Raw genomic sequence first — 72,089 nt, forward strand, 5'->3', positions numbered from 1 at the left:
TAATTAGTAAAAAGGATTAAATTGTAAACATTGATAATGTTAGTTGCTATTAAAAAATTGGGTTAAATAGCTTTAGAAATTTAATTTGGTGGCCTTAAATGGTAATTAGACCATCACTATCTTTGATGGACTGTAATGGGTATTAAGTTAGCTTAAATTAATGTTTTATTAAAGGAAAAAGAGGTAAATTAATAAATAAAACTTAAGAAAAATGGTAAAATAATGCTATCGTCTTCTTTAGTGCGATATTTCACCGAAAATTGAAAGAGGAACCACCATTTTTTTATCAAGCTTGAGGTTCAGTTATATTCGTAGCTTGCATATCAAGATTGAAATCAAAAGGACAGTAATCATAGAAAAAGAAAAATTACGAAGTAGTCCCTGTTGTGAAACCAAAAGTGGATCGTAGGTAAGTTCATTGTATAAAAGAATTATATTATATAAAATTTAGTATTGATGTTGTTTTGTGTTAGTTAATTTATTTTGAAGATGAAATTGAAATGGTTATCGATGAGTATGTTTAAGTATTACACTGGTTGAGAAAACGGATAAATTTACAAATGATGAAATCTTAAGGTGAACATACTGAAGTTATCGGTTATGTATAGTTATTATGGAAATGCATATAAAGTGAAAGTGATAAATTCAGTAATTGCCCGGTTGAACGTAGTAATCACTAGGATACGATTAGCACGCCAATAGGGTTAGTATGCGCACTTGTATGGGTTTACACTTTGATGCCTCTATATACACTTCGGTGTTTCTAATCACACTATGATGCCTCCACTTGCACATTCGTGCCTCTATTCACACTTCAGTGCCTCTGTTATGCATCTTTGATGCTTCTGGTGTGGTGTAGTTACCCGTGTATCTGAGCTAAGTTACTAGTTTTTGGGGCCATGTGACAATTGAATTATAATCTATCTATGTGTTAATATGTATTACATAGTCATAAAATTTTTAAGTGAGAAATAATGTTATGAAATGCTTTGTTACATGTGTGAATTGTTAATTGGAATAAATGAGGTTTATGGAATGTACAAGTCTTTTGAGATGGAAGTCATTTGATATGTATGAATATATGAAAGTTACTAATATGAATTGGTGAACTTGGATTTGGTGATCAGGATACTAAGTTGTCTCTTAAAGTGTTTATTTTGGATTAAGGTAAGTTAATTTGATGTTAATGCTATGGACTTACTAAGCTTCTTTAGTTTACTTGTTCCTTTTATGTTATTTGTACTTTTCAAATTGCGGACAGACTAAACGGATTGATTTGAGGGCTCACACTATCCAGCTGACGTGGTAGCTTTGTATTTCTTTTTGGGTTGTGGCATGTATATAGGCTCTTTATTGTTCATATGTCAAATGTTGTGTTGTGATGCTATATCTAGTTGAATGGTTAATCTTGAATATGAATATAAGTTAGCTTTTGGTTAGATGAATCTTTAAGGTTAAGATTTGGTAATGGTGTTTTGTGTTGGTAAGGTTTTATGCATGTTTTTATTATGGCCACAATGTTTAATGAATGGAAAAAGAATAAATGGTTTATGCTATGTGAAATTTGGATTAGATCATTTGAATGAGTGAACTTGGTTTGAGGTGCCTTTGAATGGCATATTGGTTAGTTTTAGGATGGATAAAGCTTTTAGCATGAATTGAATTTTCTAAGATGAGATTTTTTAACCATTATTGAGATAAGTATTAATACTTTGGCATTTGGTATCGATACTTGACCAAATGAATAGTATTCAAATATAACAGAATGCTAAAACAATAACGATTTTTAGTTAAGTATAAATACTTTTTAATGAAATATCAATACCATCAACTAATTACCGATACCACGGTTTTACAAAGAAAACATAATTGAATTTTGGTATTAGTTTTTCTGAAAGGTATCGATTGGGTATCGGTACCAATTGCGGAATTTTCTTTATAAATTTTAAATCTTAATGATTTTGAGACTTAATCCTATTATATGTTGAGGTTCACAAATAGGTCTTCTTGGAGTTCTAGAATTAAATTATATATATTATTTTACACGTGATTGATGTTTTAAATACTAGAATTTTGTGTATAATAAAGCGATTATCAATTGTCTAGCTTTGTCGTAACATTGTTTACTCGAGTAAGGGGTGTTACATTAGTAAGGACAAATTTGATTCGAGAAACTGAAGATAAAGTTTGGGTTATCAAAGATTGTTTTGAAACATCATTGGATCGTCAAAAATCGAATGCAGATTTGAAAAGAAAATATATAAAATTTAATGTTGGCGATCAAATGTTTTTAAAAGTTTCTCCGTGGAAAAAAGTGTCGCGATTCGACAGAAAAGGGAAACTTAGTCTGAGGTTTATCGGGTCGTAAGAAATTGTTGAAAAAATCTATCTTGTAACCTATAGGTTGGCTCTAACTCCTGAAATCGAAAAGATCCACAACGTTTTTCATGTTTCAATGCTGAAATAGTATAGATCAGATCCTTCACATTTGATTTCTCCCAGCGAGATTAAATTACAGCCTGATCTATCATATTCGAAGGAGCCAGTAACGAGTTTAGCTCAAGAGGTAAAAGAACTTTGGAATAAACGGGTACCATTAGTAAAATTTTTGTGGCATCAGCTTGATATTTAGGAAGCTGTGTGGGAAACTGAGAAGTTGATGGAATCTCAATATCCGAATCTATTCTCAGGTAAAAATTCGAGGATAAAATTTTCTAAGGGATGAGAGTTATAATAGACTGTTTTTCAGTGGTGTTGGAAATAGTGGTTTTGGGACCACAATTCGGACATGTGAGTCCTTAATTTTGGTTCTTAATATTAATTAATTAATATTTATGAGGTTATTACAATGTCGTGTTAAAGTTTGGTCCATTAATTTGACGTTTGGATAGTTAATTAAGGAAAATTGACTAAATCGTGAAAGCTGCAAAAGTTAATCACTATTAGTTATTATAGGCCAAATGGGTTGGAAAACGTGATTGAATGGATTTAAATGAAAATTTAGCTATTCTTGATGTTAGTGGCTGGTTTTAGGCTTGATTAATTAAGTTTTATGGTTTTAAAAAAATTATATTAAAATAAGGTTAATGAATTAATAATAAAACATAAGAAACCAGTATCATATTCTCCATTTTCTTTCTATTTCCAATCGAACACCATCGTTATAACCTAAGGAAGCTTCATCCAAGCTTGAGCTTGGCATGTAAGTCAATTTTGATTTCATTTTTAGTCATTTTTATGTTTTTGCGATCGTTGTAACTTAATTCATCTAAATCAGGGACTATTTTGAAATTTTGTTAAAGTTTTGAAAACTTTTCCTTAATTTTCTTGAAGCTTTTTATTTGATAATGGTTTAGCTTGAAGCTTGATGACGAACTTGGACTATTTCGTAAAGTGATTTTGTATAGTTTTTAAGTTTAAGGACTAAATTGAAAGTCTATTAAATTTGGCATGGCTTTCTTGTAAAATTTTAGTATTAAAAGGATGGTTAAGGATGGAAATGAATTCGACACTATGGTTAGGGATTAATTGTGAAATTAAGTTTGTTTCGATTTTAGGGACTAAATTAAAAAAGTGTAAAAATTTCAGGAAATTGTGGAAATGTTAATAGTAATTCATATGCATATATTTCAAGCTTTTAAACAAATAGGTACATATAAACTAATAGTGATTAACTTTTGTAACTTCTATGATTTAGTCCTTTTTACTAATTGACTATCTAAACATTAAAGGTTTCTAACCAAATTTTAATATAACACTATAATGACCTTATAAATATTAAATATATAATAATTATTTACTCATTGGTCAGAATTGTGGTCCTAAAACCATTGTTTTTGACACCACTGAAAATAGGCTGTTATAAGTGCCTTAAGTGTAGTATTTTCGTCAAAGTACACTTGTAAAATTTTGAACAGAATGATTAATAAAATTATTCATAACTTACATCAATACTTTGTATATTTTTCTCACATGATTTTTGCATCGAAAGTAAAATGGAAGCATATGTTGCTCGCTGGTTGTCTAATGTTTAACTAATATTAAGCTGTATTACGTGGTCGGATCGTAATATAGAAAGACAACTTATATTAGTAGATGAACTTAAACATGTCTTTAGTATAATCAGACATGAGCAAACTGATTGAAAGACTAATATGTCTTCTATCAATTCCAATTAAGGAGATGTTTTATCTTGTGCATCAAAGCGGATGACTCTTAGAGGATAGAGACATAGATATGGCTGACTAGATTAATAGTACATCAGGTAGGACCTAAGCAGAATTGATCCTGAAACTGTTTATGGATTTATTTACTTGTGACGTTCATTGTATGGCATACCTAAATCCTGAGTGGATGGCAGACTATGTATGCGTGACTCGTACACTTTGGTGTAAGTAAAAGCCTTAGTTCAAATAGATAAGGAACTAAAAGCTGGTGCGTTGGGTGTCGTAGCATCATTCACAATAGTGGAATTCATGGACCGAAACATTGGCAAATGATATCCTCTCATTGGCATTACATTGTTTATGAAAAGTAAACATGGTCATGGGTATTTCGTCTTTGTGATGAATGACTCAATTACTATTTGATAGTAATTGAGTTTTCATGAAAGAATATGTAATGGTTTCCATGAGATAAAATATAATCATATTGGGAGAACGGATATTATCCCGGTGAGATCAAGAATATCCTATGAGGGTAACACACTTACAACAATGTCATTGGACGGGCATTCAGTAGTTGCTTTCGTAATGGTATGTCGTTAGGGAGAGCTTAGTCATGATACTATAGTGGAATGACTTCGTGACTAAATGAGTTTATAATTAATAGGCAAAAAGCTGGAACTTAGTTATAAATCATTTGATCTCTAACTACATATGTCCAATCTTTGTAGCAGTACTCACACTATTGACATTTGCATGTCGGGAGGCAGTCAGTGACCAATCGATCACAGCTTACCCTCCAACCCTTATGTTTTTTTACAACAACCATTTTTAAAAATTTCAAGCCGGTGTTGCTACTATGTCAAGTGGCACCACAAAAGAAAAGTATTTTCTGTACCCATATATTATTTGTACTGTATTTAGGAGAAAATACATTAAGTTTTTTAATTCCAAACCGATGTTGTCAATGTATTAGGCGACACTTAAGAAATATTTTTTTGAACAAAATGATTGATTGATCATTGGGGGAGAGTTTAAGGTGGTGCGCCTGACATGTTGGTGACACCCAATGGCACTGTAGAATACACTCAATTTTCGTAAATAATCACACCCTATATCATTTTCGTAATTAATTTTTTATATTATTTTGATAAAAAATCCCAAATTATAACAAATTAAAATTTTAGTAGTCATAATTCAATTATATTTTTTTTTATATATTTTGTCAATCCAACAATCGATGTTTTACATACACTCCACCTCAATAAAGATCACTACATAAAGCGAATTTTGAGTCTTGATCCCAAGGTTTTTTTATTTTATGGGAAATGAGATTGGCTTTGATGAGATTAAAATTAGTAGTGATACTGATAAGATTAGTTACTATAGCATTGAAATTGAGTATTGTAACAGTGAGATTAAAAATTATGGTGGGATATGTATTTGGGTTACATCATAGTGGTGGCAATGAGATGAAAGTAGAAAATAACCATTAAAGACATTAAATTAAGTGTATATATAATAAAAACAATTAAAATCATATTTATATTAAATATTAAATTTATATTAATGTTAAATGATAGTAAAAAGATATTGAAGCACTTAAGTATTAGACACATTAATTTAAAATGATTTTATAATTTAACAAATTAATTAATTTTTTATTTTCTAAAGGTTTGCAATTCTAGAAACATGTAACTTAATAACGTACACTTGGGAGTTTACTGGAAAATTGATATAATTTAACTTAGTCATCATAATCAATTACTTTGTTTTGAATTAACTATACTATGTTTTCCAGTGTATCCTACAACCTTTTTAATTATTTATTAGAAGTGCCTCGCATAAACATATCACGGTTCCTCTGAGAGAATTTAACGTAAAGTCTAAAACCCACTCATTCATATCAATTCCAAACCATGGCAAATCTCATCGTTGGTTCCAATAAAAGCTATAGTTTACTGTTTAAATATTGCTCTGGTCATTGGTTAGATTTGAAGGGGAAAAAAGAAAGAACCAAAAAGCCAAAAAAAATCCGACCAAAACCTTCCTTTCTTTAACCTTGACTTCTTGTCTGTATTTCCTCTCTCCTTTTAGGGTGCAAATAAGTTGGCGAGCATTTAATACTACCCATCTTTTCTGTGACAAACACAAGGCAATTCATAGCTACTGATAAGCTCCTCCTTAGCCCTTTGTTTGTAAACATTAGGCCAAAGATCTATCTGTTTGGAGACTTTATCACGGAGTCTTTCGGTGGTGGCGGTTGGGGCGCTTCTCTTGCCAACCATTTCTCTCGCACGGTACATATAGTTTCTTTTTATTTTTATTTTTATGGGCAGTGTTTGTGTTGTTTTATTTCTATGGTATTGTAGAGATTTTAAGAGTGGGTTTGGTGGTTTAATATTTACAGGTAGATGTGGTGCTGAGAGGGTACAGTGGATACAATAAAAGGTTGGCGTTGAAGATAGTTGATAGGGTATTTCCAGCGGCGGAAAGCTCTGGTGCGGCGGCGCCACTTACAGTAACGGTGTTCTTTGGAGCTAACGACGCTTTGCCTTCCCGATAGATACGGTGCTTTCCAACACGTGCCGCTTGATGAGTACAAGCGGAATCTCCACTCTATCGTCGCCTCTCTCAAGGTCAAGCTTCCTTCACCTCTTTAATCTACACTACTACAAAATTTGCTAACACTTATCCGTAAAATCTGAACAGTCTCCTTGGGTATAATTAATCCGAAATAATATTTTTAGAGGAGAAAAAATATTAAAATAATATTCAATAAAATTATAAAAATTTTTCCCTATTATCTATAGTGACTAGAATTAAAACCGTCACTTGTCATCGTAGATATCTCCATCACTATTATATTTGTGACAACTTATACGAAATCATCATAATTATTCAATATTTTTGTGATCAAAATTTTGACAGAAAATTTAAGCAATTGTGATAAAAATAAATGGTCATAGGTATTCAATTTTTTTTACCAAAGTTTCGATACTAAAATTATAAATAACTGTGACAAAATTGAATCATCAAAATTATTAAATTTTTTGTAATTAAAACGCAATATCCTCCTATTTAATCTTTTTAAAACCATTTATTATTATTTTTAAAAAGACTAAATAGGAGGATATTGCATTTTAACGCATTAGAGCACACGTCTTCCTACATTATCAACAATATCCATACCAATCGAGCTAAGACTCAATCGACAACTGTCCCAACTTGTTATAATTTTTTTTCAAAATATATAAAATAATAAACTTAATTCAATATATATCAAAGCTAATTTTTTAAATTAAATTATAAATTATTTTGAAATACTTTTTTAGTTGTAATAATAATTAGAAATTTTATCATATTCGTATGTGTGTGGAAACCACACATTTTGAACATATGTGTGGTTTTAAAAATAACATCCAATAAACAATAAAACATATGGTTTGAAACTAATAATAATCACAACATATATGCAAAATGTATGAAATTAAAATAAAAGAAAATTAGTTTAAATTGGGAGTGAAAAAATTAAATAAGTAAATACATTTATTAAAAAAAGATAAATACATGTGGTTAAGAATATTAAATGCAATCTAATTACTTTCTAACTTGTATAGCCATTTTTTCTATAGCTTGTTAATTAAAATGTCATCATGTTAGAAAGCATTAAAATATGTCATAAGTCCTTGTACTCTTCAAAAATTTAGAACATAGTCTTTATAATTTTATTTCAAGAGTTTAGTCCTACTTTTCAGATTTTAAATTTCAAGTTCAATTGTTAACAATGTTAAAATTATTTTGTTAAAATTAAGTACATTACAAGGTTTGTTTTTTTTTTAGTTATATGACTACCAAGTGATTTTTTTTTTCCATTTCAAAGTATCACATTAATAAATTTAACAAAAAGAAATTGCATTAACAACAATACCTAAATTTTGAAAATTGAAAAATAGAGGGACTGATTTCCCAAAAATAAAAGTACTATGGTTAAATTCTAAATTTGTGAAGATTACATGAACTTATGACATATCTTAACCTTTAACATATTATCAAAATGTTATCATGTTGGTGAAAGAAAAATTCAACATTAAAAGTAGAGTTATAAAATGTTTATTTAACAATTGAATCATAGGTAGAGCGGTAATTTATTTAAAAACAAATTCCCATTAATCTTGAATTGACTTGTGACACTAAGCTATGTAACAAATGAATCATATGTAAAGTTCAGATTTTATGCATGTTAATAATATGGGTTCAAATCTCACCATTTGCAAATTTTTTATTGGTTTCATTAAAAAAGTAAAAGGAGAAAAGTACCCTAGTAATAATATAACTTATTTCAAATATGTAATGGTAGTTTAATAATTTTCAAACTGAGTTGATATCTAATCGACTCATGACTCCAACTCAATTAGGGGTTTAAATAATATCATAGATACAAATGATGAAATAGGTTGTGTATTAATATTAGCAGTTTTTTATAGTGAAAAAAATTGTATGGTCGCAATAATAATTAATAATAGTGACATGATATGTTATCACTATTACATCAGTTCTCAAGAAAAAAAAACTTGAAGGCAATTCGTATGGCCACAATAATAATTAATAATAGTGACTTTATATGATGTCACTATTACATCATTTCTCGAGGAAAAAAAAGAATTTGGAGGTAATTTAAACATTTCCTAAGTGACAAATTGGTATTGACAAATAGATTTGGTCACAAATATAAATTTATAGTGGCGATTTACTTGTGAAGTAATTTAAACGATCATAATTACATCATTATAAAAATAAAATTATAGTGAAAAAATTATCATTATAATAATGATTAATAATAGTGATTACTAGATATGTTATTACTATTACAATTATTTAGTAACAATTATACACTTATAGTTATGATTTACTTGTGAAGTAATTAAATATTAATAATAGTGACTATACATATGTTGTCACTATTATATAATTTCTTGGGGGAGAAAACTTCGTGTTGATATTTAACATTTCATTACTGACAAATTGATAGTGACCAACGAATTTGGTAACAATTTTACACTTGTAGTGCTATTTATTTGTGATATAAATTTATATTATAACAATTACATCATTATAAAAAGTAAACTATATAGCAACGAAATATTTTATTATCACAGTAATGGTTAATAGTAGTGAATATTATATTTGTCACTATTGCACCATTTCTTGGGAAATAGAACTTCACGCCAATATTTAGCATTTCTTAAGTGATGAATTGATAGTGAGCAACATATACACCTATAGTGACAATTTTACTTGTGACATAATTTAAATTGTCACAACTATTGTTGTAATAATGAATCACAATTATTCATTTTACTAGTGTCACAAATAATCAACTATTTGTGATGAAAATCTTTATTGCCACAACTATATCAATACTAAAAATCTTAATTGTTGTAGTGTCTCCTTTTATTTATAATATGATTGTAATCGGCCCAAATTGCCCGGCCCATATATAAATAAATAAAACCAAATACCAAATGAAAATTCAAACTCCCAAATATAGTCCAATTACATTAAAATTGCCAGCCCAAATCCAAACCCGATTACAAGCCCAAATACACCAATACCCAATCTAAAACCCAAACCCAATTACAAAGGCCCAATACCTAGCCCTAGACCACGAAACAGAAACCCTAGAAGATCCAAGCGCCGCTCCTACCCTCCGAGCATGCTGCGCCTCCGCGCTAGTGCGTCCCCTCCGAGCTTGTACCTGCACAACAAAAATGACAACAAGCAAGAAAAACAGAAAATCACAAATCAAAGGCAAATAATGCATTTAAAGTTAGATTTTTTTTACATTTTCCTTTTTCCATTATCTACTATAAAAAGCAAACTTGATCGTAAAAAGAGGGGATCGAAAGTTGACAAAATGAAAATTTGAAAGCAATAAAAATCACAGTTCTTTTGTAACACCCCGAACCCGAGACCGACACCGGAGTCGAACACGAGGTGTTAGTAGACTTTAAACCCTTTATAAAAATATTTCTCAGACACTGCCAATCTGCGTACTAGTCGCTTTAAAAATCATATCTTGAGTTTCACAACTCGAAAATCAGTTTTGTGATTTTTCCCTGAAACTAGACTCATATGCCCATCTACATATTTTTTTCTAGAATTTTTGGTCAGGCCAAATAGTGCAGTTTATTAGTCAAAGTCTCCCATGTTACAGGGATCGACTACACTGACCTTTGCGCATTACGACCTGGATATCTCCCTGCACAGAGCTTCAATACTGATGCTGTTTGTTTCTATAGAAACTAGACTCAGAGAGGAATCTATCCATATATGGTATGACTCCTAATTGTCTCTGGTTAATTTATAATGAATTTCCAAAGTCGGAACAGGGAATCCAGAAACCGTTTTGGCCCTGTCTCACGAGAACCTGAATATCTCTTAACATACTGTCCATATGATCTTTTCGTTGCTTCTATATGAAAATAGACTCATCGATCTTCGAATACATAATTTATCCATCAATTAATCCCACTCCTACTATTTTTAGTAATTTTTCAATCTCACGTCACTGCTGCTGCCAGCATCTGTTATGAAAGCAACTATGCCCATTTCGTGATTTCTCCTTGATCTAACTAGTGATTCGTCATACATATCACAAATTATGATCATGACTAGCCATGCCAAAGGCTAATCATTGTCAAACATCCCCCTACTACACTATTGCCATATCATGAATTTTAACACCAAAATAATCAACCATGACATATGGCATAAAAATCGTATTACCAAGACTTACGACCCAACATTAGAACCAAATTCAACCGAACATTATGCCATTTTCGCATGGCTAAAAGTTTACATACCAAATTTCAACAAAACATATTAGCCTATACATGCCGAAATGTTCTCTTAGACCAACTAAGAAGAAAATACCAAAGGTTGCTAGCCGGTGTGATGACTTCGACGACGGCACGATCACACAAAAAGAGACGAGTCCAAGAAACCTAGAATAGGTGACAAGCAAACACCGAATGAGTATATAACTCAGTAAGCCATAAGCATTCCACAACCATCCATTAATAAAATTATCACAACAGGAAACAATGAAATGAGGTTAAGTACTCCATCCATACCAAACTATACCATAGTTCCTTAAACCCTATGGTTCAATCTCATACCAAGTCCTACATTGGCCTTTCATACATCATTTTATTTTCGTTATAATCATACAATTAAACGAACTTTCACCTATTCCACAATGAACCTTATGTACGTGACTTCAACTATAATCGTCACATAGGTTCAAAACTTACCAAGCTCAACTCCAAATATAAACATAGCGCCTATTAGCCATGAACTCAAGGTACTTACCTTTTCCGCTGTCCAAAATTGACTCGGTAAAGTCGCACCATTCATGTAAATAATTTATAGAAAATATATATTGGGTTCGCACACATAGTGCTTAATAATCAACCGCGCACACTTAGTGCCATGCACTTTAAACTCACACACTTAGTGCCATGCATTTCAAGTTCGCACACTTACCTTTCCCGCTGTCCAAAATCGACTCGGTAAGGTCGCACCCTTAATGTAAATAATTTATAGAAAATATATATTGGGTTCGCACACATAGTGCTTAATAATCAACCACGCACACTTAGTGCCATGTACTTTAAACTCGGACACTTAGTGCTGTACAATTTAAACCCGCACACTTAGTGCCAATCTCATGACCGTGAACACTTATTGCCCGCACACTTAGTGCCGAAAACCAGCCACTCAATAGGCTTCACTTCCTTTTTACATTCGACAAATTTCATCTCTACTTACATATACATTTGTATACATTTCATCTCATTAAACACAATGGTATAGGTATTACGATCCTTTAAATCAATACCAAAGATATGCTTAATGACTTACTTGTGTTGGGTAAGATGGTTCCAACTCGGCTACTCGATGATCTTTTCTTTGCCTTTGCTCGATTCTCCTCCTTTAACTCCTTGAGCTTAATCAATAAATCAACTAGTTTAACCGCCTTGCTAATTATTTACAATCCAATTACACATGCATATGTATGTTAGTATATTCGGCAATCACCCTTACTAATCACCCACTTGATCAATTATAGAGAATCAAAGTTAATATCACAATGTGTACCCTATATGGCCCATTATACATAATCAAATTTAACATCATCTATATATTTACTCATATGGCCGAATATACCTAATCATACATACACCTAACCAAAAATAATTTCTAAAATCTTTATATCATTTATACACTAGAAAAGCATCCTCTCCCTTTCCATCAATTTAGCACATGCATTACTCATTAACCTACAAAAATTATATTCGGCCTTAGCACACAACTTGCTAGCCGATTCTTCCCCATCTAGCAACCAATGCACATATGTGCTCACTCAAAAATGCTAAAAAAAAGAGATTCAAGAATCATCAATCCACCATCACATGCATCATTAACAAGCTTCATATTTAGCATGCAATGGCATTAACACAAACTCCACCTAGGCCGAATCTTAACTCATCTTCATGCCTCATCACCACAACATCAAACATCAAAATACCAACCAAGAATGTAACATGCATGGCCGAATATCATCTCCATCATTTAACAAAGTTTGAACCATGGCTAGGTAGATTTCAAACTTACAACTTAAAATATACATGAATCTCAAAGAATAATATCAAACATACTTCAATCTAGTTACATGCATGGCCAAACTTCCTCCTAATTCTCTTCCAAACCAAACATGAAGCAAGAACTCCTTCCTCCTCCCTTAGAATTTTCGGTCAAAAGAGGATGAAAAAGGATGAACAAGTTTTTCTTTTCCTTTCTTTAGCTCACGGCAATGGGGGGAAACAACCACTCATTTTTTTGTTTTTCCTTTCTTTATTACCCATACTCCTTATTTTATTTTTTTCCTACATACCTCACTAGGCCAACATGTTCCCAACATGTTTCCACCCATAGCATGGCCAACCACTAGCTCAAATTTTGGGTAATTTGACATGCAAACCCATCATTTTCACAACATGCATTAATAGACCATTTTAAATTAGCCTATCATATTTTCACCATGTCTCATATCGATCCCTATTTAATAATTTCTCATGCAATTGGCAAAATTGGAGAATGAAACTTCCACATACTCATGTACACACATAATAAGCATAGAATATGGAAATTAATTATTTTTATGACTCGATTTTGTGGTCCCGAAACCACTTCCCGACTAGGGTCAATTTTGGGCTGTTACAACTCTCCCCCACTTAAGAAATTTTCGTCCCCGAAAATCTTACCGGTAAATAGGTTTGGGTATCGTTCTTTCATCGAGCTCTCGGTTTCCCAAGTAGCTTCCTCGATCCCGTGTTTGAGCCATAACACCCTCACTAACGGAACCCTTTTGTTTCGCAACTCCTTCACTTCACGAGCTAGGATATGTATCGGTTCTTCTTCATAACTCATATCGGCTTGAATTTCAACCTCTGATGGGCTAATTATATGCGATGGATCAGATCGATAGCGTCGAAGCATCGAAACATGAAAGACATCGTGAATCTTTTCAAGCTCAGGGGGCAAAATCAATCTATACGCAACCGGACCAACTCGTTCGGAGATCTCGTACGGCCCAATGAATCTCGGGCTCAACTTGCCCTTACGGCCAAACCTGAGTACCTTTTTCCAAGGTGAAACTTTAAGGAACACTTTATCTCCCACCTGATATTCAATGTCCTTTCGTTTCAGGTCCGCATACGATTTCTGACGATCTGTGGCTGCCTTCAGACTTTCACGGATTACCTTTACTTTCTGTTCGGCATCTTTAATCAAATCAACTCCGAAAATTTTACTTTCACCGAGCTCGGTCCAAAACAATGGTGTACGGCATTTACGACCGTACAAAGCCTCGTAAGGTGCCATCTTAATACTTGATTGAAAACTATTGTTGTAAGCGAATTCAATCAAAGGTACATACCGTTCCCATGAACCACTAAACTCAAGGATGCAGCATCTCAGCATATCCTCGAGTATCTGAATTATCCGCTCGGATTGACCATCGGTTTGGGGATGAAAAGCGGTGCTAAAATGTAGCTTGGTACCCAAAGCTTCTTGCAATTTCTTCCAAAATCGCGAGGTGAATCTCGGATCTCTATCCGACACGATAGAAATAGGTACTCCATGTAATCTCACAATCTGAGAAACATACAATTCGGCTAGTTTATCCAATGAAAAATCCGTACGCACGGGGATAAAGTGAGCCGACTTAGTCAGTCTATCAACAACAACCCAAATCGCATCCTTCTTACTTGTTGACAATGGTAGTCCGGACACAAAGTCCATTGTGACTCGATCCCATTTCCACTCGGGTATCATGATCGGCTGAAGTAATCCTGAAGGCACTTGATGTTCCGCTTTCACTTGTTGACATATTAAACATCTCGAAACAAAGTCGAAGATGTCCCGTTTCATACCATGCCACCAAAACCGTCGTTTCAAATCGTTGTACATTTTCGTACTCCCCGGGTGAATTGACATTCGGCTACAATGAGCTTCGTTCAGAATCATCGAAATGAGTTCTGAATTTCTTGGAACACACAACCGACTTCTGAACCTCAAACAATCGTCATCATCAATTTGAAATTCGGATTCCATATTCGGAATACATTCAGCCCGTTTTGCAACCGATTCATCGTCGACTTTCTGAGCTTCACAAATTTGATGAATCAATGATGGTTTGGCCTTTAATTCAGCTACTAACACATTGTTGGGTAGAACAGACAAGTGCACATTCATCGCTCGTAAAGCAAACAGCGATTTCCGGCTTAAGGCGTCTGCAACCACATTAGCCTTTCCCGGGTGGTAATCAATGACAAGCTCGTAATCTTTCAACAACTCAAGCCAACGTATTTGTCGCAGATTTAAGTCTCTTTGAGTCATCAAATATTTGAGACTTTTGTGATCCGAAAATACATGGCACTTTTCGCCAAACAAGTAATGTCGCCATATTTTCAAAGCGAATAAGATGACGGCTAGTTCGAGATCATGGGTTGGATAATTTCTCTCGTGTGGCTTCAATTGTCTCGACGCATAGGCCACAACTCGGCCTTCTTGCATCAATACGCAACCCAACCCGAGTAGGGATGCGTCACTATAAATGACAAACTCTTTGCCTGATTCGGGTTGCACTAAAATTGGAGCTTCAGTCAAATGAGTTTTCAGTTGATCGAAGCCTTTCTGACATTTCTCCGTCCATTCGAGCTTAGCATCCTTTTGAAGTAGCTTCGTCATTGGTGTGGCTATCATCGAGAAACCTTTGACAAATCGTCGGTAATAACCAGCGAGTCCCAAAAAGCTCCGAACCTCAGTAATATTTCTCGGAGGTTTCCAGTTAAGTATGGCTGAGATTTTGTTCGGGTCAACTCGAATACCCGATGCGGATACCACATGACCCAAGAAGCTAACCTTTCTTAACCAGAACTCACACTTACTGAACTTAGCATATAACTTCTTATCCCGCAAAACTTGCAACACTAATCTCAAGTGTTCAGCATGTTCGATCTCATCTCTTGAATAGACCAAGATGTCATCAATGAACACAACTACGAACCGATCCAAATATGGTCTGAAGATCCGATTCATCAAATCCATAAATACTGCAGGGGCATTAGTGAGCCCAAACGGCATCACTAAGAACTCGTAGTGACCGTACCTCGTTCTGAAAGCAGTTTTGGGTATGTCCGAATCTCGAATTCGCAACTGATAATAGCCCGATCTCAAATCTATTTTTGAGAACACTGAGGCTCCCTTCTGTTGGTCGAACAAATCATCGATGTGCGGCAACGGATATTTGTTCTTTATCGTCACTTTATTCAGTTGACGATAGTCAATGCACAACCTCATGGTTCCGTCCTTCTTTTTCACGAACAATACTGGTGCACCCCAAGGTGAGAAACTTGGTCGAGCAAAACCTCTATCCGTCAATTCTTGCAACTGAGATTTTAACTCTTTTAACTCGGTTGGTGCCATACGATACGGAGCTATCGAAATCGGCGTAGTCCCAGGTACAAGCTCAATACCAAACTCTACCTCCCGAACAGGTGGTAAACCCGGTAATTCTTCAGGAAAAACATCCGGGTATTCACAAACCACCCGCACAGATTCGGGTTTCTTTTCTAATTCTTTATCATCAAGTACATACGCAAGGTATGCTTCGCACCCTTTTCTTACATATTTCTGGGCCAACATTGCTGATATTACAGCTGGCAACCCCTTCAAATCCGTAGACTCAACTCGGATTACCTCGTTATTTGCGCACCTCAAATCAATAGTCTTGCTTTTGCAATTCACAACCGCATCATGCGCGGTCAGCCAATCCAAACCAAGAATAACATCAAATTCATCAAACGGTAAAAGCATCAAGTCCGCCGGAAAACAAGAACCTCGAATTACTAGGGGACATCTCTTACACACTTTGTCGACAAGCACGTAACGACCCAAGGGATTTGACACCCGAATTACGAACTCAGTAGACTCAACAGGTAGAGTCTTACTGGATGCTAAGGTTTCACATACATATGAATGAGTAGAGCCAGGGTCAATCAATGCAATCACATTAGTATCAAAGAGAGTGAAGGTACCAGTGATGACGTCAGGGGAGGATGCCTCCTCTCGTGCGCGGATGGCATATGCTCTAGCAGGAGTGCGGTTCTCGGCTCGAACAGCCGTATCAGAGGCCCCTCTCTGACTACCACCCCTACCTCCTAAAATTCTCGGTGGTCTACCTCTAGTTGTCACTCCACTAGGTCTTGCACCTTGAATCTTATTCTTCTCATCAAGCTCCGTGCAATCTCTAATGAAGTGGTCCTTCGAACCGCATCCGTAACAGGCCCTGTTAATAGACTTACCCCAACATTCACCTATGTGTCGTCTTCCACATTGGGGACATTCAGGTTTCTCTAGACGATTATTGCCCACACTAGCTACCGAAGTAGCTCGGGAGTCCGTCGATGGTCTTGCTCTGATGGAAATTCCCGCAGTCGTCCTCGACTTATTAGTGTCCTCCCTGAACTTCTTTACGGCTGAGAACGGAGCTTTACCCGTCGATCTTTTACGATAGTCTCTAGCTTCAAATTCAGCCTTCTTCTTCTCCTTTCCAAGTTCTTCCGCCTTGCAGGCTCGTTCGACTAGTGTTACGAATTCTTTTATTTCCAAAATACCCATTAGTAGCTTTAAATCTTCATTCAATCCTTCTTCGAATCTTTTGCACATAGCAACCTCATCAGCTACATACTCCCGGGCATACCTACTGAGTCTTACGAATTCATGTTCGTATTCAGATACTGTCATACGGCCTTGCTTGAGTTCCAAGAATTCCTTACGCTTTTGATCAATGAACCGTTGACTAATATATTTCTTTCGAAATTCCGTCTGAAAGAAGTCCCAAGTTACTCGTTCGTTTGGGACTATGGAAATCAGGGTCCTCCACCAATAGTAGGCTGAGTCCCGCAACAAGGATAAAGCACACTTTAGACATTCATCGGGTGTGCATGACAGTTCATCAAACACCCGAATGGTATTATCAAGCCAGAACTCGGCCCTTTCAGCATCATCAGTAACTATGGCCCTGAACTCCTCAGCCCCGCGCTTCCTAATCAAGTCTACAGGTGGCTTACTCAGCCTCACAGGATCAGTAACTGATGGCATTACTGGCTCCGGGGGTGGATTATTCAAATTCGGGAATTGTTGGACAGCCGGATTGGTTCGGGCATACTGCGCGACCCACTCATTCATCATGGTAAAGAAGGCTTGTTTAGCCCCCTCACCTTGATTATTCGCAGATGACTGAGGTTCAACAGGCGGTGTCCCTTGTGCAGGAGCAGTCGCTACACTTTCAATGTCATCCGCCAAGGTTCTCTCTACACCGGGATCCATTTACTAATCAAAACATAAATTTTAACCGTCAGAAGTCATCACACAGTTAAACATTAACATTCGGCATGTATAGCTAGACTCATACGTGCTATGGTAGTCCTAGAACCGACTAAACCATAGCTCTGATACCAATCAAATGTAACACCCCGAACCCGAGACCGACACCGGAGTCGAACACGAGGTGTTAGCAGACTTTAAACCCTTTATAAAAATATTTCTCAGACACTGCCAATCTGCGTACTAGTCGCTTTAAAAATCATATCTTGAGTTTCACAACTCGAAAATCAGTTTCGTGATTTTTCCCTGAAACTAGACTCATATGCCCATCTACATATTTTTTTCTAGAATTTTTGGTCAGGCCAAATAGTGCAGTTTATTAGTCAAAGTCTCCCATGTTACAGGGATCGACTACACTGACCTTTGCGCATTACGACCTGGATATCTCCCTGCACAGAGCTTCAATACTGATGCTGTTTGTTTCTATAGAAACTAGACTCAGAGAGGAATCTATCCATATATGGTATGACTCCTAATTGTCTCTGGTTAATTTATAATGAATTTCCAAAGTCGGAACAGGGAATCCAGAAACCGTTTTGGCCCTGTCTCACGAGAACCTGAATATCTCTTAACATACTGTCCATATGATCTTTTCGTTGCTTCTATATGAAAGTAGACTCATCGATCTTCGAATACATAATTTATCCATCAATTAATCCCACTCCTACTATTTTTAGTGATTTTTCAATCTCACGTCACTGCTGCTGCCAGCATCTGTTATGAAAGCAACTATGCCCATTTCGTGATTTCTCCTTGATCTAACTAATGATTCGTCATACATATCACAAATTATGATCATGACTAGCCATGCCAAAGGCTAATCATTGTCAAACATCCCCTACTACACTATTGCCATATCATGAATTTTAACACCAAAATAATCAACCATGACATATGGCATAAAAATCGTATTACCAAGACTTACGACCCAACATTAGAACCAAATTCAACCGAACATTATGCCATTTTCGCATGGCTAAAAGTTTACATACCAAATTTCAACAAAACATATTAGCCTATACATGCCGAAATGTTCTCTTAGACCAACTAAGAAGAAAATACCAAAGGTTGCTAGCCGGTGTGATGACTTCGACGACGGCACGATCACACAAAAAGAGACGAGTCCAAGAAACCTAGAATAGGTGACAAGCAAACACCGAATGAGTATATAACTCAGTAAGCCATAAGCATTCCACAACCATCCATTAATAAAATTATCACAACAGGAAACAATGAAATGAGGTTAAGTACTCCATCCATACCAAACTATACCATAGTTCCTTAAACCCTATGGTTCAATCTCATACCAAGTCCTACATTGGCCTTTCATACATCATTTTATTTTCGTTATAATCATACAATTAAACGAACTTTCACCTATTCCACAATGAACCTTATGTACGTGACTTCAACTATAATCGTCACATAGGTTCAAAACTTACCAAGCTCAACTCCAAATATAAACATAGCGCCTATTAGCCATGAACTCAAGGTACTTACCTTTTCCGCTGTCCAAAATTGACTCGGTAAAGTCGCACCCTTCATGTAAATAATTTATAGAAAATATATATTGGGTTCGCACACATAGTGCTTAATAATCAACCGCGCACACTTAGTGCCATGCACTTTAAACTCACACACTTAGTGCCATGCATTTCAAGTTCGCACACTTACCTTTCCCGCTGTCCAAAATCGACTCGGTAAGTTCGCACCCTTAATGTAAATAATTTATAGAAAATATATATTGGGTTCGCACACATAGTGCTTAATAATCAACCACGCACACTTAGTGCCATGTACTTTAAACTCGGACACTTAGTGCTGTACAATTTAAACCCGCACACTTAGTGCCAATCTCATGACCGTGAACACTTATTGCCCGCACACTTAGTGCCGAAAACCAGCCACTCAATAGGCTTCACTTCCTTTTTACATTCGACAAATTTCATCTCTACTTACATATACATTTGTATACATTTCATCTCATTAAACACAATGGTATAGGTATTACGATCCTTTAAATCAATACCAAAGATATGCTTAATGACTTACTTGTGTTGGGTAAGATGGTTCCAACTCGGCTACTCGATGATCTTTTCTTTGCCTTTGCTCGATTCTCCTCCTTTAACTCCTTGAGCTTAATCAATAAATCAACTAGTTTAACCGCCTTGCTAATTATTTACAATCCAATTACACATGCATATGTATGTTAGTATATTCGGCAATCACCCTTACTAATCACCCACTTGATCAATTATAGAGAATCAAAGTTAATATCACAATGTGTACCCTATATGGCCCATTATACATAATCAAATTTAACATCATCTATATATTTACTCATATGGCCGAATATACCTAATCATACATACACCTAACCAAAAATAATTTCTAAAATCTTTATATCATTTATACACTAGTAAAGCATCCTCTCCCTTTCCATCAATTTAGCACATGCATTACTCATTAACCTACAAAAATTATATTCGGCCTTAGCACACAACTTGCTAGCCGATTCTTCCCCATCTAGCAACCAATGCACATATGTGCTCACTCAAAAATGCTAAAAAAAAGAGATTCAAGAATCATCAATCCACCATCACATGCATCATTAACAAGCTTCATATTTAGCATGCAATGGCATTAACACAAACTCCACCTAGGCCGAATCTTAACTCATCTTCATGCCTCATCACCACAACATCAAACATCAAAATACCAACCAAGAATGTAACATGCATGGCCGAATATCATCTCCATCATTTAACAAAGTTTGAACCATGGCTAGGTAGATTTCAAACTTACAACTTAAAATATACATGAATCTCAAAGAATAATATCAAACATACCTCAATCTAGTTACATGCATGGCCAAACTTCCTCCTAATTCTCTTCCAAACCAAACATGAAGCAAGAACTCCTTCCTCCTCCCTTAGAATTTTCGGTCAAAAGAGGATGAAAAAGGATGAACAAGTTTTTCTTTTCCTTTCTTTAGCTCACGGCAATGGGGGGGGAAACAACCACTCATTTTTTTGTTTTTCCTTTCTTTATTACCCATACTCCTTATTTTATTTTTTTCCTACATACCTCACTAGGCCAACATGTTCCCAACATGTTTCCACCCATAGCATGGCCAACCACTAGCTCAAATTTTGGGTAATTTGACATGCAAACCCATCATTTTCACAACATGCATTAATAGACCATTTTAAATTAGCCTATCATATTTTCACCATGTCTCATATCGATCCCTATTTAATAATTTCTCATGCAATTGGCAAAATTGGAGAATGAAACTTCCACATACTCATGTACACACATAATAAGCATAGAATATGGAAATTAATTATTTTTATGACTCGGTTTTGTGGTCCCGAAACCACTTCTCGACTAGGGTCAATTTTGGGCTGTTACATCTTTTTTTAAGGTGATTGGATTTTTTTTCTCTTTTTTGTTTCTTCGATTATTTTGGTTGATGCTTGTTTATTGTTTAAGAAAAGAAACACACACAAAAAAGGGGACGAGGGTTTACCTTATATCGGTGCCATCGAATCCCCGTCGCTCCGTCGCAATCGAAGTTTGAATAGGGATTTAGGGGCATGAGAATAGCGGTTGAGGCTAGGGTCGAGACCCTAGCAAAGGAAAAAGAAGCAGCCATTATTAAAAAAAAATGGGCTACTAATGTTTTTTTTAGGAAATTTTTGTTTAAATAACATTACAATACGACGCTGTTTTGAACTAGGGTTCCTAATATCAAAACAACGCCGTTTAGTGGCCATGATCCGCGCGGTGACCCAACTCAGGGAAAGATCTGCGAGTTTCTGTCATTTGGGTTATTTGTGCATACGACCCCTCCTCCTTTCAGACACATTTCGATTTGTTTTTTTTTTGTTGTTTTTTTTCCTTTTAAATTTAATCGTGCATTTGATTTTTGATTCAATTTAGTCCGTGCCAAAGTGCTGCGTTTTGTGGGGAGGGAATATTCCCTACTTGGCCCTCATGTAATCCGCATATTGCGTTTTGATCCTTCTTTTTTGTTTTTAATTTCATTTGTTTCTTGGTAATTCTGTTTTAGTTACAATTTAATATTTTTTTGTTATTTGTGTTTTTTTCATTAATTGTTTAATATTGTTATTATTATTGCTATTAATACTATTATTATTATTATTTTTATATATATTAATTTATTTAACTCTTTATATACATTATTTTATTCCATTATGTACTAGTATTTTAAATTTTTTATATTATTTTCATATATTATTATTTAATTTCATAATGTATAATTTTATATTTTTACGTTTAATCCAATATTTTTAATGGTTTTATTTTATAATACATTTTAAAAAAATGCATTTATATATACTTCTATGCTTTAAAGTTTTATTTATACATTCATATAACTTATTTCTTTAAAAAAAATCCTATTTTAATATATTTAGCTTATTTTAACTTTTACATATAGTATTATTTATATTAAGTTTTCACTCCGTATGTATTAGTTTTTAAAATTAATATATGTATATTATGTTATGTACTTTGATTTTTCTCCTTATAATATTTACTTAAAAATGCTTTTAGATACCATTATTTTATGTAGTATTCATTTTTAACTATATTTTCAATTTATTTCAAACTTACATATATGTATATATTATTTGTTTTAAGGTATAATTTATTGATTATGATTTCTCCTCTTGCTATTAATTTTTCTTTTAGTGTATCTTTTAAATTTGATTATTAATTCATTAAATTTTTGAATGTTGATATTGATATTGGCATAATGTATGACTGAGATTATTGTTGCTATGCTTGTTTGTATTTATTTATTGATTATTTGTTACTCACTAGTGTATGTTATTTACAAATTATCCTTTACATTGTACATTATCATTCACTCGCATTTTATTTCGTTTAAAAGGTTGCATTTGGTTTAAATATTGAAATCATTTTATCCATAAATTTTTAAATACTCGGTATCCAAATTCTCAAGAGGATTGTGCCCTAACTTGCTAGGCTTCAATTCTCCTTGTTGAATTTAAGTAACCGAATATCCCTTTTTCAATTTAAATGTAAATATTCCAAAATTAAAGCTTATCTCGAGGATTCAAAACGTGGTGTCCTAACTCATTGGATATGACATTTTACTATCTTGAGACGAGGTTTTTTAATAAAGGCAAATTCTTGTTGTCATAGGAACTTCAAAGAATCGTACCCTAACTTACGGGGTTTCGATTTTTTCATTGAAGCAAGATGACCAAATTTTTAATTTTCAAAATAAAAAATTTCAATAAAGATTTTTAAAAGGGGAATCGCTTAAATTTTTTTTTTGATATTTGAACTTAAGACATTAAATAATCAATTAGGTAGCAATTTTGGGCGTTATGGGGGTGCTAATCATTTCTCGTACGTAACTGACTCCCGAAGCCGTTTTTTTTCAAAAACTCGTAGACCAAAATTATTTTTTTAAGGTGATCTAATTACACCTCAATAAAGGATCGGTGGCGACTCCAATTTACATTTTTTAGTCAACTCTATCTTTTTTTCAAAAATGGTTTCAACAATGATAATTGCTTTATATATATTTAGGTCAACAGATATATAAATTAACAAGTTCCACAAAAAAAAAAGATAATTATTTTATACATCTTTAATGAAATTTAAAAAATCTCATCAAATAATTATTTTAAAAATGATAGATAAATAAATAAATAAATAAATGAGATGTGGGTAATATTTTAACTCACTCGTGAATTTTATTTTATTTTAAAAGTAACCTCATCTAGTAATAATACAAAATTATATTACAATTCATAAATTTATTTATCAAAATATGCATTTTTTTACTTGAAAATGATATTATATATATATAATGATTACTTCTATTAAAACTCTTAACCTTTAAATTGGAGAAAAATTATGTTTAAGCATGTCTACATTTACGTGTTTGAATTCACGTTCTTCTTATTGCAATAACAACAATACCGATCAAATTAAAACTCGATCGGTTACTTTAAAAAATAGTTCAACCTCTTTTATTATTATTATTTGTTTAGAATGCACACACCTGAACATACATTTTAAAATATGATTTTCTAAACAACTTTTTAGACATACTTTCAGAAAAGGAAGTTATAGCCTGTATAATTTTGGCGATTATTGCTTGAAGCACTTCTTTGTTTATTAATTATTATGTATTTTATACATATATATATTAATTCTAGGTTTTCTAGTATATTTCGTTGATAAGTTATTTATGAATCTTAGTAAAAGAAAGTAATAGTATACGTGAATAAATATCATAAACAAAATTTCTTTTGATAAATTATATTAATCGTATTAGTTTACTGAATTTTCAAGCCAGGATTGGAATTTGGGCGGTGGGATTGTGCTACCCTTTGTTTTCTTGTGTGTGTTTTATTTTTAAATTATTTAAAAACCCTATAAGTAAGGTTGAAGGGATGATATATATTTTAATTTTTTATATATTATCGTAAACTTATACATCACCCTTTTAACTTTGTGAAATCTAAATACTATGGAATATTTCTTCTCTTTTATATGATTTTAATATTGGGAATGCACATGGCTTATGTCACCCTTTATTATTTGGTAGAAAGCATGGTGAGCCTTAGGCATTTTGGTTGGGAAACTGGATCTCCGGATATCCAAAAAGTAAGAGATGAAGGGTGGGTGGGTAAGGCCCAGTTGTCGCTATTCTTGTTCGCCACTTGGCTATTATGAATATCCCTTGTTTAATTTCCTTTTAAATTACTGCCTATAGGCTATACCCAGCTACTAGTCTAAATTTCAATTAGGATTGGTACCTTCGTTCGGTCAAACAAAGGCAGTAATTTCTGGAGATCCAAAGATCACTTTAGGGAAACGTTTTTAAATTTAATAGATACTTAATATCATGGGCATAAGGGCTATTAGATGGGGTTGCAGTTATAGTGGTCCTTCTCTTGGTTGGATTGGAAGTCTCTTGTGTGCATGCATATATTTCTAGAATGTTTATGTTGAGAAAAATATTCATACGCCCTTTGTGATTATGGTTCCACTTTTGTGCCTCTCGAGAAGTAAAGTTGGGCCATTGATATAAAGGATTATATGATGGGAAGCCACCAGAGTTGAATATTTTAATTTGCTTTCAATGATTATGAAAGAAGGTAAGTTTACTTATCAAGCATTACAGCCTTTTTCCATTTGTTTTTAGTTTCTTTTTCAATGTTAGGTACTTGGATTATTTAGCGGATTAGCTTTCTAAATCAAACATATGGCTGCTCAGCAAATCATTTATGTGGGAACAGTTTATATAATCTCTTGTATTTACATTTTCTTTTTCGTCCTTCTAGGCCAAAATTATGAGGGTATACAGCAGGTTATCATGGATTTCATATAATATATAGTATATAAATATATATTTTATATATATTATTTGCTGGTCCTGCTCATAGACTGTGCTCTTCTATTTTCTGGTCTCAGAAGCGGTGGCCAAGTACTTTGATTCTCCTAATTACACCTCCTCCAATTGATGAAGTTCAACGCATTAGGTATTGTTCAACATTTTCTATTTACTTTGGCCTTTTACATTCCATTGCGCCTTATGATCTCTATTATACATGCTTAAACTGGTGTTAAACCCTAGACATCCTTACGTTGAGAATCCATTGGGTTTGCCGGAGAGGACAAATGAAGCTGCGGGGGCTTTTGCCAAGGCATGTGTTGAAACTGCTGGAGAATGTGGAATTTCAGTGGTAGATCTCTGGACCAGGATGCAGCACTATCCTGATTGGCGCAATGCTTTTCTTAGGTATCTCACACTTTTCGGGTTTTAATAATTTAGAATTCTACTTTTCATGCATATATATATATATATGAATTTTGTTGAAATAACACAATCACATATCTAAAAAATATAAGATTGTGGAGAGTTTATTATTTTAAATAGGGGTTGCTTCTTGATGTCCACGAAACCAACTAAAAATACGACTAAGGCAAATGCACCTATCGATAAATAGTATAGTTATGGTGAGCAAAGATATTGTTCCCACGAGGACTAAAAGTACTAGTAATTAACCGTCTTTCTATTATTTAATCGACAAATTGAAGTGATTGAGTTAAACTAAAATTAACTAAATTAATTAAATAAGAACTCAATAAAGAACAAATCATCGAAATAACCGAATAATAACCAAGATGTGAAACAATACTCAGGAAATAATCCACCTAGACCGCGTTAGTCATTATCAATTTGAATTAAACAATTTATTCACTTAATATCTTGATCTGTAGAAATCCCTAAATTATGCTAATATCTCTCTTCAAGACTAAAAGCAACTGACTCTAGGTTGATTAATTGAAATTTCTTTCTAATTAAAACCCCTATTATCGCATTAACTCGATCTATGAATTCCCCCATTATATTTGACTCTAATCTGGTAGATTTATGTTGTCCTATTTCCAGAATTGCATGCAACTCCACTCAATTATGCTAGATTTACTCTTAAATAGGGTCTATTCCTCCTTTAAATTAAGCACATCAAATATGAAATAATAAGCCAAAAATATTAAATCAAGAATTAAGCACACATAGCTGAGAACAAGATTCAAGTATTTATTGTGTAAAACAGAAATCAAAAGAAAAAATTTATCATAGGGTTCATCTCCCATAGGTATTTAGAAAATTAGTTCATAATCGCGAATAAAAACATCTTAAATTCAGTATAACCACAAGAAATAATTAACTTTCCCTTTTCGCTCATGACTGATTCGAATTTTGGAGCCAGGGCTCCTCTATTGTACCGTAGGGAAAAATAATTTTTACCACGTAAGGACCTGACCATCTCGATTTTAGCTTTCCTAGAAACAATTCGAGCCTTGAATTATATAAAAGCACTCAATCTCCAACTGTGAATTGTGAATTGTTTGGGCTGCTTTAAATGAGCATCGTAGCATTTTTTTGTTGCTTCTTCGTATAATTTTGAGTTATTGTAAGCATTTGCTCGCCATTCATCAAACTCATTTAGTTGCAACAGTCTCTTATCATCTGCAAGTTTAGGATCGAAATTTAGAGATTTTATTGCCCAAAATGCTTTATGTTCGAGTTCTAGTGGTAAGTGACAGCTCTTCCCATGAACAAGTTTGTAGGGGGATGTTCCTATGGGTGTTTTCTACGCAGTCCCATAAGCCCAAAAAGCATCGTCTAATTTTAAAGCCCAATCCTTCCTATTTGTCTCTATAGTTTTTTTTAGGATGCGTTTCAATTCGCGGTTCAACACTTCAACTTGCCCACTAGCTTGAGGATGATAAGGGGTAGCTGTTCTATAATATATCGTATTTCTTAAGAATCTTATAAAATTGAGTGTTACAGAAATGTGTACCCTTATCGCAAATGATTGCTTGAGGTGTTCCATAACGAGTGAACAGTTTCTTAATAAATCTAATGACCACCCCAACATCATTAGTTTGTAAAGCTTGTGCTTGAACCCATTTTGATACATAATCGATCGCTACCAATATGTATTTATTACCATAAAAACTAAGAAACAGTCCCATGAAATCAATACCCTAAATGTAAAATATTTCACAAGAAAGCATGTAAGTTTGAGGCATTTCATCAGGTTTGGAAATATTACTTGTTCTCTAGAATCTATCATAATAAGCAACATACCTGTTAGCATCTTTGAATAGCGTGGGCCAATAAAAACCTAATTCAAGTGCTTTATGTGCTATCCTAATCCCACCGTAATGTCCTCTTGTCGGTCCAAAATGGCAATGGTCCAAAATTTTATTCGCTTCTGGTTTCAAAACACACCTTCAAATTACCTGATCTGCACACACACAAAAAAAAAAAGAAAAAGATCCTCCCAAAAATAGTTTTTCACATCAGTAAAGAATTGTTTTTTTATGATGAGTCAACCCTTTTGGCAAAATGTTAGCAACCAAATAATTCGTGAAATTTACAAACCAAGGGCCTTCAGAATCGGTTACCGCAAAGAGTCGTTCTTCAAGAAATGAGTCATTTATCTCCTTCTCATTAAGGTGCTCAAGATGAGGATTCTTGAGCCTCAAGAGGTGGTCTGTTGCAAGATTTTCAACCCCTTTCTTATCTGTAATTTTCAAATTGAATTCCTGCAATAATAAAATCTACCTTAGAAGTCGAGGTTTTGCATCCAATTTTGTCAAAAGGTAGCGAAGAGCAGAGTGGTTAGTGTACACAACAATTTTAGACAGTATTAAATAAGGTCTAAATTTATTGAATACAAAAACCACAGCTAGCAATTCTTTTTCGGTAGTGGTGTAATTCTCTTGTGCGTCTGTCAAAGTCTTGCTAACACAATAAATCGGCTGAAAATGCTAGTCTCTTCGTTGTCCAAAAACTGCACCTACTGCAAAATCACTCGCAGTACATATTAGTTCAAAAGGTAAATTCCCATCAGGTGCGATCATAATCGAGGCATTAATTAATTTTTTTCTTAAGAACATTAAACGCATCTAAACATTCTTGACTGAAATTAAATGGCACATCTTTTTCTAGCAAATTAGTTAACAGCTTAGCCATTTCAGAAAAATCTTTGATAAATCTTCTATAGAACCCAACATGTCCTAAGAAACTTCTAATAGCCTTAACTAAATTAGAGGGTAACTTTTTGAAGGTTTCAAATTTTTCTTTATCAACCTCAATCCCTTTACTAGAAATTTTATGGCCCAAAACAATCCCTTCTTGAACCACGAAGTGACATTTTTCCCAATTAAGCACAATGTTCTTTTCCTCACATCTCATCAAAACACGTTTTGAATTATTAAGGCAATGATGAAAAGAATTATCAAATATCGAGAAGTCATTCGTAAATACCTCCATAATATCTTTTACGAGTTCATCAAAGATGGCTAACATGAAACGCTGAAAAGTAGCAAGAGCATTACATAATCCAAAAGGCATTCTTTGGTAAGCAAACATACCATATGGACATGTAAATGTCGTTTTCTTTTGATCCTCCAGAGCTATTAGAATTTGGAAGTAGCATTACATAATCCAAAAGGCATTCTTTGGTAAATCTCTCCAACATTTGATCCATAAATGGTAGAGGAAAATGGTCTTTCCTTGTAGCATCGTTTAACTTCCTATAATCAATACAAACTCTGCATCCCGTGACTATTCTTATTGGAATCAACTTATTCTTATCATTAGCCACAGTAGTCATGTCTCCCTTTTTAGGAACAACTTGCACAGGACTAACCCAAATACTATCAAAAATAGGATAAATAACTCCAGCATCTAGAAGTTTAATTACCTTAGCCTTGACAACTTTCTTCATGTTGGGATTTAACCTCCTTTGAGCTTGCACACATGGCTTATACTCATCTTCCATTAAAATTTTATGGGTGAAAAAAGAAGGACTGATCCCTTTAATGTTTGAAATTTTCTAGGTTATAGCTATTTTGTGTTCCTTTAACACTTGCAGTAACTCTTTTTTCTCATTCCGCTTTAAATTCGAAACAATAATCACCGATAATGTAGAATCGTTTCCAAGGAATGCATACTCCAAATGATTTGGCAATTGTTTCAGTTCCAACTTGGGTGGTTCTTCAATAGAGGGCTTCAATTTCAGTTCTTTACTTACCTTAATGGTCTCATAATTTTTTTTGTCTCAGTGGAGACTCATTAGTATCTAGATCAATTCCCATCATATTTATCACAGCATTATCTCTATCAACCTCCTCTCATTGAACAAGACACAGTTCCAATATGTCCTTATGAATAATTTCTTACAAAGAATCCTGAATTGCATGATCAATATAATCAATAAAATAACAAGAATCATCTTGCTCTCTAGAAAATCGCATGACATCATAAATTTGAAAAATGATCTCATCATCACCCACCCTAAGCACAAGTTTATCATTACCCATATCAATAATAGCTCTAACAGTGGCTAAAAAGGGTAGACATAAAATTAAAGGCAACTTAACGTCTTCATTCATGACAAGTATAACAAAATCAATAGCGAATATGAATTTATCTACATTAACAAGTACATCTTCAGTAATACCCCTAGGATATTTAACAAATCTATCAGCTAATTGAATACTCATCCTAGTGGGTTTTGGTTCCCCAAGACCAAGTTGCTTCAACATTTTATAGTTAATACTAGCACCCAAAAAAGCCAATGCTTTTTCAATGTTAAAACTACCAATAAAACAAGGAATAGTAAAACTTCCTAGATCTTATAGCTTGGTAGACAGTTTATTTTGGAGAATGGCTAAACACTCCCCATTGAGTTCCACAGTGGATAGCTCGTCAAACTTTCTTTTATTTGTTATAAGCTCCTTTAAAAATTTTACATATGTGGGTATCTACGAAAGAGCTTCAAAAAAAGGTAAGTTAATATGTAATTGTTTAAAAAGTTCAAGAAATCTACCAAATTATTTATCCATGCAGTCTTTCTTCAACTTTGCTGGGTATAGTATTGGTGGTTTGTATTCTTTAAGTACCGATGTTTAAATTTTTTCAGTTTTTGCCACTCGATCATCTTTCTCATCAGTTTCTTATTTCAGCTTCTTTTCGGGTTCAGAAAACTCCTTTCCATTCTTCAATGTAACTGCCTTCATATGCTCTTTTGAGTTGGGCTCAGTGTTATTATGTAAGCTCCATTGTTGTTTTTTCGAAACTAGTTTAGCAAGTTGCTAAATCTAATTTTCGAGCCCATGAATTGATGCTTGCTAATTTTTCAAAGCTGTCTCAGTGTTTTGAAATTAAGTTTCCGACACCGAAATAAATTTGGCTAACATCTCTTCAAGGTTTGGTTATTTTCTAACTGATAAGATTGTTGAAAACTTGGAAGGGGTCATGACCTTTGATTTCCTTGACCACTCCATGAGAAATTTAGATGGTTCCTCCAACCTGCATTATACGTAATGCTATAGGGATTATTTTGAGATCTAGAATTATTACCCATAAAGTTGACTTGCTCATGCTCCATGTTAGACTTGAAGCGTGAATATTCTGAATTAACCATCCCTGCTTCATTCGTATCGTACTAAATCACCAGATTCACCTGTTTAGACAAATTTAAACCATTAATTTTCTTACCAAGAGCTTCAACCTGATTAGTTAGCATAAAAATTGCATCAATATCAAAAACTCTGGCTGCCTTGACAGGTTTTACTCTGGTAAATTGCAACTGATAATTATTTAGTGCTATATCCTCAATAAATTCTTGAGTTGCCTTAGGTGTTTTGTTATTTAAAGTTCTTCCAGCTCTGCATCAATCTTCTGTCTAGTCGAGGGGTTCAAACTATTGTAAAGAGTTTGTACTTGGAGCCACAAAGGTAATCCATGGTGAGGACACCTTCTGAACAAATCCTTGAATATCTTCCATTTATCATAAAAAGTCTCAATATCAAACTGAACAAAAGAAGAGATATCATACCTCAACTTACCTATGTTAGCCGGTGGAAAATATTTTAACAAAAACTTTTCAATCATCTACGCCCAAATAGTGATAGAACCTCGTGGTAGAGAGCTTAACCACTATTTTGCCTTGCTCCTCAATGAGAATGGGAACAACGATAAGCGTATGGCATCATCAGTAATGCCATTGATCTTGAAAGTGTCACAAATCTCCAAAAAGTTAGCCAAATGAGCATTTGGATCTTCATCTTGGAAACCATCAAACTAAACATATTGTTGCACCATATGAATTGTGTTTAGTTTGATCTCAAAGGCGTTTGCATTAACAGTTGGCCTAACAATACTCGATTCAACTCCAATCAGAGTGGGCTTAGTATAATCACACATATAGCGAGGGGCAGGACCTACAGGAGGTAGCTAATTATTTTGATTATCACCCATCTCCACAGTAATATTCTTTTCCTCGTGATCGCCTATGTTGATTTTGCATTATTTCTCTAACCTTTTTTACGATTTATACGAATAGTTCTTTCAATCTCATTATAAAAAAAAAATTATTGGTTCCAACAGGTTTTCTCTAGTCATAAACCAAAAGAACTTGTCAAAATCAAAGAAATGAATATATTAAAATATAAAAATTAAATTAAAAACAAATAAAATAAAAAATTACTAAATTAGTATAAATAAAGTTTTCTTAATATTTCAGTCCCCGACAATGGCACAAAACACTTGATGTCCACGAAACCAACTAAAAATACGAAAAAGGTAGGTGCACTTATTGATAAATAGTATAGCTATGATGAACAAAGATATCGTTCTCACGAGGACTAAAAGTACTAGTAATTGCCGTCTTTCTATTATTTAACAAAAAAATTGAAGTAATTGAATTAAACTAAAATTAACTAAATTATTAACTAAGAACTAGACAAAGAACAAATTAGGGAAATAATCGAATAATAATTAAGAAGTGAAACAATACCCAGGAAAGAATCCACCCAAACTGCATCTGTCATTATCAATCTGAATTAAAAAATTTATTCACTTAATATCTTGATCCATAGAAATCCCTAAATATGCTAATATCTCTCTTCAAGACTAAAAGCAACTGACTCTATGTTGATTAATGAAATTTCTTTCTAATTAAAACCCCTATTATCACATTAACTCAATTTATGAATTCCCCTATTAGATTTGATTATAATCTGGTAGATTTATGTTGTTCTACTTCTAGGATTGCATACAACTCCACTCAATTATGTTATATCTACTCTTAAACAAGGTCTATTCCTCCTTTGAATTAAGCACATTAAATATGAAATAATAGTATGGAAATATTAAATAAAGAATTAAGCACACATAACTGAGAAGAAGATTCAAGTATTTATTGTGTAAAACAGAAATCAAAAGATAGAATTCATCATAGGGTTCATCTCCCCTAGGTATTTAGAAAATTAGTTCATAATCGCGAATATAAACATCTCAAAGTCAGTATAACCACAAGAAATAAAAGAGAACTTCAATCTTGATGAAAATCTGCTTCCGAGTTAGCTTCAATGGTGTTTTTCAAGTTGTTTCCTTCAAAATTCTCTAACGGATCTCTTTCCTCTTCTTGTATTTGGTATTTATTGGTCTTGAAATGCTCAAAAAACCTAAAATTTGCATTTTTTTGCATGTCAAGAGTGTGAATCGCGAAATCCACACGGTCTAGCACATTGTCATGTGTCAACCCGTATGGCTCAGACAAACATGTGTCCAGCCCGTGTGGCTCTTGAAATCTTCTCCAATTGTCTGATTTTTGTTTCGTTTTCACTCGATTTGCTCCCAAATGCTCTCCTAAGTATAGAAACATGGATTTAAAGGATTAGGAGCATAAAATTCACCATTTTTCATTGATTAATAACTCAAAAGTGCATTAAGAATGATATTAACATATGTTATTTTTGACACTTATCATTTCTCCACCTTTAAATCATCCCAAAATTTGTTATTTTCTTCATAAGGAAATTTTCTCTTCTTCTTATTTGCAGTGAAATACATTTGGTAGTATCTGAAGACGTAGGCGTAATTTACAAAACATCGTTAAATTTTTGGTGTTCTTTATTATTTTTATTTATTTTTCAATATTTTGAAGGATATAATTGTAGTGATATAGTGTGCTATTAAATTACATTGCAGGGAGATTCTATATAATAGGTTGGGTTTTAATTGGGACAATTTATGACGCTTCCAATCGTTCATGACAATTAAAGTTAGTGTGATTTTCTAGTACAATAATTTACTCTTTTTTATCCTATTCACACAACAAGTGGTATTAGAGTCGAAGGTTATTCAAAATATGTTTTGTGGTTGCAATTTAAACTGATCATCCACATCAAAAAATATTTCCTTTAGCATATTGAAAGATTATGACTGAAATGGTGAACAATCCAAGAGGATCCACATCAACAACTCCAACATCATTTATATGGATGAGACTGGTAGTGGAATCTTCAATGGCACGGGCAATTTCATTATGTGGCAAAGTAAGGTTGTAGATATTCTCTTTTAGCAAGGTCTACACATTACCATTGTTGAAAGAAAACCAGATGATGCGGAGGAGAAAGATTGGAAGATTATTAATCGTTTGGCATGTGGTACAATTCAACCGTGCCTTTTTTGAGAGCAAAGGTATGCTTTCTCAGAGGAGACTTTTGTAAATAACTTGTGGTCGGCATTAGAAGAAAGTTTTTTGAAGAAAAATAGTCAAAATAAGCTCCATATGGAAAAAAGGTTGTTTCGCTTCACTTGTATTCCGACTACCACTATGAATTATCACATGTGGATGAGACTTTGAAAGATGAAGATTTAGCTTTAATGTTGTTGAGGTCACTTCCTGAGGAGTTTGAGTTCCTCGAAACTACTCTACTTTATAGAAAGGTTAATGTATCTCTTAGTGAAGCGTTAAGAGATTTTCTTAACTGGAAAAAGATGATGGAAACTCAAACAGGTAAAAGGATCAACCACTTTCGCATAGAAAATGGTGGAAAGTATAGAAGTGATCCATTTGCATAAAATAGTGAAGATGAGGGCATCATTAGACACTTCACTGTCAAATCTATACCACAACAAAATGGGGTGGCAAAATGCATGAATCAAATGTTGCTGGAGAAAGTTTGATGTATGATATCTAATGATGGATTGGGTAGAGAGTTTTGAGCTAAGGATATGACATAGGCATATCGTCTCATTAATTGCCTACCATATATGTAACATCCTCTACTCTACACGGATCACCAAAATCAGATATCAGAGGTTACAACACATATACACTTAGCAAAAATTTTACATCTGGCGTATAACCATTCTAAAACATACTTATTATTTATATACTTACAATTCTTAGCACAAAAGTTTAATATTATAAAATATTTAAAATTTACATCAGACTTTCAAACAGCATAAAATGTTACAACTTAAGAACTTTGCTAGAAACAGACTCTACATGGCATAATGACTAAACGTCATGCCTCTATTGAGCCTTCTGTATGCATAACACCATAACTCGAACTACAACCTTGGTGTAATCTTATCTTGGTCCGTTTTGGCACAATCACTCTTAAATTAAAATCTGTATCAGAAATAGACACTTGTAATTTTCAACGAACTTAGTGAGTTTTAACTCAAATTAGCTTGAAATATCTATTATTTATTTTCTCATCTTGAATATTCTGGATTTCCTTTCTATCTTCAGCGAATACTTTTCCAATATCGGTGCATACTTATACGCCAACTTTCATACTTGATTATCTTATACATAATTCACTTCATATGCGGATTAAAAAATTCACTACTTAATATGGATCTCATTTCCTTTACAATAAGCATATACATTTATCATAAGAATACCAATATAAAACTTACCTTAGGTGGATTTCCAGTCAAATGAATGTAGACTTTTCCTAGGTTGGGGTACTCATAGATGTTATTCTTGGCGAACACTTATACTAAATAATCTTTAAGACGGGCTTCATATCAATCCAATCTTAAACGAGTTCTCATAATGAATTTAGCAACTATCAAAACACTAGCCAGATCAGATCTTGAAACAACCCAACTCACACATTATTCTAACGGAGGCAACATTCTAAGTCAACTAGGAAATCCCAGATAATCATATTACATGTCATAGGAACAACAAGGTTGACAGATAACTTAAACTTTAGATAACCTTTTCTATACAGCAGGAAACACTCACCCTTTAGGAACACTACTAATAACTTTATCCATGTAACGTCCAAACCCGATCAGATGTTACTACTCAAGTACATATGCAGTTCACTCAATCATACCCATTTACATTCGATTACAACTATTTTAATTATAAATTTCTCTAAGAAATACATAATATGAATAATACAAGAATTTTATTTTGGTATAGATAGGGAATTTATTTACAACTATAATTGAATAGATGTTCTGGTCTATTACAATTATTCCATGTAAAAGACTCATATAAAATAATTCAAACTTGAACATGGCAACAGACTTGCTCTATATTCATAATAGCTCGATACGTCGCTCCTTTGGCGTAGCCTTGGTGTCGTCCCTCCTGGTGTAAACCCAAATCAACATTCTTGTAACATAAAACACATTGGTAAGTTCATGAGAGTTTAGTGAGATAAACACCAAATTACGTGATTTATTTTTTTTGTATTTCTAATTTGGTAGTTTAGTCTGTCACCATTGTCCTTTGTTCTTCAACTTGTCTCTAGTGAAAACCTTTCTAGGGTGTCATTCTTCATACTCTTGATGTCACCCTTAACTTCTAAAATCATGCCTTACTTTTTACATATTGATACATTACTTACGTTCTTCACTCTACACTATTATGATTCCTTAACCATACGTATTCCAAAGGCCCATATAGACAAAATACTGTTGTTCTTACATTCATACTCTTGAAGACACGTTCTTTAATTATACGGTTTGATTCTTTCTAGAGAATATCTTCTTTTAATAATTAAAAATATATTACCTTCTATGATTACCTTATTCTACTTACCAGACATAGCCTTTACCCAGATTTTCTCTTCAATCTAATTAACCTATACTTTGAATTCGCCACGTATTTTGGTGCATTCCAGTTTCTTTATTCTTATCTTAAAACTATGTAGGGTTCGCCCCAAAAACTCATATGGAGCTTTCCCCAATGGAAACACATTAAATTATCATATCCAAAGTGTAACATGATACTCCACAAGGGCTTTTCTTTTAGGGCTTGTTATACAGACTATTCCTTTAGAGTTCGTCATACATGCTATACCTTTGGTATTCTTTAAGAACACCATTTCTTTCTTTTAGAGTTCGCTACAGAGTGTTTCCCTCAGATGGTTGCCACAAGGGCTTTCCTTTCCTTAGATCGCTACAAAGGCTTCTATCTCATAGATTGCCACAAAGGCTTCCATCTCATAGGTTGCTACAAAGACTTCCATTTTCTAGCTTGTTCAGGATAGGGATTTGCCTAAACTCATGTTTCATGAGGTTTGTGCCTCATTGTCTTGGGTCATTAATCAAATGTTTAACGTCACATAAATAATGTGCAAGCGTACACTGTTGATAGAAGTATAGTGACAGATGTGAGTTTGTTGGATATCGATCCCACAGGATTGGTTGTCTTTTGTCTGTTAATGTCGGTGCAATAACTAGAAATTCATAATGTCCATAACTGGTTCTAAAAGTAATTTTCGGCACATGTGAGTCTTCAACCCGTAGCTGATAATATCTAGAACGGAGATCAATCTTCGATAACACTGTCCTACCTTTCAGTTGATCAAACAAATCATCAATACTTGGTAAAGGATATTTGTTCTTGATCGTGACTTTCTTCAACTACCGGTAATCTATACATAATCGTATTGACCCGTCCTTTTTCTTGACAAACAACACAGGAGCACCCCAAGGAGAAAAACTGGGCCGAGCAAAGCCCCTATCTATCAACTCTTGCAACTGTTCTTTCAACTCTTTTAATTCTGTAAGTGCTATTCTATACGGAGCTATCGATATCGAAGGTGTCCCCGACATTAATTCAATAGCAAACTCAACCTCTTCGATCAGTGATAACCCTGATAATTCTTTTGAAAATACATCTGTAAACTCAGAAATAATTGGAATAGATTTTAACTTTAATTCTGAAACTCTAGAATCAAATATATAAGCGAGATACGCTTCATAGCCCTTTCTAACATATTTCTGTGCTGTCATAGTTGAAATAACATTAGATGTACTATCCAGTCTATCAAATTCAATTCAAATCCTTTCACCGTTCTGACATTTTAACACGATGCTTTCGTCTATAGTTCACAACAACATCATGCAAAGTTAACTAGTCCATACCTAAAATTACATCAAACTCATCAAATAGTAATAACATCAAATCAGCCAGAAAGTTGTAACCCCGAATCATCAAAGGGCAATTTTTACAGACTTTATTGACTAATACATACCGACCTAAACAATTTGTTACTTTAATAACAAATTTAGTAGACTCAAATGGTATTTTCTTATCTGACACTAAATTTGTGCATACATGTGACTGCGTTGACCCCGAGTCAATCAAAGCATTAACATTAGTATCAAAGATAGAGTATGTACCAGTGATCACATCAGGTGCTGAAGCTTCCTCTTGAGCACGAATCTATAAGCCCTAGCTGGTTCCTATGCCTTAGATCTAATAGTAGAATCTTTTGTTCCACCTCGACTGTTACCCGCATTTCCAGTGTTCCGGGTGGTCTCCCTCTCGTAGCTGTATTACTTGAATGAGTTTTCTTAACTTTTTCTATATCAGGCTTTTTAGGGCAGTTTCGAAGATAATGATCATAAGAACCACATTTAAAACATGACCCGTCTTTCAATCTGTATTCACCAAAGTGTCGTCTATTACATTGCTGACATTCATGCTTGTTGTTCTTGACGCTACCCGTACTCGCTACAAATGTAGCCTGAGGTTTCGAGCTCGAGTGTTGTTCCTTTATCTCTCCCAGAATATCCCACCAAAGTTAACGAACAACTATGAAATTCTTTTGATTTTTCTGATGGAGACGAGATCAATTTTCCAATAGCTCATTTTCATGTATCACAAGTCGCTAAATCTTCTTTTCTTTTTGCTTTGTTGAGTTCTTTAGCCTTGTGTGCTCAATCAACCAAAATTACAAATTCTTTCAACTCAAGAATTTCGACTACCAGTTTGATATTCCTATTTAGACCATCGTCAAAACGAGTGCACATAGAATATTTGTTGGTACACATTCCCTGGTGTACTTACTAAGCCGCAAAAATTCCCTCTCATGCTCAGCCACTATCATACAGCCTTGCTTCAATTCTAGAAATTCTTTACATTTCTTATCGAGAAACCTCTGACTTATATATTTCTTTCTAAACTCTGTCTAGAAGAATTCCCAATTTACACGATCCCTCAACACTACCGCAACCAAGGTGTTCCACCACTGGTAAGTCAAGTCTTTCAATAAAGAAACAACACATTTCAAGCATTCAACTTTTGTACAAGATAATTCATCGAAAACCCTCACAGTGTTTTCTAACTAGAACTCAGCTCTCTCAGGATCATCTTTAGTTGTACCACGAAACTCTTCAACCCTATACTTTCAGATTTTATCAACTGGGGGCTTGCTCACTCGTATTGGTTTCAAACCATAAGGAACTACAGGGATCGATAGGGGTACGAGTGGGGGTGAAGGTCGTCGAGCCATTGGGTTTATTCGCACGAACTCCGAAAATCACTCAGACATCATCTGGAAGAAAGCTTTTTAGCCTCTCCTCCTCAATCCTCAGATACGGGCCTACTACCACTAGAAGCTGTCTCGTGAACAGAGGTTTGCACATTACTTTCTACTTCATCAGGACCGACTCAGTTCTATGACATCTTATCTATATAAAAACATAGTTCAAATTGAGTTAGGAGTTATCACACTATCATAGGTTATAAAATGACATGTATTTCTAAAATTCATACAAGCTACGTTCATTTTGAGAACCGACTAAATAGTAGGTAGCTCTGATACCACTAAATGTAATACCCTTAACCCATATCCATCGTCAGATTAGGGTTACAGAGTATTACCGTACAAACAAAAACATTTAAACTTAACTGTATTCAATAGTAAAAACAATTTATAAAAAAATTATATACATACATACCATCCCTAAATCGAGCTCTCGAGGCCCTAAAAATATCATAAAAATGAATCAAAACCAATTTAAATTCATTTGGAAAGTTTAGGAAAGAGTCATAAAATTTTAGAAACAGGGGTCACACTGCCGCGTAACCAGGACGTGTACCTCACACGGCTGAGACATACGCCCATGTCTTAGGCTATGTAACCTTCGAACTAGGGACAAACGGCCGTGTCCCAGCCAGTGTCCTCACCCGTGTAACTCTTTAAGTAGGGTCACGTGGCCGTGTCACACGCTCGAGTACCAGGGCTTGTAACTCTCTGAGTTGCCCCACATGCCCGTGTGTTAGGCTGTGTAACTCACAACTTGCATGTAAAGGAACTTTCAGATGACACACGGCCATGTCACTAGGCCATGTGCCACACACGCCTATGTCTCAGGCTGTGTGTACCAAAAATTCACCTAGAACAAACCATTTCCATCACCATGTCATGAACAAACATTTGGACCATTTGTGCATCACTTCAAGGCATCAAAATCTATCTAAACATACATATGTATATGCCATTCCAATACCTAAATCAACTAATCAATATGTCATCCAAATGCACCTCAAATGCAATCATCAAAACTTACCTAAACATATCAACTATACCTATTTTCAACCATCAATATATAGTTCAATACCTTCCAAAATATACCATAACTTGACCATAATCATACCAATTCAAAACATACCATATTAGCCATTTAAAACATGCAACATGAAATAGCCACGATGACACAAACTAGCAGGGTTCCTAAGGTTCAAGAGCAGCAACCAAGCCATGAAATCACTAATGACATGTCATTTGTATCCTACGAATTCCTAAGGTTCAATCGAGACTTGGTAATCGCCATAGCATTGATTTGGATATACATCATTCAATTACATTATGAATACATAATAAACATATATTTGAATAACATGAATGTAACAACCCTTCATACGAACTTACCTCGATAACTAGGGTGTAGAAGTTAAAATGAGCTAATTCAAAGCTTTTGTTTTGCCTAGATCTAGGTCCATACGTGGTTTATCTTTATTTAAATAGACAATTTCAGTAAATTTAATACTTATAGTATTCAATTTAGTCCCCATTTCATATTTATGCAAAATTACTATTTTACCCCTAACATTTTAACTTTTTCACAATTTAGTCCTAGAGCTTATAAATTGAAATGTAAGCATTTTAATCCCTCTTATAAGCTAACCGAAATCTTTAGGGAATTAAACCAACCCAAAAAAATTATCATTTCATAATTTTAACATGAATTTTTACCATATTTACAAATCAATCCCTAAATGCAGATTGCATCAAAAATCACTTTACAAAACATGTTTATTTATCAACAGGGAGTCATAATCTACCATTTAACATCACCTTCAATCTTTAACAATTTTACAAATTGAACCCCGGGCTAGCTAGATTACGTTAGAAAGACCTCAAAAATATAAAAATAATTAAAAACGAGGTTCCAAATCAATTACATGCAAAAATCAAACTTGAATGAACCTTCAAGGTGTAAAACTGGCTTCCTCTTTCATTTATTTCAGTGGTGATGAGAGAATGAAGAAGATGACACTAAATTTTTACCATATTTTACCTTAATTTAATTATTAAATTACCTTTTTAACCTTATTTATTAATTAAACAAAACATCAAACTCATGCCCATCTTTGTCCACTAACATTATGAATGGTATAATTACCATTTAAGTCCATTTACTTTCATTTCATAGTCATTTAGTCCTTTTAACTATTAGAACTCCACTTTTGCATTTTTTACGATTTAGTCCTTTTCAGTTAATTAATCATGCAAACCGCAAAATTTCTTAACAAAATTTTAATACGACCTTACTAATATCCCATAGACATTAAAATAATAATAAAAACTTACTCGTCAAATTTGTGGTCTCAGAACCACTATTCTGATTTCACTAAAAATGGGCTGTTACATCATATACTAGCATCGTTCATTACTCAACACTTTATTCATACAAACACCCCAACAATTTTACATCTCATTACATCCTTCCAAACATGCCCATACAACTATACTTTAACTTTAAAGATTTAAGACACTTACTCATTTCTCAAATTTCCTACATACTACACATGCAAAACCCATCAAACACACATGCAATAGCATAATCACCATACCATACTTTTCCAATTCGATTACATAGACCAATCACTATTCATAGAAGAATGAACATGAATAATATACAGGTAAGAGTCGACTTAGGGACTCACCTGACACCCACGAACAACATCTTGATCGCCAAATCCCAAACATCCAACATGAAAAACCAACAATCACTGCTTATAAGACACAAGGACTCATTCTTATAACTTTTGTTGTAATATTAAACCCAGATAACCTCGAGGCAAAACCTTATTCCCTCATCTTACTATTTACACACATAAAACATGTGTATTCTTTTAGAAGTCAACATAAAAGTTCCTCATACTTTAGAGAGATGCCTTTAAGTCATATTCAATTTCATCACAAGGTTAACCAAACAGAGATATCTTCATAGCTTACTTAAATTTCTACCACAAAATAATCTAATGAAGAAGTCTCAAAACCTACTCTGATTACGCCACAAAGGTGGTTATCCAGAACACACCACAAAGTCTTTACAAAATACACCACACATGCATCACAAAACACGCCAAAAAGGCTTTACAGAACATTACATGTTTACTGTCCCGGCGAACTATCTCAGGGAGTGCCATGAGGTTTCTCCTACATGGTCTTATACATATTTTCATGTTGTGCTCTGCTAGTCCGATTTACATCGTACTGGAGGAAACACCATGAATAATCTTATTTTCATATGCTGTAATGGGTCCCTACCACATAATCTTACATATATTTTCATATCATGATCTGCCAGTCCAACTAGTAATGTACCTGTCCTACCGGAGGCATCACTTACCATAGAATACACTTACTTATATTTGTTCACACACCTGACTGATTCATATTCTCCCATGTCAGACTTCACATGCATTCATACCATACATCATCTTATTCATGCAGTAACTCGTATACCTCATTTTTTATCATGCAGTAACCTTACAGTACTTCATATACAGATACACTTATCAACTATCAGAGTAGATATCAACATACGAATAATCTTGTATAAATTAATATCCATAAGTCAAGTTAGAGACTGACCTAAAACTCTCATTTACTATAACTCAGAGTTCCAAATTTGATCGTTCTACTTGAACCACCAACATCAACTACTTAAAAAATCATGAAACTTTATTAAAATCCTATTTAAGACAATTTACTAACATCTCAATTACAGATGACCCCTATGCAGAACCTCTTATTCACACCCTATCATTTATATACTTCTAACACTTTTACTCTTTCAAAATCGTAACATGTAGAGCTATCAAACTTACTATGATATTGAAATATCCACTGATTAACCCAAAAACCTTAGTTTCCAATTTAACGAATAAGAAGAGAATATTTGAGGTTCAAAAAGAAAAACTTGAATGTAGAACAGAAGAAAGAAAAACCATCTCGATGCTCCATTCATTCCATATATATACTTAGTTCCCCCTTAGTGGATCTTGACAAGTGTCGACTGTATACAATAATTTTCCTTTAAATGACCTACAAGAATCGAGAGAAATATAAAAAAGAATATTGTACAGATGTTATTTGACCAGTCAATCCATTCAGTTGACTCCTAACCAGATTACGTTACAAGACCCGCCTTGAAAAGTGTTCAAATAAACAAGGTGTACTATCCCTCTGACGGTAACTCTCATGAGGCATGCTCTTCGTTTGTCATACTCTTTCTTCATTTAAAGAAAGTCTCGAATTGAAATTTTGATACGGTGGATACTTTATATACTAAACTTTAGTTCGTCAAAAGTTTATAAATTGGCAGACTACACTACCATAGTGCCCCAAAATAAGCAACATTCATATCTACTCGCATTTTTCTCAAATCTGCCAAATTTGGAGTGTTACAATATACTACACATGAGAGGAAAACATCGTTAGAGAAATGGACCAGGAAGCCAACTACAAGTTATAATTCCTTACATGTGTTTCATTCCACTACACACTATTATGTTTGGTTTTGCTGGACAAAAAAACATTTTTGGCATAAAGGGTTTTGCCTATGGTGTCAAGAAACAAAGAAAGTTATCTTTAGCAAGGATGTAATCTTTGATGAATCTACCATGTTTCCAAAGGCACAAAGGGAGTAGTTAGATAATTGAAAGTTTGAAAGAGTGGTGATTCTAGCAAATGAAGAAGTTAATGATTCTCTTCTGATAGGAGACTCTAGTAGAGAAGAACTAGAATAAGAAGGAGACTCTAGTGAAAAGGAGGTTTAGACCCAAGAACTTTCATAGAAACTTGAATCAATTGCAACTAATAATTCAAGGAGAATAATTAGAAAGCTTACTCACTTTGCTAATATGGTGGCTTATGCATTCCCAATTGTAACTGATGACAGTCCTACCACTTTTAATAAAGCAATTAAAGTTTAGAAGAAGAAAAGTGGAGGGTTTCCATGAACAAAGAAATGATGTCTCTTTATAAAAATTAGACCTGAAAACTAGCTAGTCTGGAAAAAGGAAAGAAGACAATTGGATGCAAGTGATGGTTTGTGAAGATAGAAGGATTTCCTGGTCAAGATGATGTTTTCTACAAAGTAGGATCAATGGGAAAAGACTTTGCTCAGATGGAGGAAATTGATTACAATGAGGTATTTTCTCTAGTTGTGAAGCATTCCTCAATTAGAATTTTATTGGCTTTAGTGGTACAATTGGATTTGAAAACTCTTTTTTTTTTACTTCGAGCCTTGGAAGAGGAAATCTCTATGACTCAGCTAAAAGGATTGAAGGTTGCTAAAAAAAATTAGTGTGTAAACTTGAAAAATTGACAAGTACAAGTGATTTGACAAGTTTAAAGCAATCTCCTAGGCAGTGGTACAAGTGATTTGACAAGTTTATAACATAATAGATTTACATAAGAAGAAAATATGATCATTGTGTGTATTTTCGCAAGCTTCAAGATAGTTCTATCATATATCTTCTTCTTTATGTTGATATATTGATGACTTCCAAAAATAAAATAGAGATTGAGAAGCTAAAGACACAATTGAATAATGACTTTTTAGAGAAAGGATCTAAGAGAAGAAAAGAAGATCCTTGGCGTGGAGATAACTCGAGATAGAAGTTTGAAGAGGCTTTGTTTTACTCAGAACAATATTTGAGAAAATTGCTAAAATGTTTTAGCATGAATGAAAAATCAAAACCTGTTAGCATTCCCCTTACTCCTCTTTCCAAGCTTAATGCCTCTATGTCGCTAAAGAATGATACAAAATGAGAATATCTGTCAAAGATACCATATGCAAATGTTGTTGGTAGTTTAATGTATGCTATGGTAGTTGGGGTCATGAGTGAGTATATACATGATGCAGGAAAGGAGCATTGGCAAGCTATGAAATGGATTTTGCAATAGATTCAGGATATAATAGATATTAAATTGAGTTTTGAGTAGGAAGATAATTAGGGTGTGGTTGGATATTTTGATTCAAACTATACTAGTGATTTGGATAATTGAAAACTAAGTACTGGTTATGTGTTTACTCTTGCAAAGGCACAGGTTTGTTGGAAGTCTACTTTATAATCAACAATTACTTTGTGTACTATAGAAATGGAGTATATGACAATCATAGAGGCTGTAAAAGAGTTTATTTGGCTCCAAGGGTTCCTTGGTAAACTAGAAATTAAGTAGAAGTATGTCAAAGTACATTGCGATAGTCAGAGTGCTATTCATTTAGCAAACAGTCAAGTTTATCATTCAAGGATGAAGAACGTTGATGTCTGATATCATTTTGTTGGAGAGATTCTAAAAGAAGGTGGTGTAAAGATCCCAAAAATTTCATCCACTGGGAATCCTGTCAATATGATGACTAAGGTTGTGACTGCAGTCAAGTTCCAACTATGTTTGGACATGATCAATGTTAAAACTTGAAGGTTGAAATTTGAAAATGCTACCAAATGTTGTTTTATAAGGAGATTGAAGATTTGAAAATTTGAAAATTTGCTAAGGTGAAGACTTGTTAAAAAAACACAATCCTAAAAAATACAAGGTTGTGAAGAGTTTGTACTACTATAAATAGGTGTTGTTTCTCCACCTTTAAATCATGCCAAAATTTATCATTTTCTTTGTAAGGTAATTTTTTCTCTTCTTATTTGTAATTTTTACTTATATTTTTTGTAGTGAAATATATTTAGTAGTGCCCGAGGACATAGACATGATTTATCGAATCTTGTTAAACTTTTGGTGTTTTTTATTATTTTTATTTATCTTTCAATATTTTGTAGTGATATACTATGCTATTAGAATCGGTCTAAGAGGTTAGGTTTTAACTGGAACCATTTGTAACCCCTCCAATCTTTTCTGAGAATTAAACTTAGTATGATTTTCTAGTATAATAATTTACTCTTTTTTACCCCATTCGCACAATAAATTTTATGTACATATATTCTACACTAATGAAACAACATATTATGCTAATATGATAATGTTTGTGGGAATGCAGGGATGGTTTGCACCTGACACAAGAAGGCAAAAAGTTTTATTTGAGGAAGTAGAAAAAGCTAAATGAGGGAGGCTTAAGCCTCAAAAATCTAACTGTTCATCTCCCTATTTTATTTGATATTGATCATGCTGACCATCTTAAGTCTTTTTAACAGTAGCTAAAAACTTTACATTGCTTAATATTTTATTGTTATTAGTTGGGATAGGGTCTCTTTTTGGTCTTCAAGTGTTCTTATATGATTGAAGTCATTGGAAGTATGCTACATCTAAAGGAGTTTTTTCCCCGTATTATAAAATCCTAATTCTCAAACAATGATGCTTTTACTCTTATTTCTAAAAAGTATGTTACTTATTTAAGTAACACAAAAGAAAAAAAAACTCAATTCAGCCTCTTCTGGTTTTCTCTTTCATTTGTAAGATTTTTTAGATATCATTTATATTTTATTATTCAAACAATAACGATAAAATATTAAATATAAGTTTTTCCCTCATTAAAGATATTGCAACATTATTTATTTTCCAAACTTCTAATCATCTTTTTCATCTATGTTGTTGTAAGAGAACATTTCTTTTTAATCAAATTTCTTAATTAAAAAAATATAAAATAATAAAAAACATTTAAAAATAATCTTTTCTTACAAATCACAGACCCAAAAATGAGTTTTTTTAAAAAAAAATCATTTTACATACTAAATCATCAAATGTAAATATGTATGGTTATTAAAATGATGCAATATCTTTGCTTAGAAAAAAAATAAAGTCACTCAAATATAATTGTCTTTTCTAAATTGTTTTTACTATCAATCAATTTCATTTCATTTGTGCACAAGATATTTTGAAATTTAAATAAAATACTTTTTTATTATAAAATTTTAATATTTACGATTTTGAATGGCTATTAATTCAAAATATTAGTATTATTAAAAAAAATAACTTCAATAGTAGTAAAATTAAAACTTAGGAATACCTTACCAAACTCAAATTTAATTTGGTTCCCATAATATTGCCATTTGATTTTGGGTAACGAGATGTATAATTTCAATTATAATACTTATTTTTATTTCATTATTTTATGAATAATATAAATAAAAAACTCATGTTTGAGGTTTTTGAGAAAAAAATATGATTCTCAATACATGTGCTTTCACAATGTTAATTATTATTTAATAAAAAATTGAATTAGATGTGTGATTTACAAGAATAAAAAGAGGATTTGTATATTCTCTTGCAACGAGTGTGGATGAAAGAGGATAAGAAAGATGTTTATGAAAAAAGGCTTATATTTATTTTTTATTTTTATTTTTTTAATAAGTGAAATGTACAAAATATATGAAAAAAGTGAAATGAAAGGAAAAACTATAAGAGATGAAGTTAAGGGTTGGGTTGATTTTTTTTTAAAAGTATTTAGGTTGATAAATATTTGTATTAGAAATGAGAAGAAAAGTATACTTATTTAGGAATTAAGATTTTGGAAAAAAAGAAGACAGCATTAGATTTTTATAGCTTCAAGATCAGTCCAATATCAAATCTCTTTAAATATGTATTTCTTTGGAGATGTTTAACCTGCTTGTCAATGTAGTTTATTTCACCATCGAGATGCTTGAGAAGTTTGTTGTGTTGAAGAAGTCATATCAACAGTTGTAGTCGGAGGAACAACTTCTAGACCAAATCCAGAATTAGAGCCTTCTTCTAGGTTGGATTCATTGATATTAAACTATTTTATCCTCTCTTCTACTTACTAGAGAACTTAATCTTAGATTGCTCAACTTCATAAAAAAATCATCCTCAGAAAAAATATTTTTCTAGTCCAATAGTATTTGAAGGATGGAAAGGTAGCTTCCTTCACTTGTTTTTAATCACGACGTGCTTCAAAATTTGATCAAATATAAGAGTTCCAAAATCAAAAGAGAGCACAATAGTTACCTTATGCAGAAAAAGTCTCATCTTCTTGCTCAATGACATGCAATAATTTGAAGGCAACCAATTCTTGGCGATTATACTTTGCAAGGATGCATACTTTGTGCTCTACTAAGTAGTTTTGAATTCTTGTCCTTCAAGCCAAGTCTTTTTAAAACCATGAATAAAAAACCCAGAAAGCTTGTCATAATTAGCTTCAAATGGCATCTCATGACTTGTATGCTTCAAAACCTTATTGATTATAGTTGGATTGAATCCAAAGTAATTACCATGAACAAATGGCTTTATTTAAAACTTTGAGTCTTTATCCTTGATAGACTATTAGTAAAATACATATTTTGATGTTGAAGAATTGTGTCGATGCCATTTCCGTAACACCCTCTACCCGACCTGAATCACCGAGTTCGGATATCAAATATTACGACATATAAACACTTAGCATAAATTTTAAACAATTTGCATACAATCATTTTCAACAAACTTCTTATTATTTTATTAAATGTTTTCTGAACAATAAATAAATAAATAAATAAAACAGCTAAGAATACAATACGCTCTTAAATATAATATAAGGCATTACAACACAAAAGCTCATTAAAGATAGACTTTTGTTGGCATAATACACTATGCACCATACTCCTAAGGACATTCAAGACCAGCACTCGAAACATGAAATCTCTAATGACATGTCATTTATGTCCTAAGAATTCCTAAGGTTCAATCGAGACTCAATATCCGTCAATTCATCATAGCTGTGATACATTTATTATTATGATTCATTTACATCAAACAACAAAATAAATATTCAATTTAAGCAACATTTAAGTGATTACAGTTACGAAATTACCTCGACAATTAGAGCGTTGAAACAGAATCGACTAATCCTAGGCTTTAGCCCAATCTAAATCTATTCATGATCTATCTTAATCTAAATAGAAAAATTCAATCTATTTAGTACTTCTATTATTCAATTAAGTCCATATTTCATATTTTGCAAAATTACAATTTTTGCCCCTAACATTTTAACTTTTTACAATTTAGTCCTTTAGCTCATAAATTGAAATCAAAGCATTTTCATCAGTTTTTCAAGCTAGCCAATTTCTCTAGGGACCTATAGCAACTTATAAAAACAATCATTTCACATATTTACCATGAACTTATACCATTTTTATAAATAAGTCCCTAAACACAATTTTCATCAAAATTCACTTTACAACACTTGTTTATTTATCAACAATGACTCATAATCTTTCATTAAACATCAAGAATCATGCAAGAACATTAATGAAAAAACCCTTAATCTTTAATAGTTTAACAAATTGATCCTCCGGCTAGCTAAATTAAGCTACAACGACTTCAAAAACATAGAAATCATTAAAAACAAGCTCGAAAATCACTTACATGCAATACTTGAACATAGTCGAACCTTCAAGGTGAAAGATGGAGGTTTTCCTTATTTAGTTTCGGTGGAAACATGAACTAAAGAAGATGATACTCTTATTTTATGTTATTTTTCTTAATTTAATTTAATTATAGCCAAACCTAATTCATGCTCATCTAAGTCCATTTAAATTTAAGTTTCATAGCCATTTGCCCCGTTTTACTATTAGAACTCTACTTTTACACCTTTTTCGATTTAGCCCCTTTTACATAATTAAGCATGCAAACGTCAAAATTCCCTAACAAAATTTTAATATGACCTTTCTAACATCCTATAGACATTAAAATAGTAAAAAAAAATCTACTTGTTGGATTTGTGATCCCAAAACCACTATTCCAATTTCATTGAAAATAGGTTGTTACAACTCTCCCCCTAAAAGAATTTTTGTCCCTGAACATCTTACCAGAAAGAGGTTCGAATATTGCAGTATCTTTGCTTCTTCCGGTTCCCAGGTAGCCTATTCTATTCCATAACGTTTTGAGAGAACTTTCACTAAAGCTATACTTTTATTTCTCAATTCTTTAACTTCCTGAGTTAGAATTCTGATCGATTCCTCACTATACGTCATTTCTGGCTGTATCTCAACATTAACAGGTGAAATTACGTGTGAAGGATCTGATTGATACTATTGTAACATCGATACATGGACTATATTATGAATATTTTCTAACTCTAATTGCAAAGCTAATCTGTATGCTACTGGACCAATTCTCTCAATGATCTCGTATTATTTGATAAACCACGAATTAAGCTTTCCTTTCCAGGAAAATCGAAGAACTTTCTTCCAAGGCGATGCTTTCAAAAATACTTTGTCACCGACTTGAAATTCAATGTCTTTTCTTTTTAAATCTGCGTAAGATTTCTATCAATCCGAAGCCGCTTTCAAACTGTCACGTATCACACCTTTTCTTCTATTTCTCGAATCAAATCAATGTCGAATAACTTTTCCTTACTCAGCCTCGTCTAGTATAACGGAGTTTGACACTTCTGACCATACAAAGCTTCATACGGTGCCATCTTAATGCTCAATTGATAACAATTTTTGTATGCAAATTCAACTAACGGTAATAATCTATCCTAATTACCTTTAAACTCTAAAACACAACATCGAAAGCATGTCTTCGAGTATCTGAATTAGCCGCTCGGACTGACCATCGGTCTATAGCCACTCGGACTGACCATCAGTCTAAGGATGTAATGCTGTACTAAAATGCAGTCGAGTACTTCGAGCTTCATGTAACTTGTTCCATAATTGAGACGTAAATCACGGATCTCTGTCAGAATTAATAGAAATTGGCATAGCGTGCAATCTAACGATCTCAACAACATATAACTCTGCCAATCTCACGAGTGAAAAATCTGTACGCATTGGAATGAAATGCGTGGACTTCGTCAAACTATCTACAATGACCCATACAACATCTTTCTTTCTTAGGGATAAATAAAACTACAATACGAAATCCATTATGGCACGTTCCCATTTCCACTTTGGAATCATTACATGTTGTAATAAACCAGAATGTACTTGATGCTCGGATTTAACTTGTTAACAAACCAAACATTTCGATACGAACTCTGAAACCTCTCGTTTCATACCTGGCCACCAATATATCTGTTTCAAATCACCGTACATTTTATTGCTACCAGGATGAATCGACAGACTACTACTGTGAGCTTCTTGTAAAATCTTTTGAACGAGATCAAAATTTCTCAGTACACATTTCTAAATCAGTTTCCGTTTAGCTATCAAAACATCATCACATTTCTAAGCTTCGCAAATCTGTTCTAGAAATGTTAGTCTAGCTTTTAATTTAGCTAAAATCGAACCATCATCAATCAACGTGAATTGCGTGTTCAAAGCTCGCAAAGCAAATAAAGATTTTCTACTCAATGCATCAGCAACAACATTAGCCATTCTCAAATGATAATCAATGATGAACTCATAATCTTTCAATAACTCGAGCTATCGGCGCCGTCTTAAATTCAAATCTTCTTGCAAAATCAAATGCTTCAGACTTTTATGATCAGTGAAGATATGACATTTTTTCTGTACAAATGGTGTTGCCAAATTTTCAAAGCAAAAACAATAGCTGCAAACTCTAAATTGTGAGTCGAATATTTCTTTTCATGCGGTTTCAACTGTCGAGAAGCATACGCTATCACTTTGCATTCTTGCATTAAAAACAACTCAAACCATTCAATGAAGCATCACTGTAAATCAAAAATTCTCTACCGGACTCTGGTTGAACCAACACAGGTGCCTCAGTTAATAAAGCTTTCAACTGATTAAAAATTTACGACATTTCTCAGACCATTCGAATTTAACATCTTTTTGTAGCAGTCTCGTCAACGGTGTAGAAATCATCAAAAATCCCTTAACGAATCTTTTGTAATATCCAGCTAAACCCAGAAAACTTCTTACTTTAGATACATGTCTCTGAGGTTTCCAATCTACCGCAGCTAAAATTTTGCTCGGATCAACTCTAATGCCATCTGTCGATACCACATGTCCCCAAAACTTGACTTCTTGGAGCCATAACTCACATTTGTTGAACTTAGTGAACAGTTGTTTTTCGCGTAAATTTTGCAAAACAGTTCTCAAATGTTGAGCATGCTCTGTCTTATCTCCTGAATAGGTCAGAACGTCATCAATGAATACAACAACAAATTTGTTTAAAAATGGTCTGAATATTCTGTTCATCAAGTCCATAAATATAGCAGGTGCATTAGTCAAATCAAATGGCATCACAAGAAACTCATAATGTCCGAACCTGGTTCTGAATGCAGTTTTCGGCACATCTGAGTCTTTAACCCGTAACTGATAATAACCAGAATGAAGATTGATATTTGTTAATACCGTCGCACCTTTCAACTGATCAAACAGATCATCAATATGTGGCAATGGATACTTGTTCTTGATCCTGACCTTGTTGAGCTGTCGATAGTCAATACATAATCGTATGGAGCTGTCATTTTTCTTAACAAATAACACAAGAGCAACTTAAGGAGAAAAACTGGGTTGAGCAACTCTTGCAACTGAGTTTCCAACTCTTTCAATTCTGTAGGTGTCATTCTATATGAAGCTATCGATATTGGAGATGTTCCCGACATTAAGTCAATAGAAAACTCAACCTCTCTGATCAGTGGTAACCCTGGTAACTCCTCTGGAAACACATCTGTATACTCACATACCACTAGAACTGATTCTAGCTTCAATTTTGAAACTCTGGAATCAAATATATAAGTGAGATACGTTTCACAACCTTTTCTAACATATTTCTGTGCGAATATAGCTGAAATAACATTAGATGCACTATCCAGTCTATTAGATTCAATTCAAAGCTTTTACCGTTTTGACATTTTAACACAATATGCTTTCATCTACAATCCACAACAGCATCATGCAGAGTTAACTAGTCCATACCCAGAATCAAATCGAACTCATCAAAGGGTAGTAACATCAAATCAGTTGAAAAGTTGCAACCCTGAATCATCAAAGGACAATTTTTACAGACTTTGTCAACTAACACATATTGACCTAGGGGTTCATTACTTTAACCACAAACACAGTAAATTCAAAAGGTAATTTCTTATTTGACACTAAAGTCTTGCATATAAATTAGTGCGTTGACCCCTGGTCAATCAAAGCATTAACATTAGTATTAAAGATAGAAAATGTACCAATGATCACATTAGGCGCTGAAGCTTTCTCTCGAGCACAGATCGCATAAGCTCTAGCCGACGCTCGTGTATCAGATCTCACAGTAGAGTCTTTCATCCCACTACAACTATTACCTGCATTACCAGTGTTTTGAGGTGGTCTCCCTTTCGCAGATGTATTACTCGGTCATGTAATTTGAGCCTTTTCCTTATCTAACCTTTTCGGGCAGTCTCTGAAATAATGTTCATACGAACCACATTTAAAACAGGATCTGTCTTTTAATCTGCATTCACCAAAGTGTCGTCTATTACATTGTTGACATTCGAGCATGTTGTTTCTAACACTACCCACACTCGCTACAGACATAGCTTGAGGTTTCAAGCTCGAATGATGTGTTCCTCGGTCTTTCTTAGAATAACCCACCAAAGCTGATGAACGACCATGATACTCTTTCAAATTCTATGGCGGTGATTCGTATGACTTTCCCATAGATCTCTTTCCTGAATCACGAGCCTCAAAATCAGATTTTCTTAGTTCCTCAGCTTTGTACACCCCGTCAAGCAGAACTACAAATTCTTTCAACTCAAGGATCCTGACTAACAGCTTGATGTCTTTGTTTAACTCGTCTTCAAAATGTGTGCACATAGCAACCTCTATTGGTATACATTCTCAGGCATACTTTCTGAGTCAAACATATTCTCTCTCATATTGAGATACTGTCATCCGGCCTTGTTTCAACTCAAGAAATTCTTTACATTTCTGTCTAAGAATCTCTGGCTCATATATTTCTTTCAAAATTTAGTCTAAAAGAATTCCCAATTTACCCGTTCCCTCGGTACAACTGCAACTAAGGTATTCTGCCACTGATAAGCTAAATCTTTCAACAATGATACAACACATTTCAAGCATTCCATCGGTGTACATGATAATTCATTGAAAACTCTTACCGTATTTATAACTAGAATTTAGCTCTTTTAGGATCATCCTCGGAACTCTTCAGCCCTATACTAATGGATCTTATCAACTGGAGGCTTGCCCATCTCGTACTAGTTCCAAACCTTGAGGAACTACGGGGACCAGTTGGGGTACAGGTGGGGGTGGAGGTTGTTGGGCCATTGGATTTGTTCGCACGAACTTAGAGAACCACTTTGACATCATCTGGAAGAAGGCTTCCTTATTCTCTCCTTCCAATCCCTCAGATACGGGCCTGCTTTAACTAGATGCTGCTCCGTGAATGGAGGCTTGTGCATTACTTTCAACTTAATCGGAATCAGCTTGGTTGGATGACATTATATCTATATGAAAACATATTTGAATTTGAGTCCAGATTTATCATACTATTACAGGTTACATAATGGCATGTGTTTCTAGACTCATACATGTTATGTTCAGCCCGAGAATCGACTAAACTGTAGCTCTGATAGCACTAATTGTAACACCCCTAACCTATATCTATTGCCGAAATATGGTTATGGTGCATTACCGTACAAATGGAACATTAAAACATTCATTTCATACGTAATTGCAAAGATAATCTAATTACATTTAAACACATACATAACATCCCTTAATCGAGCCCTCAAGGCCCTAAAAATACCTTAGATATAATTTGGGACCAAATTGGAAACAATTAGAAAGTATAAGAAAAAGATAGAAAAATTGGACTGCAAATAGAAAAATTGGACTGCAGGGGTCACACGGCCGTGTGCCTCACATGGCTGAGACACACGCCCAAGTCTAAAGCCGTGTAACAATCGAAACAGGAACACACGACCATGTCCTAGCCCGTGTCCTCACCCGTGTAACTCTCTGAGTTCGGACACATGGCCAAGCCACATGCCCGTATGCTAGGTTGTGTGCTAGGTCGTGTAACAGCCTCACTTGAATACAATAAAACCTATAGGGGACACATGACTATTTCGCCAGGCCATCTATCACACTCAGCTGAGTCATATGCCTGTGTCTCAGGGCGTGTAGACATGAAATTCGCCAAAATCAAGGCATTTCCAACACCAACTCATGCAACCACCAAAAAATCATTTTGTGCACATAATCAAGGCATCCTAACATGACCAAAACCACCATGAAATAACCAATTAAAAGTCTAAAATGAATCAACCAATATGTCATACAAGGCACCTCAAATGCAAACATATAAACTTACCTAAACTTATATATTTACTTGACCACATTTCATTCATACACATCTAGTTCAATACCATCCCAAAACATCCCATATCTTGACCATTAGTACTTCAACATAAACTTACCATTTGAGCCATACCATTCATGCATCACAAGTATCAAAATGACACAATTCAACCAACATCAAATGGTATGAAACAACTTATACATGCAAAAATCATCAACTAGATACCAATACAAGGTCACCTATACATGCGATTATAACCTTAGCCACAATACCAAAAACTACCGAAATTTATGCTAGATACTGTGATAGATCTCCGGTGAGCTTCTAAATCAATCGAGCTTCCGATTAACTATAAAACATAGGAAAGAAAACTACGTAAGCACATAATGCTTAGTAAGTTCGTAAAAATGAAACATAACTTACCATTTAATCTAAATAACATAAGTATGAGCATAATGTAATCCAACCACAAGCTTGGCACAAGCCTAAGCACCATCACCAACACAAGTTAGTGCATTCAAACAAAATTCACTTGAATTAAACATAAGGTAAGCCATTTGTACATGAACATACTTCATTTGAATTCATCATTTCCTTTCTATCAATACATCATGTAGTTCATTTGAAAACTTACCATTTCTTTCCTTTTCATGCTCGTTGAACCATTTACAATATCATTGGATACTCGGGAAAGCTCACACGAAGTGTGCTTAAACATATAATCGTAACCTTTCCTTTATATCGTTGCTCACACGAGCTGTGAAATGGGTTTGCTCACACGAGCTATGGATTAGAATGTAAGCTACACGATGCTACTCACACAAGCTGTGGAGTATCCACAGCAAATGCAAGACCTCATCCATCGGTAGGACATTCAAGACTTGCACCTAGAACATTAAATCCCTAATGACATGTCATTTGTATCCTAAGAGTTCTTAAGGTTAAACCAAGACTCGACATTTGTCAATTCATAATAGCTTTGATACATTTATTATTATGAATCATTTACATCAAAGAACACAACAAACATTCAATTTAAACAACATTTAAGTGATTATAGTTCATACGAGCTTACCTCAATAATTAGAGCGTAACAACAGAATCGACTAATCCGAGGCTTTAGTTTTTCCCTGATCTAAATCTGTTTGTGGTCTATCTTGATCTAAATAGAAAATTTCCATCCATTGAGTACTTCTATTATTCAATTCAGCCCATATTTCATATATTTGCAAAATTACTATTTTACCTCTAACATTTTAACTTTTCACAATTTAATCCTTAAGCTCATAAATTGAAATCAAAGCATTTTCATCATTTTCTCAAGCTATCCAATTTCTCTAGGGACCTATAGCAACTCATAGAAACCATCATTTCACATATTTACCATGAAATTCTATCATTTTTACAAACAAGTCCCTAAACACAATTTTCATCAAAATTCACTTTACAAAACTTGTTTATTTATCAATAAGGACTCATAGCCTTTCATTAAATATCAAGCATTATGCAAGAACATTCATGGAAAAACCCTAAATCTTTAACATTTTTACAAATTGATCCCCGGGCTAGCTAAATTAAGCTACAACGACTTTAAAAACATAGAAATCATTAAAAACGAGCTCAAAAATCAGTTACATGCAATATTTGAACATAGCCGAACCTTCAAGGTGAAAAATGGAGGTTTTCCTTGTTTAGTTTCGGTGGAAACATGAACTAAAGAACATGATACTTTTATTTTATGTTAGTTTTCTTAATTTAATTATTAAATTACTTTAATAACCTTATTAATTAACTAAATAAAACACCTAATTCATGCCTATCTTTGTCCACTAACATTATGAATGGTCTAATTACCATCTGATTCCACTTACATTTAAGTTTCATAGCCGTTTTCTCTTTCTACTATTAGAACTCTACTTTTTCACCTTTTTCGATTTAGCTCTTTTTACATAATTAAACATGCAAACGTCAAAATTTTTTAATGAAATTTTAATACGACCTTACTAACATCCCATAGACATTAAAATAAAAAAGACTAATCTACTTGTCAAGTTTGTAGTCCCAAAACCACTATTCTAATTTCACTGAAAACGGGTTGTTACAATTCTGTCTTTCGCAGATACTTTACAAAATCAAATATAGACTTATATGTCAGCTACCATACTTAATGTACCAACTCTCACTTCACTCCTTGGCTGATTTCATATCTTACTAGTTGATATAGATCTTATTCCTTCTTAGAACAACATAGGTTCTTCTTAGAAGAATACCTATATAGAGCCTACTTTTAACGGATTTCCTCTTCAAACAAACACTTAACATTTTTCCTAGAATGGTTATTTACAAATACTACTATTTGGCAGATAATTACTAACTGATCTTACGTGCGGTAGATTCTCATACTGAGTTGGTAACTATCGAACTTCCCAAAAGATCATATCTTGAGTCCATCCCAAATCAAACTTATATTGATGATGAAACGTTTTAGATCATCCAGAAGAATTCCACACGCCTATTTTACATAACACAAAAACACCCAAATTGACAAACTTTTTAAATTCCAGATGGTCCTTAAATGAGACATGAGAATCATTCAAAGATGGCGGATATCGGATAACTTCTGATTTCATCCTTACAAAGCGTAGACGAACTCAGTCCAGCAAACACTCAGACCTTTCATAAATACAAATACGCCAATATTCTATACTGACAGACCAATATGGCAGATACTCTCTTTAGAATAACATATGCATATTCTCTTTCAGAAAACGCCCATTAAATCTCATCAAACTTTATTACAATACCAAACAAACCAAGTTAACTTTAGCTTTACTATCGAAGAAATCTCAGAACTTACCAGATCTTGCCTCAAAAGCAGATAACCAGATTCTACCACACAGAAATCACTGAATAAGCCACATAGGCATTGCGAGATTCGTCACGGAGTAAAAAATATGTCACAAGGGTTTAGTAGATCATGCCAAACAGACATCACACAAAATCATGTATTTACTGTTTTGATAGACTTTCGTAGAAGGTGTCATGGATTTCTCCCTCATGAACTTACTCCTATCTTCATGTTGTGATCTGCCAGTTTAGTTTACATCTTACCGAATGCATCACCATGAATATTCTCATATGACATAGGTATCAACCACATGGACATACACATCCTCATGTCATGATCTGTAAGTACAGTCTTCGTCTCATTGAAGGCATCACCATGAGTATTATCATTATCATCGTGATCGGTCAGTCCAGTTAGCAATCTACCTTCCCTACAAGAGGCATCGCAAATGGATGTTTGCTTATCCCACACAGATACACTTACCCAGATTCATTTTCATACCTGGCTTATTCATTTTCTCTTAACAGAATTCTCCTTTCCATACATAATACTCATATACATTTACATCACAAAATATTTTATTCATAGAGAAATTCTTTTACCTCAAATGTGAACATGCAACACATTACTATGCTTCACACATTTACAAGTTATCCGAGATGTTATCATCATTCATCCTAAATACAAATCTACTTGAACAATCCACATACAGGTGCCAGGATAGAGACTTACTTGATACTCACTATAGCTTGGAGTTCCAAAATCGAACATATTTTTCAAACTAGTAAAAATAATTGCTTAAAGAAAATAGAACCATCAGTAAAAAATCATTTACAGATAATTTGCTAACATCTCAACTACAGATGACCCCTATGCAGGGCCTCTTATTCCTAACTTATTGTTTATATGCTCCTTAACAACCTTATTCTTTCAAAAACTTAACATGCAGGGCTATTAGACTTATCAGGAGGTGGAACATTCATTGATTAATTTAAAAACCTTAGCTTCTAGCTTAATAAAGGAGAAGAAAACATTTAAGTTTAAGAAAAAGAACTAGAGGTTAATATTGAAGGACGAAAAACCATCTAGATGAACCCTTCTTACCATATATATACACCTAGTTTCCCAAAGTAAAACTTGACAAGTGTTGATTGTATCAAGAATTTGTCCTAATAAATGACCTATAAAATTCGAGAGAAATATAAATAATAATCCTGTACAAATGTCATTTGACCAATCAAATCAGTTGGCTCCTAACCAGATCATGTTACAAAACCCAAATAGCACAGTGCGCAGGCAAATTTGGCGTACTATACATTTGGCGGTAATTCTCACAGGCTTACTATTTGCTTGTCATACTCTTTTATTAAATAGAAAAATAACTTGAAATATTTAATTACTTATACGACAAATACTTTACCCCAAAATCTAATCTTCCAGAGGATTTTTAATTGGCGGACTACACTATGCCAAACATGTAACTTCATATCTACACGACTTCTTCTCGGATCTGCCAAATTTGAGGTGTGACAATGTCTTTGGAAAACTTCTCTCATGAATATTTTATTCATTGGTAAAGCCTTTTTGTTCCATGATATTGATCCTCTTCTTGCAAGAATCATCAAGAAACTTCAATTTCTTTGATTTGTCGGAACAGTCAATTTTAAAGTTGGTCGTGCCAATGTTCTTCAGCCTTTTGTTGTGTTCTTTAGTAGTAAAAGGCATATTTGGTTCCTCGATTCACTTTCTGCTTGAGGAAAAATATATCATGAAGATAAAGTAGCATTGTTATCATCATCTAGAATGAGTATTGGCTTCCCTTTAACAGTTGCTTTCTTTGGTGCCTTTGTTGTTGATGCTCGATTCATACACTTAGTTGCAACTAAAGTTATGAATACTTCATTTTTTTAAGGTTGAATAGACTTGACTACTAAAACTTTCTCTTCTTGAACATTCAATTCAAAATCACCTTTAGGGGATTCTCTAACTTTAGGAATATCTCATGTCTCTTGAGCATTCCCTTGTGACAATCCTTCAATGATGCTATCAATTATCTAATCTTAATTACTTTATTCAATAATTGTAATTTATCAAGATTATTTTCAAATTTTTCTCTTGTAAAGAATCAAGTGCCCAAGAAGCAATTTCTTACTCTCTTATGTGAGAAACATTATGTTCTTCTATAATCATTATATTCGAAAAGGAATAATACTCAGGATCAAAAAAATCATTAACTAAAGATTCTTGAGGGGGATTAACCATATTTTTAGGGAGTCAGTAATAATACTTACAACTTGAGTAGGTTTACTAAGATTCTCACTAGCTTCAAGATTAATTGTTGTTTTTTTACTTGACACTTGTTGATTTTCCTCGATAGAGCTTTTGCCTTTGGATTTTTGTTTCAATGGTTACGAATAAGGGAATATTGATTGAGAACTTTCAAAAGATGAATAGGGACTTGGTGTTTTATTTTGTTTCACTAGCCATAGTTGTAACTTAGGGAAAAAAATAAAAAAAATTCTTTGAGAAAAGGTTTTTGAGTAGACAATAAATAACAACTCTAAGAAGTTTTCTTAAGGCTTCGGTAGTTTAGGGTGTAATAGAAGACAAATAATGATAACAAAGAGAAAAAACATACTATATTATGATTTTTTTTCAAAAGTCAAACTATCAAAATTAAGAGGAATTATTTTAATTAAGAGGGACCGTGCATGATGTAGTGGAAAGGGTCCTTAAAATAATTGCTTCGAAATTAAACTTAGCATACTCTACTATCATTCCTCAACTTCTCAAACCTATTTGCATCAATGTTTTTAGTAAATAAGCCAATAAATTTATTTTAGTGCAAACATGCTTCAATTCGATTGTTCCACCTTCAATAGACCCTTCTTGAAATATGTTTGATTTTTTTACACCCGATTTTCCTTAAGTCTCAAAATTTATGAAGAGTTGGGAGTTAACTGAATAAAATAATATGTTAGCGGGCTCAACTGAGAAATTTGGAAATTTTAGTGACTGATTTCCAAATAGTTGAGTTTCAATTCAATTTTGGTTAAGAAGGAATCAGTTGGTTCTATAATGGGAGACACATTGATTGTCGATGGATGGCTAATTGAGGCTTGGAGATTGTGCAAGAAGAGTTATATATGTGAGAAAGGAGCCTTATAAAGTATAGGAAGATTCTTCCCAATCCCGTTTATAATTTCTCATTTTCGTCATCATCTTCTTCGGTTGCTCCGAAGAAGAGAAAGTTAAAGAAATATTTTCATTGGACAATAAATGTTGGATTGGAGTCTGTAAAGTAGAGAATTCAGCAAGCTTTTAAGCTCTTAAGTCTTTTTGTACTCATGAATTAGAGGAAAGAGAAGTAAGAATTCCTAAAAAACTTCTTTATAATAATGGATTTGAGGTTTTAAGGTTTGAATACCTTTGGTTTAACCGGTATATCTAGTTGTCATGCCTAGCTTCCAAGACAAGGAGGCTCTAGTGTTTGGACAAGTTAAGGTGAGTTTCTGAACCCTACTTGTTGGTGTTTTTTTTTTGTTATGCCCCTAAAATGTTCTATCTGAGAGTCTTTCCTAATTTCAGTATGAAATCCATGGTTGTATAAGATTACGATGAATGGGCAAGCTATGCATGTAAAATTCATGGACATATGGCACTATCATGGAATGGTTATCTATTCGCTCTATAAAGCAACACCGTGACGATGATTTATTGACTCTATAGAGTGACATTGTGATGACGATTATCGATTGGTCCTTAGAGGCAACACCACGTAAATGGTATATAGGTCTTTCAGTGCGACACCTCGAAAGAGTTTTATTGATTCCTCATAATCGAAAGTCCATGGTTAGCCATGACATGATCCAATGGGAATTGGTATACGTTATGGCAAAAATGGAATCCACCAGGACAGTGAACTAGGAAGCCCGCCAGGGAATAAAATGGGAAGTCACTGTATGACTTGTGCGACAAGTAGTATGACAAGATGGTCATGGCGCATCTGAGAATGCGGGCAAATAAGATAATAAGAGGATCTGACAAAATGTGATGGTAGTTCCTCCAACATATTGGAAAATCTAGTATCTACCATTTTGAGTCCTCCAGAGTTGACGTAACAAAAAGATTCTTCAACTTTAATTCTAAGTGTTTTTGGGTAAAGAGGTCACTAGAAATAAGAAAATCTACCATTGGTTCTCTTAAGAGGGAAGTCCGCCATGGACTATCCTTAATGGAAAGTACGCTAAGGATTTACTGAGAAAGAGGATGTTCGTTAGGACTATGTAGTACGAGAAATTCCACTATTGGATTATCAAAAGTGGGAGCCCGCCAAGGATAATCTAGGAAAGAGGTACTCCACCAGAAACAATCTGTCAATAGGGGTTTTCTGGTAAATGAGTTGAGATAGGAAAAGTCCTATTGAACTATCTTATAGGTACAAGTCCGCAAGGAAAGAGTGCTTAACCATCATCCAGACCTCATATTTAAGGTCGTGAATGAGGGTATTGTTAAAAGGATTCCTTAAAGGGAAAGTTCTACTCAACATGCTAAGTCCTAATAAATGTAATTGATGGGGTACTACATTAAGTTCATACTAAATCGATATAGAATAAAAGGGGATGAGGTAAGAATCCGCAGGAATGATGAAATTTTTTTATAATCCGTCGACAGTAGTCACCGAACCGCATAATTGGTTATATGGTTATCTCTAAAGAGACAATTAGTAAAGGTAAAAATCCAAATCTGGATGAAGCAAGACAAGGTTAAGTTCTAGAAGGAATTTTTATCTGGAAGAGCACATTTGCAATTAAAACCGTGGGTAGGTCAGCCAACGGTGGGCACCAGGATAGGCAAGGCATCGACCATGCCAGAAAAACTGTGGAATTCCCATCGACACACAGGGAGTTTAAATGTTGTGCCTTATTCTTATTCCTTGAAATATAGAGTTTTTATGATGCACTGCTGCTCGAAAACTCACTAAGTTCATCTTGAACTTACCATTGTGTTGCCTCATATAATCAATACTCATACAATCTTAGTATGCCATAGTGCATTATACTTTGTTGCTTTTATCTCCCCTTTTTAATCTGAAAGTGTTCAAAGAATAAAAACTCTATAGCAATATGTGAAGGCCCAAACATTTAAAAATATAGTTTACTCCCCCTTAGGTGTGCATTATCCGTTCTCTTGTTCCCCTTATCATGTTACATCATCAAGCTCAACAAGCAATATTAGAATATACTAAGAAAGAAAGACACATACCATCAATTAGTTAAAGTAATGCATACAAGAATGGTAAGAATATAACAAGTTACTGGATTAAAAATAACAATGTCCTTTAATTATTACAATATAAAATTTTAGGTGTATATAGGTGTATTTAATTTTGGTTTGAAAATTTTAGTGCTTGGATGATGAATTAAGGTACAATAACTAAATTGTAAAAACCATAAAATTTAAATATTATTGATTAACTAGTTAAATGGATTAAAATTTAATACTGCAAGTGTTAATATGGAAAATTTAACACCTTTTAATGACAGTGGTAGTTGGTGTGAATTTTCTAAGTAAAAAAATGTTATATTTTAATTAAACACTAAATTTTATGTTATATTAAAATTAAAAACAATGTGTCATCCATATTTCATTCTTTTTTCCCCAACCGAAAACTAAAAAGAAACCTAAGGAAGCCATAGCCATTCTTCAAGTTCATTCGGCCTTGGTGTATGGTAAGCAAATTAAGCTTGTTTTTCGTAAATTTTATGTTTTTGAGATCATTGTAGCTTAATCTAGCTAACACAGGTACTAACTCGTAAAATTGTCAAAGATTTTAAAAGTTACCATTTTTGTATTTGAAGCTTTTTGAATGTTAAATGGTTGAGTTTGAATCTTTGATGAAAAATAGGACTATTTTGGAAAGTAAATTTGGCTAGTTTTGAGTTTAGGGACTAAAATGATAATATGTTGAAATTTACATCAAATTCATATAAATTAAGATACTTTAAGGTCGTATAACGATGAGTTTAAATATAGATGAAAAGTTTGGGGGTTTAAATATGAAAAATATGCTTGTTTTGATTTTAAGGACTAAATTAAACAAAAAGTAAAAATTTTAAGGAAATTGTGAAAGATGAATAAAAGATGTCATATATATGAAATGAGATGATTAAAAGTGTTTGGATTGATAATTGGAAATAAATTACTGTATAGATCAAGAACTAGAAGATAATAGAGGAAAAGGGAAAATTACAGATTAGTCCCTAATGCTTGTACTTTTGCTGTTTCCCCTTGGTAAGTTGTAAACTTGAAATTATATAGGATTTTTCTATATATTTTTAGCACCTTTTGACTTAATAAATATGTTAATCTTGAGTAATTGTTATTAAAATAAGTGAATTTTACTTGATTATTAATATTGGACATGAATTTTTAAAATATGTGAAATTATGCTTAATTACATGATTTTTGTAAATAATTTATATTATTTCATGTTAAATATTAATATGTGAATTTTCAATATGAAAGAGGACCATAGAAGATGTGATTAACATAAATGATGCATGGACAAGCACACATCCACTTCATTTGGACGGCAAGACCATGCAAAATTGGGTCATAAGGATGTTAATTTGACCATTAAAAGATGTGCTAAAAGATGGGCATGTCTGATTAATTATTGGACTGAGAAACTGTCCAACAAGGAGGAATGAAAGCACAATTTCAGCATAAGTAGATGGCTATTGAAAAATAAGCTTTTGGGCATTTAACTGAAGGTCCTTTCAGTTGGAAAAATATAAGAAATCAGCCCACCAACTTGGTCTTTGAAACCGTCCACCATATAGCTATTAATGGCATTGTTTTGAAGTAAAAAACATGCAACCAAGTTATCCCCTTTTCCACAAGTTGTGGTCAGCCATGTATGAGAGAAAAGAGAGGGATTTTGAATACTATTTTTAGTAAACTCTACTCTTTCCTTCACTTATAAATACCACATACCTTTCCACTTCTCAATTCATCCCTTCATTCATAACACATCCCTCAACACTCATCTCTCATTCATTCTTCCATTCATCATTCTCTCTTCCATTTCCCTATTCTTTTCCCTTGCATAGCCATCCATCTTCTTTCCATTCTTTAGCCAACAAAAGCTTTTTCAAGACACTACCTTGGCCGACCACCTTAGGAAACCCTTAGCAAAAGGAGCATCGAGTAGAACGGAGGAACACATCGGTCAGAAAAGATCCAAAAGGCTACTGAACTGAATTAGAGTTTAGTATTTCCTCTTATCATTTAATTTAGTTATGTTTGCTATGTGTTTATTGTTTTTGACATCAACGATGATATTTTAAATCCTATTTTCTAGGATAATTATGTTAATTCAATAAGATTTATTCGATTCGTGTTTAACATGTTTGTGCCTCAGTCGATCATATTTTTAATTAAAATCAAGATGTATTTCATTCATACGTGAATGGGTGCATTTAGATTAGCTAAGTGATTCTAACTAGACGACGACTATTAGAGCATAATTGAAAAGTGCAATGCTCAATTTATATAATTAAACCCGACTAAATTAGAGGTTCATAATATATTTAGTTAGCTTTATTATCTTGCATAGTTTTTAGGTTTATGTGATTAAACTGTTGCAAACGTAAATGTCCCTGTGACCTCACATAAATACTAAGAAACCCTTAGTTTAATATGATCAATGAAATGCATATTTCACTAAGTAAGAGATCTGAGAGGACTTCATTTGGTTTCTAAACTCATGAAAGATCGAGTTTCCATGGAATGTTTTCTGAACACTGTTAAGCATGAGAAAAATGAATTGAGTTAATTATTATAATTATCCTAGCTTATTTTATGTTGATTATTTTTGTTGATAAAGCCATTCATTCATACATTCATACATTAGGGATCAATATTTGCATCTAGTTAATTTCACTTAGTTTAAACATCACCATTCAAATTATTTAGTTTTTTTTTATCAAATTATGAACTTATAATTTTGTAATTAATCGATTAACATACACAGTCCCTGTGGAGACGATAACTCATTTTACTTATTTATTACTTGAACAACTCTGTACACTTGCACAAATACTGTTACATAAGTTCATACGATATAATTAATTATATTGATATAATGTTTATGGTTGGCTTATAAAATTATAATATTTTAATCCATTTTATAATTTTTTACAAATTGGTACAAAAATGTGAGAAACAGGATACATTTGAAAATATGGTAAATACATATATATATAGTACTGAATTAATGTAAAATTTATTATAGAAGTATATGATTTATTCATGGTGATTATCATAATGTTGCCTACATAAGGGTATGGGGGCCTAGTAAGCAAAGCTAGACATGGAGGGCCTAAATTAGCATAGAGTCACCACTAACCAATTACGGCTAGGTTGGTTAGCCACCTATCGTATAAAAGTCTAGAATTAATACTACGAAAAATCCTAAAATTCTAGACTCAATCTCATCACCAAATTTTAGGTTCGAGAGTACGGTTATGTGTGGGGAAGGTTATAGCACCCCCACAACGCCAATCCAAGGATAGTTCTACGAGGTATTAGGAGTTACTTTTTTTTTATTTAAGTCTTAATCTAGGTTAAAATCTTATGGAAATCTTAAAAAAAACTCTAAAGAAAATGTTTTTGATTTACTTGTAACTCGATTAAGATGTGTTCACGAAACTTATCTAATTTGAAACTTAAATAATATATTTTTACTTTCAACGGGAACCCTAAAGGATACCTAAATAATTCTAGTAAAATACCTTCAATTTCTAAACTTAATTCTATCTTAGAATTCTAAAAAAAACCTAGAAATTACCAATGAATTAAGAGAAATATTAAAATCCATCTACAACTTATTCGATCTTTTATTATTATTATTATTATTATTATTGTTATTTTAAAAGATTTAATTAATAACGTTGAGCCTATCAAGATCTTACGAAAGTATCCTATGTTGGGTTTCTGATTTATCTTACTTTAAAATTCTTAATCTAAGGTTTAAATTCCTCAAAATCCTAAAATAATGTATCTTAAATAACATATATTAGTTTTCTTAAAAAAAGTTTTTAAAATAAAATACTTAAAAAGACCTACTCATGATTTACAATTCACCTACAAAAATCTTTAGTTTTAATCTTGAATAAAGTCCTAAATAATATTTACGTATTAATTTAAGATTCTAAAGAGGAATCCTATACGATAATTAAAATTAGTTTAAAACCTTGAAAAATATCTTACAAGTTATTTATAATTTTGCTAGGCCAAACGGTAGATAAAATATTAAGACTAACCTATATTCAAATGTAAAAACCTTATGGTTTCATTGAAATGTAACACCTACTTAACTAACTTCATGTCAACATTTATAGGAATAAATATAAATGGACATGAAATTAAATAAAGATAAAATAAGAATAAATAAAAATTATACAAGTGTGAAAAAATATAAAACATTAAAATAAAGTGCATAATTGAGATTAAATATATAAGGTATAAATGCAAATGAAAGGGAAGATATAAGTGTAAATAATTTATTAAAGATGAAAACAAAATGACATAGCTTGATTTTGGGACTAAAAGATAAAAAAGGTGGAAGACAAATGACAGATGTAGCAATTAATTTTCTTTTACTTTTGAAATTTTGAATTAAATCGAATATTTGAATAAACAAAAGGGTTACGGGTGTAAATAGGCTAGAGAGTGATGGCGGTGTTGCAAAAAAAGGGTATTTTTTGCACCTATAAATAAAAAAAGTAAGAGGGTGAGAATAAATTCCCCATTTTTTGCACCAATAAATAAAAAAAACTATTCATTTTTTTATTTTAACCTCATTTTCTCCAAAAAAAAAACCTCTTCCTCCTTCTATCTTGGCCATGGCTCCACCATCGGAGAGCCCAACGGCTCTCCAGCTTCCGGTGGTGGAGCCATTGTAACACCCCTAACCCGTTTCCATCGCCAAAACAGGGTTACGGAGCATTACTGGAGTTTTCAAATCAAACAGACATAAATTTCAAACTTTTCAAATCATATCAACAAAAACATTAAAACCAATTCAAAACATTCATATTGTCCCTTAAACAAGCCTTCGAGGACCAAATTACGCGTTAGAAACAAGTTGGGACTAAATCAGAAACTTAAAGAAATTTTCAGAAAACAATGAAAATTTTCGACACTACAGGGGTTACATAGTCGTGTGACTCACACGCCACGAGACACGCCCGTGTCTCAGGCCGTGTGGGCATTCGAAGTAGGGACACACGGCTGAGACACATGCTTGTGTCTCTGTCTGTTTGGACGAAAATAGGTCATTTTACAAGCCATTTTTCTCACCCAACTTGCCATGTACCTATAACCAAAAATGCACATATGCACAAGCCATAACATGGCACAAAATTCATGCACAACCAAGTCATAAACATCTGTTACATCATCATACAACCAATATGCCCTTAGGCACCTTCAAATAACAATATGCAAACATGTAGAATCATGTAATCAACTTGACCAAAGAAATCAACTAACTTCCAATCTAGATTGCATCAATTCAAACTATTGAATTAATTTACCATAACCTATCAAATAGTACCAAATATGCCATTCAATCACTAACATTATTAGACATATATGCCTTTCATGACAAGATATCAATTCACAACCATTTACTAGACTTACGCAATATGCATATTTAACTATCATTTCATCTTCCATTATTCAACTATAATAAATAATTCATCAACCAATATGAAGCTAATACATACCAAAATATACCATTTCACCAACAAAATGCAAAAACACAAGTCAAGCAACATGACCATTTCAAAACCAAAATACCTATACATTACATTATAACCGCACTCAAAAACATTCATAGGTACCGATATAGCCGATAGATAGTGTGATAGATCTCTGACGACTTTCCAACCCAAGCGAGCTTACCACAACTACAAACACAGAAAAATAAACACAAAGTAAGCATGTCATGCTTAGTAAGTTCGTAAAAAATATAGCCTAATTTTGTCAATACATTAAAAAACCACAAATCATGTATATCCAAATCAACATGAGCACAACTAATTCGAAAACTCATATATATACGTTCTTACTTTTAATTCCCACAAAGGTACACATTATCTACCTTTCATCATATTAATGTAATTTATATTGAAAGCTCTTACCGAAGCTCACACGAGGTAATAATACAATGGTTGACACATCCTTTTTCGTTATTCGATAATCAAAGTTATCCCTTTTCATAGTTCGACATTCGAAGCTATCCCGTTTCATAATTTGATGGTCGTCACCATCCCTTTTCATAGTTCGATGGTCGTCACCATCCCTTTTCATATATTGATAGCCGAAGCTAACCATTTTCAGAGATTGATAGCTGAAGCCATCCCTTTTCATAGATTGATAGCTAAAGCCATCCCTTTTCATAGTTCGATGGTCATCACCATCCCTTTTCATAATCGATAGCCGAAGCTATCCCTTTCCATATCCGATAGCTGAACCTATTCCCTTTTATTCATCGATGATCGTCGTTACACCGTTGGATTTTTCCATCAACATTTAATTTAAACTTATACAAGAATAACATTCAACTCATAAAATAAAAATGAAACTTAAACATACGAAGTTTCCTTGACGATAAACATAGAAATTGAAGTTGACTAATCTGAAGCTTTTTTTTTGCCTCGATCTAAAGCCGTATGTGGTTTATCTTTATCTAAATGAATAAATTCAACTCAATTCAATAACCATTCTATTTGATTTAACTAAAATTCACATTTCAGTAAAATTACAATTTTACCCCTATACTTTTGATTTCTTTACAACTTAGTTCTTAGGCTCGTAAAATGAAATTCACGCAATTTCACCCCTACCCAAGCTCAGCCGAATTTCTTACAAGCTTATAACAGCCTATATGTTTTATTATTTCACAATTTACACGAAGAATATTTCACATTTTTTCAATTTAATCCCTAAAGGACAAATTCATAAAAAATCACTCAATAAAAGTTGTCTATCTAACAATAAAGATTTATTTTCTATCATCAAACTTCAAAAACAACATGAATTCCCTCATGGAAAAACTTTAATCTTTTAACAATTTTGTAAATTAGTCCCAGGGCTAGTTAAATTAAGCTACAACGACATCAAAAACATAGAAATCATTAAAAACGGGATAAAAATTACTTACATGCAAGCAAAAGGGTGTTAGCCGAATCTCAAGCTGCTCCCATGGTGTTTCTCAACTTAATTTTCAGTGGACTCCATTATGTTGTAGATGACAACTTGTTTTCTTTTAATTTTTAGTTAATGAATTTACTAATTTACATAAATAACCTTATCATTAACATTTAATAATCATTTAAAGATGTCCATAAAAGTCCAATGAACATTTTAATGGTCTATTTACCATATAAAACCCTCAACTATTCAATAGCATAACCATTATTAAGCATGCAAATGGTAAAATTTCTTAACGAACTTTTTATACCATACTACTATCATGCTGTAGATAATAAAATATTAAGTAAATAAATATTTTGACGTCGAATTTTTGGTCCTGAAACCACTATTTTGATTTCACTAAAAACAGGCTGTTACAACTTTTCCCCTAAAGGGATTTTCATCCCTGAAAATTCTTACCAGAAAAGAGGTTCGGATATTGCTTTCTCATAGCTTCCTTGGGTTACCAAGTGGCTTCCTTTAGCCCGTGTCCTTTCCAGAGAACTTTTACTAAAGTTATGTTCTTCTTTCTTAATTCTTTCACCTCCCGTGCTAGAATTCTGATCGGTTCCTCACTGTACAACAGGTCAGGCTGAATTTCAACATCCATTGGGGAGATAACATGTGAAGGGTTAGATCGGTACCATCGTAACATAGACATATGAAAGACATTATGAACCTTTTCTAGTTCTGACAGTAAATCAAATCAATACGCAACAGGTCCAATACTTTCAGTAATCTCTTACAGCCCAATAAATCGCGAACTTAGCTTTTTTTTGTAACCGAATTGTTGAACTTTCTTCCAGGGTGATACTTTCAAGAATAGTCTATCATCGACTCAAAATTCAATGTCTTTACACTTAAGATCCACATATGATTTCTAACGATCTAAAGCTACATCCAAACTATCTCGAATCACTTTCACTTTTTCTTTAGTCTCGCGAATCAAATCAACCCCGTGTATCTTTTTCTTATTGAGCTCGGTCTAGTATAACGGAGTTCGGCACTTACGACCAATAAAGCCTCATACGGTGCCATCTTAATGCTTCATTAAAAACTATTGTTGTACCCGAATTCAATTGACGAAAAATATTTCTCCCAGCTGTCTTCGAACTCTAATACGCAACAATGAAGCATATCCTCGAGTATCTAAATTACTTGCTCAGACTGAACATCGGTCTGAGGATGAAATGCAGTTCTAAAATGCAACACGTACCAAGAGCTTCCTGTAAATTTTTCCAGATTCATGATGTAACCTACGGATCTCTATCCGAAATGATGGAAACTAGTACCCCATGCAACCTAACAATCTCAGAAACGTATAATTCAGCTAATCTCTCAAGGGAGTAATCTGTATGAATCGGAATAAAATGTGCAGACATCGTCAAACTATAAACAATAAC

General features: G+C 33.4%; 1 non-coding gene and 1 pseudogene across 1 annotated transcript; both read left to right on the forward strand.

Moving 5' to 3' along the window:
- Positions 1-6,082: 6,082 nt before the first annotated feature.
- On the forward strand, positions 6,083-46,710 carry LOC107900206 (GDSL esterase/lipase At5g45920-like; annotated as a pseudogene).
- Positions 31,517-31,623, forward strand: LOC121218802 (small nucleolar RNA R71). The gene has a single exon (XR_005915279.1). It is a non-coding gene; the product is annotated as a small nucleolar RNA R71 (small nucleolar RNA).
- Positions 46,711-72,089: the final 25,379 nt, after the last annotated feature.

The sequence above is a fragment of the Gossypium hirsutum genome, chromosome D06 (assembly GCF_007990345.1).
Source record: "Gossypium hirsutum isolate 1008001.06 chromosome D06, Gossypium_hirsutum_v2.1, whole genome shotgun sequence".
In the NCBI taxonomy this organism is placed as follows: domain Eukaryota; kingdom Viridiplantae; phylum Streptophyta; class Magnoliopsida; order Malvales; family Malvaceae; genus Gossypium; species Gossypium hirsutum.